This window comes from Arvicanthis niloticus, chromosome 2, assembly GCF_011762505.2.
Source record: "Arvicanthis niloticus isolate mArvNil1 chromosome 2, mArvNil1.pat.X, whole genome shotgun sequence".
Taxonomy (NCBI): Eukaryota; Metazoa; Chordata; class Mammalia; order Rodentia; family Muridae; genus Arvicanthis; species Arvicanthis niloticus.
In genome coordinates this window covers 100,050,405-100,111,352 of record NC_047659.1, presented here as the reverse complement: position 1 = coordinate 100,111,352, position 60,948 = coordinate 100,050,405, and the positions used below count along the sequence as shown (strand labels likewise).

Genomic DNA, 60,948 nt, shown 5'->3' with positions numbered 1-60,948 from the left:
TTCTTTTATCTGCTGTTGTCCCCATAAGATTCAGACCTCAGGGCGGGCCAAAGAAGAGCAGACACGCTTCTTCTTCTATTGGAGAAAAGCAGCAGCAGGGACTGAACTCGCTCACACTAACAGTCATTCCAAACTCCTTACCCAAATACCCTACAAGGTAAAGATCGTGAGGGATTGTCACGTCCTACATAGATGAGAGAGTGAGCATTGAGGAAGATTGAATGCCTTGCATACTACCCCGGCTCTCAAACCCAGTTTCAGACTTGCTTTTCTTTATTTTGAAGCACCAAGCCTGTGTCCTCTCTTTGCTTGCCCTTTTCTCCTCTCTCTCTCTCTCTCTCTCTCTCTCTCTCTCTCTCTCTCTCTCTCTCTCTATCTCTCTCCCCCACCTCTCCTCCCCTCCCATGTGTGTGTGTGTGTATGTGTGTGCCCACACATGTTGGAGGAGGGGACTCACCTGTACACATACTGGGGAGGCCAGAGGTCATCAGGCGTCATCCTCTCTCACTCTCCACCTTATTTTGAAGACTGAGTCTGTCCATTAACTTGGAGATTGTCATTTCAGCTAGACAGTATGGTCAGCAAGCCCCCAAGTTAACCCCACTGACTGGGGTTACACACACACACACACACATGCTACCATGCTCAGACTTTACACCGATGCTGGTGTAGAGTGAAAAATTATAAAGGCCATTTTATGAAATATGTGTAGATTTTTCTGCCTTACAGAACTCGGAACTGAAAATAAGATTTCAGGCCTTCACATTCCAGGTGAAGGACACTTGCTGGATTACATTCCCCAAGCCTCACCCAAGGCAGGAAGGCATTCCTGACTACAGATAAAGATGTTATCACCTAGGTGGGGCCATAGCCCTATAGCCGGAAAAAGTGACTCTAGATCATTTGGGCTAGATTCTCTGAAATGTTCCACTGTTCTTGGTTACCCCTCCCTTGGTCTTCCCAGTGCTATGTTCAAAATTTGTAAAACAACCAATCATGTGTAAGCGCGCGAAAATGCCTTCCTCCCCCCACCCCATGCTATAAAAGACCCTTTAACCCACCACATGGGGCCAAAAACCCTGCTCTTGGAGCTAAAGAGCTTGTCGTTTTTGACCGCCGGCTCCTCCCCTAATAAACCTCTGCTGATTGCATCCAGGTATGGTTTCTTGTGATTTTTGGGTGGTCGCGATCCGGAGGCTTGAGGAAGGGTCTCCCGAGTATGGGGGGTCTTCACTGGGATCAGAAGTCTGATGCTCAGCAAGCTCTTCCCTTGTTGAGCGTCTCCCCGGGCCTCTTTACTGGGTCTTTTTTCTTTCCATTTTATTTTATGCAAATGGGTGTTTTACCTTCATGTATGTCTATGCATTCTACAGAAGCCAGAAGAAGGCATCAGACCCCCTGGGACTGGAAATGGTTGGATCTGCATGTGGGTGCTAGGAACTGAACGGGGTCCTCTCCAAGAGCACCCAATGCCCTTGACACTTAGCCATCTCTCCAACTCTCTTTACTAAGCATCAGGAAGAAACACAAATGGCAGCATCTGGGTATTAATGGGTCCACAATAGGAATAGTTTCGTTTTCTCAAAGGATCTAAAGATCCTGTAGTAACAGTCCAGCTGAAGGAGAGAACATTCTGGAATATTTAAGTCCCAGAAGTTCAGTGTTCATCAGTAAGCACTCAACCCTTCATACGCTTATTTCTTTCTTTGCCTCCTGTGTCTTCTCTCTCACACTTGCCCATTCACACGTACCTACCCAGAGTGACCAGGGACAGAAGTCACAGAAACTGGGAAAAACTGACACAGCACCTATAAGTCCATGATGCCAGCCTCTACTGTGGGTGAGATCCAAGAGTCTAGGGCTCTGGAGATAGGAGCAAAGAAAGCTGGGCTGGTGGGAGAGCTCCTTGGCAGCAGGAAATAGGGGTGGCCCATAGCAGGAGAGGGTTGAGAGAGGCAGACCCTGCAGAACGGGGGAGGGGGCTGTAGTTGTGGTTGCTGCCTTCTCTTCCACTGCAGATCCAGTGGTCAAGCCCAAGCTTGCCAGGTTCTATCTGCATGAGCTCGGCACTCCTCGGTGGGGATCGCCCACTCACTGTCTGGGAGCAGGTACAGTGAGTCAGTCAGCGACATTTCTTCAGTTCCAGCCTTACTCCACGCAGCGGTCAAAGTCCAGAATGGAGTCCAAAGGCTGTGGCTCGCACAGAGCTCGTGTCCTTACACTTGGCTTGTGAGGAATGCTTCCACCTAAACCACATGTGACCTTGAGCTGGCAACTCATCAGAAGGAAAGAGAGTTGTCCCAAGCAAGGCCTGAATGCTAGGGAATCAGACAACCAAAAGTCTTTATTTCCGTCCAGTAGTGGGAGGACTGATCTGGGTATATTTCCCTCAATATGGTCATTTAAATATTCGGTGGTTTTTACGATGCCTAGGAGACATCAGACCAAGTTGTCCCGTGAGTCCCAGGCACTTTCTCTAACAATCCTTTCTAGGGGTTGCACGGAGTCTTGCAGTTTCCAGTGACTGGTTCCAGGCATATGGAAAAACACGGTGCACACCGTGACTGTTTGGGTTGTAACAGCTCCCTCTGCAGATCTCCTGCCAAGCCTTACCCTGGTTTCTACACCCGCCCACCAGGCATATGGAGACTTGGCTAGAAATGGCTCCTTGGAAGCCCACATGGCCCAGTAGGACTTCACACCAAAGGTGTGAAAGCCTAGGATTCCTCTGCAGCTGGGCTAAGCAGGCTCCCTAATGACAGGCACACGGGTGCAGCTCTGGGCAGGTTCTTGAGGACTGACAGAGGCCTAGTGTCCAGCAGAAGTTGTTTTCAAGAAAGCACTGATCTCAGGGATAGAGAGATGACTCAGTAGCTAGGAGAATGCACTGTTCTTCCAGAGGACCCCAGTTGAATTCAGGGTTCACAACCACCTGTAACTCCCGCTCCAAGAGCTCCATCGTGCTCTTCTGGCCTCCACTGACACCTGCACTAACATGCACAGACTTATGCAGAATTAAACATAAAATCTTTTTTAAAAAAATGAAATCTCCCTCATCAATATTCCAACATGTGTGGGGAAGGGGATCCTGAACGCCTGCCTGAGGCTATATATACCCTGGGGTAATGGTTTCTGGTGGGATGGATCATGTTTTTCAGTGGTATAGTCATACACACAAACACACACACACACATAAAAGTAGGAGGAAGGTCATTAAAACAACAAAAAAGAGTTTAGTGAGAAAGGGAAGGTAATAAGCAAGGATAACAGGAAAATATAATGAAGTATATACATATCTCTATAGATAGATATGAAATTGTAAAAGAACACATATTAAGAAAAGGAAATAATAGGTCATTCGCTATTTAACGCCAATGAGCATAAGGCAGAGCTCTGCCTGTATGAGAGCAGAATGGACGCCTCTCTACAGTTGATAGGTACCAGGCGTTCTACAGAATGTGGCAATCCTCAAGTGAAATAGTACGTGTGTTGCAGTCCTCTCTCTCTCTCTCTCTCTCTCTCTCTCTCTCTCTCTCTCTCTCTCTCTCTCTCTCTCTCTCGTGTGTGTGTGTGTGTGTGTGTGTGTGTGTGTGTGTGTGTGTGTGTTTGTAACAGGGGAAGATCCTTAAATCCTAAGCATCTGCCTTTGGAGCACATCAAAGGAGAGAGGGAACCTCTCACAGCCCAAGGTGAGGATGAGGGACCTGGAATAAAGAGAGGAAGAGACTGGGGACAGATGAAACAAGATGTTTAGGGCTTTACAGGGTGCTGACATAGTAGGGGATTCCCATTCTCTTTGTGTTTCTAAATTCTGCACCCCTATGTTAAGGGAGTTCCCTCTTTAAAAAGCAGATTTTCTTTCACAATACAAACTGAAATGCCAGAAGCTTAAGTTCCTGGCTTTTCTACAGACCAGGGCTCCACCAGTCAGATAAACCCACGCTTACCCCTGCTGCCAAACAGTGAGAGGCCCATTGGCTGTCTCAAGGAAATAAGGCAGAAAACAATAGAGCAGATGACAGAGGTCATTCTCTACAGTGTATGCACATACACACACCACACAAATAAACAAATAAACACATCCAGGTATCCAGGTATCCAGGTATCCAGGTATCCAGGTATCCAGGTATCCAGGTATCCAGGTATCCAGGTATCCAGGTATCCAGGTATCCAGGTATCCAGGTAGGGAGATTGCTCTGTCACTGTGTTAGTCAAGAACGCAGAAATAGGGTTGGTTTAGTTTTTAGTTTTTAGTAGTAGTAGCAGTAGTAGTAGTAGATGCTTTGCCCGCATGCATGTATGAGCACTTCCCTCAGACTATAGAAGAGGGTGTTGGATCCCCTGGAGTTGCAGTCACAACAGAAGTTGTGAGCCACCATGTGAGTGTTGGTATTGAACCCAGGTCCTCTGGAAGAGGAGCCAGTGCTTTTAACCACTGAGCCATTTCTCTAGCCACTTTTTTTAATTTTTAAAAAGATTTATTTTAATTTGTGTGTGTGTGTGTGTGTGTGTGTGTGTGTGTGTGTGTGTGTGTGTAGCACATTCGTGAGTGTACCTGAGGAGACCAGAAGATGGTGTCGAATCCCCTGGAGCTGGAGTTATAGGTGTTTCTGAGCCTCCAGCTGTAGGTTCTGGGAACTGAACTTGGAACCTCTGGAAAACTAGTACATGCTCTTAACCTCTGAGCCATCTCTCCAGCCCCAGGTTATATTCATGATCCTATTAGACCTTGTAAATGCCAAGAAGAGTCTCACCAACCTATTCACAGAGACTGATCCTAAGAGTCTTTTTCTTTGAATTTTTTAAAACCAGATTTGTCTTATTTTTAAATAAAAAGCAATGTGTTATTCTACAGATATATTAATGTCTATATAATGGGAAAGCTAAAGTATGCATTCTAGAAAAAAAGGGTGGGCCCCTCAAGTGGTGAGGGATTGGTGCTCTTTTTAATGTCTAAATCAATTTGTGGAGCTGACAGGACAATTTATACTTTTCATTTTTATTTTTTTAGTTGAAATATCTTCATGTTACCTTATTTTATATGTGCAATAATGATTTTTTTAAAAAAAAGACATACTAAACAAGAAGCAGAAGGCTAGCTCTACTCTTCATTGGGTAAGACCCAGAGAGGACAAGAAGCCTAGCTTCTCAGGAGAAGATGGGTAAAAGTCCACCCCATCCCATCTGCAGCCCTCCAGTGGCTCCAAAGGTCACTACTGATGGGCTGAAAAGAGCATATTTGCAGCTCAAAAATGAAAGTCATTAAAAATTATGGTATGCTTATACAATGGAATATTACGCAGCAATAAAAAAGGGGATTAAAGACCCAGGCACAATTGCCTAATCTAATTTCCATGAAATTCCAGAAAAGGCAAAACTACGACAAAGGAAAGCAAGTACAGAAGAGGCTGGTGACAAAGAAGTAAGAGGGGACGTGGAAGGTGACATCCTGAACTTTACCAGTTAAAATTTGTTCAACTTTATTGTGATGATGTTTACCTTGGTCTGCACATTTATTCTATCTTGCCATATACTAAAAATGGGTGCATTTTATTGCATGCAAAGTCTATGGCTCCCAAAGTGTAACTTCAGAATGTTCACCATCCAAGGACGCCTGTCTCCATCTATCCTAATACGGACACAGGATGGTGTTTTTTTAAGCTACTTCTCAACTGTTCAGATTAATAAAGACACAATTTCTGTTTCTCTGCTCATTGCAGAAGAGTGAAGACTCTTTGTTGGCCAGCTATAGTCCCCCTCCCCGCTGAAACCAGCAGTCTCATTACGAAGCCCTACTGGTAGCTGGTCTCAAAGTCTGGATCCTCCTGTCTCTGCCTCCCAGGTGCTGGGATAACAGGCATACACCACGGTGCTCTCTGGCCTGCCACTCACTCTTTCTTTTCCTCCTTTTATTTCTTTCCTTCTTCATCTTCCGTCCCTCACGCCACTATGGGGTTTTACATGGAGCCTTGCCTGATTTGACCTCACTATGTAACTCAAGCTGGCCTAGAAATTTCAACAAACCATCCACCTTTTCCTCCCAAGTCCTTGAAGCCCTTGCCAGTGCGCTACCAGGCAGGCCTGGGCTCTGTGTTTCTTCTTTCTTTCTTTTTTTAAAATAACACTTCTAGTCATGCATTTCCTTTACCTATTTTTATTATGATCTTTTGTTTTCTTAGTTATTTCTTCATATTGAGGATATTAACCCTTTGCCTTCTGTATTGCAGCTCCTGTTCTGTAAGTGGTCTGCTCTGTGCTCTTGCGTGACTGTGAGTAACCTGTATTAATATTACTTTCATTATTTGTGCTCAGTAAAAATCCTTATCACAAGGATAAATGTTTTTTTCTGGACCTTATTAGAGATGGCTAAAGAGTTCACTGCCTAATTTTTCCAAACTCTGACTTTAAATTGTCCTTTGGCAGAGGAAGCCAGACTCAGCTGTGAAACACTGCTTCAGCTTTTGTCCACTTTCCCAGACAGTAGATTCTCACAACGAGTATGTCTATTTCTTAATTTCCAACTCTAATCCAATAAGGCAATGCCTGTTCTTGGGCCAGTAGTGTTCAACTAGTTTCACTATTGCAGTTTTATATTTCTTTTTAAATAATTTCCTATTCTCCCAGCCATGTCTTCCTCTTCTTCTTCTTCTTCCTCCTCCTCCTCCTCTTCCTCCTCTTCTAGTCCTCCTGAGAATATAATCGTATTGAAAATCAGGCAGAAACAGAACAAGAAAGACCCTGGCAGAATCTGCAGGATGGGCTCACCAGCAGAGTCCCTTAAAGGCCAGGCAGTGTTGCTGGGGTGGGGCCCACAGGCCCACAGCTGCCTGGGGCTGATAGGTGAAAAGGCGCCAGATAGGCTCATCAGTGGGACCCAGAGGGAAGGAGCTTCAGAAAGCAGTTGGGGGGCGGGGGGGGAGGGAAGGCAGAGTTTTGACCTGCTGGTACTAAGTGGGATGGAGAAGGGTAGAGGCAGGACACAGGTGCCTGTTCATAGCGTGGATACAGTTCTGCTGCCCACAACCCCAGGCAGCATCACACACACACACACACAGAGAGAGAGAGAGAGAGAGAGAGAGAGAGAGAGAGAGAGAGAGAGAGAGAGAGAGAGAGAACTGAAGCCTCTTTAACCTTGAGGAAGAAAGGCCCTGCCTGCCTCTGCCAGGGGATTCTGGGATGAGCAGGCCAGCCAGGGCAGCCTGCCCAGTTCTGCCTGCTCACAGAGCTCTGGCCTTGGCTGTATTGCTCTCTACCCAAACATCAGGGATTTCTGTCTCTTCCAGGCAACTCTATTCAGAGCATGCCTGGCACCTGGTGGGGCTGTTTCAGGACTGTCTCATCCATAAAGAAGTAGCCCAAACTAGCCCGGACCATTAGCCATCTTGAAAAGGGCAGGACTCAGTAGCTTCCTGATGTTACCATCACCAGCTTCCTTGACAAAGGCTTGAACCAGTGCTTGGTGTAAATACGAGACTGCATGCTCCTCCCCATCACAAACAATCCCAGCAAAAGTCCCCAAACTCACCCTGAATAGACAGACTAGACTTTGTCACCTGTCTGTCCCGGAAGAGGACAGACTTGACCTGTCTTGACGGGCTTCATGTTGGAATCACGTATGTGCCCAACAAAAACCTTCAGCTTCTGGGAAGGGGAAAGGGCTGGAAAGGAGGACACACCCATGTGTGCTGCCCCCAATACTGAAGCAACTCAAAAGGAGGCTCAAAATGCTTCCTTCATAGAAGACGCTACCTCTAGCATCTTGAGACTCATAGCCCATCTTTATTACATCTTTAGCATTTCCTGCCAACCCCAGGATTCAAATACCCCATGAGCCCCAGGTAAGGCCAACTACACAGGAAACATGTGTGGCCTCAACAGCCGACAAGGCCAAATTCCTACTGCATGTTCTGGCTTGTCCTTCACCATAAGCCACAAGCAAAACTCTATGTGAGAAAGGTCATGTAGTATTGTGTCTGGCAAACAATGTGGTGTTTTTACAGCCAAAAGGGCCTTGATGAACTGGCCTGCCCTTGAGCCCGCCCCAGCCCTACCACTGCCCCTGCCCCTGAGAGTCTAGAAGGCTTAGACAGAAAGGAACAATGAGGCAGCCATCACCTGGTGTGGGTCAGCCTAGAGCTCTGCAAAACAGTACCAGGAACAACCTCCCTATCTCTGCAAAACATGCATCCTCTCCGCTGGCCTGGCATTTTCTGATCACCCCACCTCATCAAGTAACACAGTGCCTCCTACTCGTGTACTCTGCTCTGATCGGCAGAACATTCTGGAAAGTCAAAGTGGAGAGGTTGGGGGCGCAAACCCAGGCCTGGCCTGAGTCTCAGGGATCTCCTGTAGACCACACCCGGAAAGCCGGCACCGCATGCCTGCCATTCAGTGACATTATTACTGTCATTAGTCATGTTTGTGAATCGGGCTCTCTTTAGTCTAACACTATATCTTGGCTCATTCTTGGACTGTTTGTTCATTTATTCATTCATTTATTTGTGATGGGGAGAGGTATGTGCCAGAGCACCTCTGTGTCAGAGGACAATTGTAGGAGTCAGTTCTCTCCTTCTACCATGTAGATCCCCAACTACATGGCCAGGACTTACGCCATCAGTCTTGGAAACAGACACCTTTGATCCACTGAGCCCTTTCAACAACCCTACTTTGTTCATTTATATAGGAAATATTAACAATACTTTGAGTCCTCAGCAACCCAACCCCCAAGTAGCCCAAAATAACCCCTGTGTTTCCTTTCCCTACTCTTTCAAATCATACACTTAATCTTATTGCCTTTAAAAACCCCAGAAGCACAGGCCTCAAATTTCACGTGGACACTCCTTTTTTCTCCACACACTGAAGCCTTCAGGTATCCATTGTAGCCTGCAGATCTCCTGAGGCTGCAGGCTTTTCTTTGGGAAGGATTGTGAAAGTACACACTGAGCTGTCTTTGCTTCTAAACAAGTTGTCTACATTTTTAGCTTTTGTTTTATGTGGTATGATACGCATGCGTGACTTGGAGTACACGTGGAAGTCAGAGGCCAGCCGACAGGAGTCGGTTCTTTTTTCTAGGATGTAGTTCTTGGGATCAAACGTAGGTTGCCAGGCTTGGCGTTTCTAAATGACCTCTGAACACACACTCACCTTGCAAGAAGTAATCTGAACGGTATCCAATGCCTTGTCGCCTTCGGGCCGGTGTGCCAGTTGAATGTCTCCTCGTACTTCCACTTCCCCTGGGTGACATGTTCCCTCTTGTGCTCAGTAGCTACAGTGCCTTAATCTTCTCCTCAGGACGGTGTGACTTCCAGACTGAGTTCTTGTTAGCAGTAAATGAGGCAAACAAGCAGGGGGTCAGTTAGAGCCGCGTCTGACTAATTTGTGCCATCCTAATTATCAGTGAGTTCCCTTTGGCCAAACTCATCTAAAAATTATATAATATAGGAAATCTAAATTGTACTTATCTATTCCATAATTACGTATTTAATTATAAATTAAGTATGCACTTCAAGCAAAGCCCAGACCAGAACATGGGAAAATTAAAACAGAAGGTTGGAAGTCACAGGTTGGCAATCTGCAATGGGCTGTTTATGTAGCACAAGGAACGTAAACTCATGAGAACCAAATTGGGTATTTCAGCCTTGAAATATGCATATTTTGTGGTATCTACAAAGAAAAAAAAATCTTCCCTTCAGCTTCTACCTTTGCTAGAGTCCTAGCATTGCTACATCACAAAACATAACAATTAATTCAAACATTGTATTTTCTCCTTAGGGCTGGAAGACCAACTTCTAAGATGGCTGACTCCCATGATGGCAAATGAGAGGTAGCTGGTATCCCACAGAGCACCAGTTTGGGAGGCAGTCAGGGTTGTTTTGTTTGAAAGGTTCGCTCTACATTAGCCCTAGCTATCTGGAACTCACTCAGTAGGCCAGGTTGGCCTCAAACTCGCCTGCCTCTCCCTCCCAGGTGCTGGAATTAAAAGTATGCACTACTGTGCTCTGTAGCAGTGGGAATTCCTTTACAGCAATTACCTTTCCCACAGAGGAAGCCTTCTGAGAGATAAGTACTCCCTTCAAGCTTAGGTGTGGACCAGGAAACTGAGTCACCTCTGACAGTGTCCATGCAGTAAGGCAGTTGAAGGCCCTTTAGGGAGGAACAGCCCGGGTTACACACGTGCGGAAAGAAGGTCAGAGACTCCACAACATTTTTCAGCAGTCAGTATCCTTTTCTAACGGCAGCCTTGCATGTTGGCGCTGTAGACAAGCAGTCTCCGTTATGCCCCGAGTGCCCACCTACATCCTGAGTCTCTGCCCATCTCTAACACCTGCTCATACTCTGCCCTAGTGACAGTCTGAGAAGTTCCTCTATGTTTCCATGACTTCATGTTCAAGAGCTTTGGAATCTAGCAGAACTGGGTCAGATCCAACTTGCTTATTAGTTAATAAACCTTATTTTATGTAATTTAATACTAAATACTTGAGTCTTTATCTGAAATGAAAAGGATACCTGATAGGATTGTTAAGTGTAACAAATAACATATTTGGGGGGGGGAGTGTCTGTCAATAACAGGTGTTAGCTAAGGTACAGATCTAAAGCTTACTGCTCATGAGAGTACCACCTGACTTAGCCAGTATCTAAAACCGAAGGCAAACATACGATAAAACACACAACTCTAGCCTTGGACAGAAACACCCAAGGAAACTATTATAAGAAGCTACTGAATAGCTGGAGAAATCATACTTAGCATGTTCGAGGCCTTGGGTTCTATCTCCTGCACCCCACCCCCAATGGGTGCTAGTAAAATTGCTCTTCCCCCCAGCACCCCAAGATTGAACCCAGGGCCTCTCACATGCCAGGCACACACTCTAATCATACCCTCAAACCAGAAGCGCTCTGTTGAATTGCCTCAAATATGAAATCACCAATATATTGATGAGAACAGATAACAAATTGGGTATGAGTGGCCAGAGCTACACACGTTAGCACGTTTCCTTTTGCTGCCACGTCAAGCAAAAGGAAAATAACGTGTATGAGACTACATGAAATATAAGATCATTTGCATATGGCCTAAAAACATGCAAAATGGGGTTGTACATGCCTTAAGGGTATGTGCTTGTGTGCAGTTAAAAACAGGAAGAAAGCATCCAAACTCTGAACCCACAAGCTGAGAAGTGGACACCAACATGTTTGTCATTTAATCATCTTACAACCGTGCAACCTTTAAAAGCTTTTAATTATTAGTGTGTGTTTGATGTGTGTACGTGGGTGCACACATGTGAAAAGCAGAAAGCCATGATGTGGACTCAGTCTCTCCTTCCTTCTTTACTTGAGTTCCAGGGCTCAAACTCCAGTCAAACACCTTTACCCACTAAAGCATCCCACTGGCTCCGTAAAGTTTTTTTAGTTATGCAACTTTGAAAAAGAATTCAAATTCCTAAGCTGAAACACTGCTGGCATGTGATGGGTTCCTTTTGTGTGTTCTTCCCATGCAATGACTTCATTGCATTTTGCAACTCTATGCAGGTTTAGGTAAAATATTGAGCAACAAGTTACAAACATGATCATATGAAAATAGTGAAATTGGGGGCTGGTGAGATGGCTCAGCGGTTAAGAGCACTGACTGCTCTTCTGGAGGTCATGAGTTCAAATCCCAGCAACCACATAATGGCTCACAACCATTCATAATGAGATCTAATGCCTTTGTATGAGAGAGTGGGGCCTGGAGCAAGAGGGAGAAGGGAAGGAGGAAAAAAGAAGAAGAAAATGGTGAAATAAATGTTTCCAGTGTGTAGAAACAAGGTATTCATTATTTTATTTAATTTTTTGTTATTGCTTGGGTAGGTTTTGTGTTTGGCTGCTAGAGATTGACCCCCTACATGCTAAGCACATGCTTCATGGCTTACTTATATCCAAGCCTGATGTATCAACTCTTTATACCTTCTTTATGGATGAGATGTTTGACAGCAAGTTGTTACTTTATCTTTTGGGCTTTTGTTTTGCTTTGCTAGGTTTTGCTCTTGTGAAACAGGATCTCATTCTGCAGCCCATGCTGGCCTGGAATTCACAACAATCCTCCTGGCTCCATCTTCGCTGTTCCAGAATTACCGGGGTGAGCCACCACACACCCATATTCAGTATATAGCACAAGGCCCAATGGAAAGCAGAACCTACTTATCCCTGGTATTTACTGAACTGGCCCTCACTCCATCCTTAAGACCGAGAACTGTGTTCCCACTACCACACAGCTCAAACAAGCTTGCAATTGGGGTCATGAAAGTACTTAAGGCCAATTACCTGGATCTGAACCAAGGGAGCTGCAGTAAATGTTGAGAACAGTGACCCTTTCTGAAGGTGATAAATCAAATCTGTAGTTATGCCAGTGGTCACACAGTAACAGCAGATGGAGCTTTGAAAGTGCTGATTTAAAAGCAAGTCACGCCAACATACATTCCTGGTTCCATTTAGCCAAGCATGCCTGATGGACTCTAACCAGAAGTCCTGATGTCCTCCATCTAGGCTGCTAATTTCAGGATTCTCAGCCCTGCAAGAATACTGAGTCCCCACGAGAGGTTTAAGCATCTTGACACACAGGCTTTACCTAGGGAGAATCATAGGTCTCTTCCAGAGACCTATGTTCAAACATCAAGGTGAGTCCAATGCACAGCCCTGGCTGAGAACCACTGGACCTTTCTGTCTGCTCTGGAGAATGAGGGTCCCAAATAAAGGACACCAACAGTGAGCTCAAGCTGCCATTCCTTCTTATGGCTTGAAGTTTCTACAATTTAAGTTAATCAAGGATTCAAACACCATGGAGAGATTGCAAGCTTAGGAGTGTCACAGAAAACCCTGGGGGCTGACACCTGTGTATCTGCTCTCCTTATAATCATCAGTAGAATTTCAGATCCACCCAACAAGGAAACCACATCCCAGGTCAGAGTGTGACAAAGAAGACTGTCACCTAATAGTTGTGGGAGGAATGAGAAAAATAGAAACCCAATTACAAATTCACCTTATTGATTAGTGATCCAGGCAAGATTCACCCACAGATAGTGAAGTCACTTGGTACAGGATGGACATGTGATATGTCTGAGGATCACCAGTCTGCTGATCACCAGATAACACACAATTCCACAGAGCATGAAGCACAGTGACTGGGATGGGGGGTGAATCGGGGATCCCATCAGGTACCAGCTGTGTGGTCTGAGAAGCTGTGGCAGCTCAGCTTCAACCTCTGCCTGCTGTGCTCTGCTGGTGGTCTTGGACCCCTTCCAAGCTTGTTTGTCAATGGCTGCAGGTTTGCACTGTCGGGAGAGAGCTGTTTGGACTGGAGAGAGGAGAGGAACTCCCTCCAGGTCTGCTTCCTCTTCTGGAAAGGTAATCTCGAATTTCTTCACTCAGTGGTTTCTTCTCATATGCTCAGCTCCCATGTACAGTTCTTTGGCTCTCACAGAAATGGCCAGTCCTCACAGTGCTAGACCTCACCAGTCACTAGAACTCTGTTCTTGGCAGTCTTGCACCCCACCCCACCCCCAAAAAAAACCCCTCATCTATAAGACTCTTTCACAAGGACACAGCACACAAATTAGTCATTGACCAGTCCTCAGAGGCACAAGGCTTCTCCTGTTGGCAACTCTATCCTTTCTTTCCTCCTACCTTCTCATTGCTATCACTGGTGCCTCAGAGTCCCTCACTGTCTCTCAGTTGCCTGGTTAACTCTTCACACTTACTCAACAACTAAAATTCAAAATCTAAATTCTCTGTTGAAATAAGTATTATTTGGGGGTGTGGAACAATGCTTCAGTGGGTGAAGTGCTCCCATGCAAGTGAGGGAACCAGAGATCTTTAGCTCTCAAGTAAATGTGAGGTAGGCTTAGAAGACCACCTGTAATTCCAACTCTCCAAGATGGAAAGAGGGGATCCCTAGAACAAGCTAGCTAACAAAACCAGACAATATGACAAATGTTGTATTGAACTGAGAGAAGCTGCCTCAACAGATAAGGTAGAGAGTAATTGAGGAAAGCACCTATACAATTTAAACTGATTTCTATCTTCTAACTGGATCCTGATGCAGATTAATACCAGGAGTGGGGTGCATACCCACCCTCTAACTTATACATACACCTGAGTAAGGTATATGTACTAGTTCCTACTCATTAGAACTCAGTGGTACAATCAAACTTGCTATTACTAATGAGATATCTGGTGGCTTTGGGTACTTATATGGAGATGGTAATCACATGTTGAAGATCGAACCAAAAAGAAAGAAAGAAAGAAAGAAAGAAAGAAAGAAAGAAAGAAAGAAAGAGAGAGAGAGAGAGAGGGGAAGGAAGGAAGGAAGGAAGGAAGGAAGGAAGGAAGAAAGAAAGAAAGAAAGAAAGAAAGAAAGAAAGAAAGAAAGAAAGGGCGAGCCTGTCTTTGCACCCTGGTCACTCTAGAGCTGTTATAACAGATTGGGATTTCTTGTGCTGGGGAGAGAAATAAACTATCTTCATTACTTCGTATCATTCACAGCTCAACCTAAACTTAAACTGAGGCAATACAAGCTCAGACTTGAGATGAAGCTAACAGTTCAGAAAACCTGCTTGTCACATCACACAGTCAAGGTAAGATGCCCGGAGAATCACATAATACGCCTAGTAGACTAAGTACTAGTAGACTTGTCAGGAGAATTGCAAAACCAGACAAGCTTGTAATCTCAGTAGCTGGGAAGCTGAGACACAAGACCACAAGAGCAACCTGAGTTACACAGCAAAACTACAGGAGGAGGAAGAGGAAAGCGAGAAGAAGGAAATGAAGGCAGCAGCAGCTGCTGCAAAAAGCCTGTTCAGAGAGTAGCATCAGCTCATAAACATGACGGAAAGGGCTGAGGTCATTGCCCAGATCACATGCATCATTTTATTTAATCCTCATGAAAACCCTGAGATGTAAGTGTTGCCATCATCTCCCACCTTTAGCTGAGCAACCAACACTTCAATGAATGAGTTAGCCTCCCAGGCCACCCAACTGGAAGTGCTAGAGCTGGAGAGTGAGCCCAGACATGTTGGGTCCCAAAGCCTGTGCTTCTCAGCCTACTGCTGCACAGGGGAGACATGCCACTGACAGTGAGATCGCTACTTCCACAGGAAGTACAACGCTATTCTCTACTGTAGATGGTGTGTCTATGTACGAAGAGATAGATCCATCTAAAACAGTGGTCCTTAACCTGTAGGTCAAGATCCCTCTGGGGTTGAATGGCCCTTTTACAAGGGTCACCTAAGATCTTCAGAAAACACAGACATTTTCATTATGATTCATAACAGTAACAACATTACAGTTAAGTAGCAACAAAAATAATTTTGGGGTTTAGGGTCACCACATAAGGAACTGTGTTAAACAGTCACATCATTAGGAAGGTTGAGAACCACTGCTCTAAAGGAAAACCAGATTCTAAACACAAGCACTACTTACCCACTCTCTGCTCCCATGTTGATTCAAGTCTCAGAATGCTGGTGAGGTTCAACACATGGGCCAATGGGGAGCTTGCCAGGAGCCAAGATGTCAGGCAAAAGAAAATTACCTTTATTCCAGATCAATAGGGTGTATGTAAGACCCACCCTGGGACTGTTCGACTAATATTGATTAATATTCCCAGGAGATGGCCCCCCAAACATTTTAATTGAAATTAAACTTAATAAAGGTTCCTAGAACAACCCAGAAGTCAATGGGTACATGTTTTCAGGCCGGAGGACATTCTCCAATGGTTCTCTACGCAGTATCGGCTCTCTCTGGGACCCTCAAGGGTCTATTGTCCTTCACACTAAACTACAAATTACTAGTTCACTTGAGGAACTGAACTGGGAACCCAGCTGCCAGCCGTTATTGTGCAAAGCAGGACACAGTGAGTTGAAAATTATATTTTTCCAATTAGCACAGTGGGAAACACTGTGAAGCATTCAGCTCCAGCCTGCAATTAGAGAACATTTGCTTCCAGAAATAGAATGAATGGAAGTGGAGACCTGCTATCTAGGTCTTCAGCAATAATATCCCAGGCAGGGAGACCTGCTACCATTTCCCAGCAAATAACAATCTCACTGTTTTTTTTTTAAAAAAAAAAAAAAGCATTCTGCGCTGCACCACAGTGTACTCAGCAGGGACCAAGCACTCAACACCAACCCTGGCTATAACAGCCCAGTCTTCTGGAAGGCAAGTACTACCAGTGAGCAGCCTGTGTTTCATTTCACATCCACAAATATACCCCATCACAAAAGTAGGTTTGGTAGTAGCATCTTCACCGTCTCCACTGATGTCCAGCTACCTGACCCTTCTCAACCTTCTCTGAGTTTTCTTGTCTCTCATACGAAACAGCAAACGTTTAGGAGATGATGAAGAGATGGCTCAGTGGGCAAAGCACTTGCTGCACAAGCCTGAGTTCTGAGTTCTATTCCCAGTGCCCACATATGAGCCAAGCATGGCAATGCGTGCCTAACGCCGCCACTTGGAAGAGGTACACACAGGTACATCCCCGGGGCTTGCTGGTCAGCCAACCTCATCGAAACAGCAAACTTCAAATTCTGAGAGACCCTGACTCAAAAAGCAAGTTTGAAGGCAATAGAGGTAGACACCTAGGGACCTCTGATCTCCATACATGCACACATGTGCAAGTGCACACATGCACAGATAAAGAAGAAACAAAACAAAACAAAACAAAACAAACAAAAAAAAAAAGCAGAAGTTTAAAGAATGTAGGTTGTTTAGACCAGGTGAAGATTGAGGCAGATCGGCATAGAATAGAGTGGATGCAGTGACTTTATTAAGAAGGGCAAAGCACTAAATGCGGTTTTAGTGAAAGCAGGGGAAGAGCGTGGGTAATTAAGATGTGTGCATTGAGAAACCCTGTCTCGAAAAACAAAAAAAACAAAAAAAAAAAAAAACCAAAAATAAGATGTGTGCAAACATCCTATGTTACAGAAGAGGGAGGGATCAGCAGCCCAGGCACTCCATAACGTGAGGTTTTACAGGGAACACCAGGGCATTTACTGAGCAAGTCATAGCATGCTACCTTTGCTCTGCAGGCAGCTTTATACTGCCTAGAGGTGAAAGAGTGAGGCAGAGGAGAGCAAATGCCTTTATTTGCTGCCAAGCGGGTAATAAAGATTGAAAGCCTGGCTTGGCCCAGAGTGGCCCAGCTTGCAACACGTAAGGCCACTTGCAAATGAGCAGTGGCAGGATCGTGCAGCTTTTGTCTCTTAGGACAGGAGGCTTACCAGTGACTCAGGGCCGACATTCATTCTAGGAATGAAGCCATCTGACTTCTAGACTCCAAGGGGGTTAACCAAGGATAAACTGCTCAGGGGTGAGAGAGAGGGAATGGAAGGGGTTAGAGGTGAGTCAACCAAAACTAAGAATGTGTGGGAAGCCCTATGCAAACCGTTTGCTTTGTATGCTACGAGTTTTATTTTTTGTTTGTTTGATGTTGTTGTTTTGTTTTGTTTTGAGACAGGGTTTCTCTGTGTAACCCTTGGCGGTCCTGGAACTCTGTAGATCAGGTTGGCCTCAAACTCAGAGATCCACCTGCCTCTGCCTCAATTACTGGGATTAAAGGCTTGTGTCACCAAAACCCAGCCTTAAAATATTTTTAAATTGAAACAGTTACATTACTCCCCTCCTCCCTCCAGCCCCTCTTATGGCTCCCAATTCTCAAGCTGATAGCCTGTTTTTATTTGATTATTGATGTGATGTGTGTATGTGTGTGCATGTACATACACAAATATATAAATGCATCCTGCTGAGTCTTTTTTTGTTGTTTGAGTGTATATAATTTCAGGGCTCATCATTCTGCATCAGACAGTTCATTCCTGGAGGGTCTAATCCTCCTTCTCTTCCAGCAGTCAATAGTTACTCGTAGTTCTTTGTCTAGAGAGTGTGACAAAACTGAAATTGTCCATTGATATTTCCATTGTTCTAGTCTTTTGTATATAATCATTTCTAAGAAACGCTATTTCGCAGTAGACTTCCTGGAATTCTGGCTCTTACAACCTTTCCACCCCCTCTTCTGCAATGTCCCCTGAGTCACAGATGCAGGAGCTGTGGTGTGGCTGTATTCACTGGGGCCCCGGTTTCTCGCATTCTCTTGATCTCTGTATGTGTCCAGTCGTGGTTTTGTTATGGTTGCCTTTTACTGTAAAAAGAGGCTTCTTTGATGAGGAATGTGAGCTCCACTTCCCTGTGGGTAAAGGATGGAATTGAGAATGTAGTAAAGAATTGTGCTGGTCTAGCAAACTGATGATAGTAGATTCTCTTTTAAGATTTCTGAGCACACTAGGCCCTGGAGGCTGGCTAGGTATAATTTTTATAGAAAAGTTTGAATGGAGACAGCTGGCATAGATGTTGAATAATGCTACTCCTACAAACCATGGGTTATTAAATAATAATTCAGGGCCAACTCAAGCTATCTCATTATGAGTTGTCACTCAGAGGCCACAGCAGTACAAACTATGGCTGTTGCTCCTGACTACCCTCTAGAGCTCACCCAGTGCTGAAGACACTATATACTTCAGTTGTAGAGCATCAAGCTGGGACTGACCTGGCAATGCCTTTTCCTGGCTGTTTTCATACTGTTAGTAGGTGCAGTGCAGCCCACTGGAAAAGTCATCACTCTTCTTCCACAGCCAGACCGTGGGCGTGGCAACACCAATCTGTCAGGCAAGATGTGCCTATTGGTGCATCAGTAGTGTGAGGATTATGGAAGTTTTTAAGCATCCACTTTCTGTATTGTGGTTCACAATACAGGAGGGACAATTAATGCTTGATACTGTACACTTGCCCAAGAACCTATGACCTAAGAGGTCATTGACCCAAGGTAGGAATCTCCTACTGTTATTCAAGTCACGGACAAGTTGTCAAAATGCCTTCTAAACATTTGGCTGAAACCCATAGATCTGTGCTACGCTCAACCTTGATTGGTGAAGCTATTTTTGCAGTGGACAGCAGTTAATGCAGAGATTCACGATTAGTCAAAACGCTAAAAATAAATAACTGTTAAGTTTTCTGCTCTAAATGAGACATCGATTTCACCTCCGAACCCACCCAAGGCTCAGAGAACATAGAGTTGGAGGGTGGAGAAGAGTGCTGTAAAATGCTGTCTTCTGCACACGACACTGCACATGAGTTCCCAGTACTGTGGCTACCTGCAAAGTGCCACTCAACACTCCAGCATGAATATGGGAAGGGGCATGAGGCTCCACCCCTAGCTAAGGGGTGCCTGGCAGTTGGTAGCTACTAAGAAAGGGAGAGTCATTTTCTCCCCAAGTGATATAGCCACTGATAAGTTGTCCGTGATCCAGTATATAACCCCACACCCATGCACAGGCAAGCAACTGTTGTTAAACCCAGTGGGTTACTCTTTAAGGAGACAGGAGACTAGGAGGGTGTGCTGTAAAGAGGGCCTACAGAATAAATAGGAGAAGGGAATGGCATTTGTGTGCATATGGTCAAAATGCATTATAAACACGAGTGGAACTGTCAAAGGATGAGTATTTTTTTAAAACAGCTTCATTTGTCAGATCGATCCCACAAATTAGTGTGTCGGTACATAGCTGTGTGGATGTCATTCTTTAGAAGGCATGCAGGCATTCCCTTGGGTGATGCGTCTGGGAAGGGGAATGCAACGAAGCTCTCTCATTCTTTCCTATACCTAACTGTTGAAAAGAAATTCAGTGTAAACATGGAGCATATTCTTCATCCTGTGCATGTGGGGTGTGTGTGTGTGTGTGTGTGTGTGTGTTGGGGGAGTGCTCACCTGCGTGTGCGCATGTTCATGCCAGAGGTTGACTTCAGCTATCTTCCTTTGTTTCCCTCTGACTTATCTTCCTGAGACAGGTCCTTGCCACCTAGTGCTGTTGTTGGTCTAGCTGCCAGCAAGCCCAAGACCTTCCTGTCTCCACCCTCAGCGCCAGGTTTACAGGCATACAGCAGCCTACCCAATTTTTTTAATTTATTAATTTCATGGGAGCAAGGTCCACACATGCCATGGTACATATGTGGAGGTCAGAAGATGACTTGTGGGAGTTGGTTCTCTTCATCTGTCATGTGTGTGCCAGGCATCAGGGTATCACGCTTAGGTCATCAGGATTGGCTACAAATACCCTTTTCCACTAAGTCATCTTGCCAGGTTTTTTTTTTTTTTTAACTCTTTAAAAAAATATTTAAGTTTTTAATTCAGTGTGTGTGTGTGTGTGTGTGTGTGTGTGTGTGTGTGTGTAGGTCAGAGGTTAACTTTGTGGAATTGGTTTCCTCTGTTCACTTTTATGTGGGCTGTAAGTACTGGACTAAGGCCTACAGGCTTCCCTGACACACAGCTTTACCCACTGAGCCATCTTACCTGCCCCACGTGCTTTCATGTCAGCCATCTTATCCACTGACCCACCAAACTGCTGTACCTACGTTTTCACTTAAAAAAATAAAATATCACTAACCTATGAATACCTTAAGAATTCCTAGAAAATCAGATTGAAAGCTTTGTGTTTGCTCTCCTGGCAATGGTCACCAGAACGATCACAGAGACAAGTGGAAGGAGATGCATCGGTGCTCTGCAAATGTTACTGGAGACAGAAACAGACTTGCACCCTGAAGAGTTAATGCTAAGCTGGCCCCTAGAAGGCTCGGAAGTTGGAGACCCAGAGCTGGGATGTACCTCTGTTGGTACATGTAGAAAGCTCTGAGTTTAATCCACCCCAGCACCATATACACCAGGTGTAGTGCTTGCCTGTCTTCCCGGTAGGTAGAGGTGGGAGGGTCAGAAGCACAAGGTCATCCTCAACTACATAAATAATTTGAGCCCAGCCTGAGTCACAAAACCCTGGGGAAATGGGGAGAGAAAGAAAAGAAATCCTATGTAATTGGAAGAAAACTAAGCACAATGCATTAATACACTGTAAAACACTGGAATATTGACATGGTTTTGGGGTCAGCTTCCAACATTTTACCCGTTGCGCTTTACTGTGCCATGTCTATAAGATCACTTATTACTAAGTTCGGACAGTGTCATTCCGTCTGGGACATGTGCATTCTTGTCATCACAATCCCATCCTTTTTTTCTTGTTAAATTTACCATCACTAAGTCCCCCTGGTTGTCCATACATAATCTCTCAAATGGCAGCCCCAGATGCAAGTAGTGATACATGCCTGTTATCCTGGTGCTGGGGAGACAGTGGCAGAGGAGACCTCAAGCAGGTCTGCACTACATACCAAGACTTTGGACTCAAAAACACAAAACAAAACATCTAAACCAACCAAACAAGAACAACCCCTCCACAAACTCCCGCAGCAAGCATCTATCTAGTCATGTGTGATTTGCCTCCTGCAGTGACACAATAAGTGTCCCATTCATTCCTGCCACAGTACTTTCAACTTACTCTCCACTTCAGCTAAACAATGTGCAAGATCTCCACGTATGACAGCAGAGTTATACAAGATACCATCTTAATAGAAGCTATTAGGATTGAAGTAATACTGTCCATAGGCTGGATTGAGTTGTGTCTAATGTTAAAAACAATTTCCATTCAAGCCTGAGGAAAGCCCAACAGCAGTCAAAGTTGGCCTAGTATTTCTACCTTGGGAAGAGGTAAAGCAGCCAAAAATCTTTGTCATTCTCCAATGAAGCAACACACAGAGCACAGTCATCTGCAGACTTTGGAAGCTGAGCTGGACCACTGATCATGAGTAACTGGTATTTTCTAAATGTGATTTTCAGACTCAAGACCTAGCATTGAAGTTTGCACTTTACGCAATGACTCACATATCAGACTGACTGACGTGTGAACCAGGTTGTTGACCAGTATTTACCTAAACCACAGCAACAGAAATCCACAATCGGCCAAACAAAGCAAAAGCTGCCTATGCTGAAAACAGAGGTTAGACTGTGTGGTGACCAGCTAAGCAGTTGGACTTTCATCCTTCTGAATTTTCCTATGGGATCCCCAAGTAAACAGCCAACTAGAACCGGCCTACATCAGGTTTCTTTAATCTCAGAGGTGCTATATAATGTTCATGACATTTCTGGTCAGTAGCATCTACTAACTTTAATAATCACAGATGTATCCCAGTAAGTTTACATGTGTGAGACCCAAAGAAAAATCACCCCAGTTGAGAACCACTGGAGCTGAAAACCAGATGCCTCCCAATATAACTAAACATACAAAAAGGACTAATTAGTAATGTGTTTATGCAGGAGTAAATACCAAAACAACCAATCTGGAGGTAGCTACTCAGGAAAGGAAAATGGCCACAACAGACCTCAATCTTTTACTAAAAATCTTACTGCTGGCTCTAATATAAAACGACCTTAATTTTTAAGAAAACATCTATAACAACTAAAGACTAGTGCTCTTACTAGCACATGCCCAGCCTCTATGGTGTCACCTCTGACCTCTAGGGGCTCCTCTCCTCCTATTTGCTCTGAGTACATCCTAAGCTAGGAAAAATTGAAGAAAGCACTGTGCTGTCATCACAACACTGTGGAAGAGCGTGGATGTTCATGCCATAGATCAGTCATGTGAATGAAGGCCAGAACCAGTTCTCAGCACCTCTTTCTAACCCTCAGATCCAGATTTAACACTCGGGTCCATCTTCCCAATTCTACTGGCAGCCAGCCTAAGCCTCCAGATGCTTATTCTCTGCCAATACACACCAAGCACTGAAGAGCTCCAATCTTAGGGTAAGACCTGCCAGTGTTCCTGAGGACTAAGTGCCAACTGCTCAGTGCCTGTGGCAAGTGGAAACATTTACTGAAAACTCTCGGGTGGACAACCTTCTTGGACATAGCCTTCTCCTGGCTTAGTCATGAGTTTGATTATAATACTTTGAAACTAAAAATGTCAAAAGCATTGTCCAGTAATTCTCAGGATAGAAGCCATCAACATCAAGTTGTTCTGTGGGGCAACATCAGGGGATCACAGTAGACAGTGAGGAGCTTGAACTTGGATAGCACCTTCATTTGGAAAGGTACACACATCCTAAGAATGTCATAAGGCTGAAAGATCAGGACTCAATAAAAACAAAAAGCACAAGAACAAATTTTCTAAAAACTGTAGGCTTTTTATTCAGTTAAGAGGTAGACAGATGAACATGGAAGGCTGTCCCATTGAATTTGCCCGAAGTTCACGTTCCACTTCATTCACCCATCCCACACGGCCACAATCTCAAAAGAATAACCACAACCGCCAGGAGGCTTTGTCTTCCTACTTCTTAGCAACATGTCCATGAACTGTTTGCAAAGAAGTTACTACAAACTTTTATTTTTACTGTGCCAAAGATTCTCGGCCCTCTAAGAAGTTGTCACATGTCAACAGAACCTGCCACTAGTGGCAGGGAGCAGAGTGCCGTGACTATTTCTATGATAGACTACGAGGGAAGCTTCAGTTACATGTTTGTTAAGTCCCTGTGCATGTTGGGGAAGAAGCTGGTGAGGCCAACAATGCAGTATATGCCATCAAATGGCTCTGCCTGGCTGTTTAGAAAGAACCCACATAAGTTATCTCACAGACAACATTAAAACATAATGGAATTGATGCCTGATACAAAAGTAGAGAAATATATACAGGAATTCATAGCCCAGGAGAGAAAAGGGACCTTAGAATGAATCAATGGAAACCTGGCTATTTTACATAGCTAATTTTGAGATAAGTCATATTTAGCACAAAAGCAATTATAGTGTAAATTACACTTCCTTCCCACGGCTGCCGAACTTTAAAACCCCTGTCTGTCTTCAGCAACACTGTGAGCATTCTTTTAGGAACAGGAATGTGTCCGATGGTCCCAGACACTGACACAACTTTTGACCTCAGCTTCACACTCGCAGAATGATGTACTTGAACACTGCCATGATAGCAGCACTGATGACCCCAGAAATGGGGACTGTGACAAACCAGGCCATAAAAATGTTTCGAAACAGTCGCCAGTCAACAGCCTTCTTTGATCGGAGCCAGCCAACAGACACAACAGAGCCCACCTAGAGAGAAACAGACAGGACATTACTCAGCAAAAAGACACCTGGGACAGGAAATGCAGACACGCAATGAACCCAGCTCCATGGATGCAGTTTGTCTGAAGAAAGACACGGCTGTTCTCACTGTTGTCCAAACAGGATTGAACTTGTGATCCTCCTACTTCAGAATCCCAAGAGGTGAAATTACAGGCATGTGACACAAGCCAGAAGCTAACTTCTAACAAGCTAAAATTACCCATGGCCAGGTGAAGGCGATATAAATATTCAACCATTAAATCTGTTGCTAAATGTGCTAAAATGTGACAAGACTCCTTTTTCTAAGTTAAATTTCTGATTCCCCAACAACCGCCCTAGCAGAAAGAATGACTTGGCAGGCCCCAGCCTGGACCAGATTCAGCTCTTCCAAGGAAGTCAGTTTCTTCTTTATTCAATAACTATGTTATATGTTCATCCAGCAACTTCTTAAAAGTTCAGTGTCTCAGCACGACAGGCCCAAGAGGCCCTATATATAATGCTTTCACTAGAAGACCACCCTTATAAATAAGCCTCACAAATTTGCTAAACAGTCTATTTACTACCACAAGTAGTAGGAGCCCGCCTAGATCCACCTGAACAGTGGACACACCCAAGCTCCTGATCGGCTTTGAGGGCCCATGACATCCCCACTCCACTTACTTTACAATGAGTTGTGCTGATGGGAAGGCCAATGTTTGATGCGATGACCACAGTGAAGGCAGATGCCAGTTCAATACTAAAACCACTGTTGATACAAAAAGATGCTTGTCAACAATGTAGGGTTTTCTGAAAACCCAACACTAAAGTAACTGGGTCTAATCTTGCTTTGTTCTACTCAGTGTCAAAAACTGATCATTGCCTCTAACCCCCAAAACCTACTTAAACTGGGCCAAGGTACGAACATCTGAGGAGTAAGTACTTCTGGAATGATATTATTTAAAAAGCTGGGATATGCCTTTAATGCTAACACTTGGAAAACAGAGGCAGATGAATTTCTGGGTTCGAGGCCAGTTTGCTCTATATAATGAATTCCAGGCCAGCCAAGACAGAGAAACCCTATCTCAAAAAGCAAACAAACAAACAAACAAACAAACAAACAAAAAAGGAACTTTTATTCTGAATAAAATATAAGGTTTTAGCTCCCAAATCAAAGTCATGTATATAATTATTTACTCTACTACATCTTTCTCAGAAAATTCCAATTACATGATCACTGGAACTGAGCAGATTGACAAAAAGTGTTTACAAGTCAGACGGTAAGTGCAGCAGAAAATGTTCAGATCAATTGTGAGAATAACAGCATACACTCCTTTAGCTAGAGACCCATGTGCTACCCTCCACACAATATCTCTTGAAAAGTTTGAGGCTCTACCTAAAGCATGATTCATCTGCTTACCTGGAGGGTGTGATTGGTGTCAGGTCCTTCCCCATAGTCTGGATAACTCTTCTTCCCCAAACCCACAGACCCATGCAAATGCCAACACCACCATAAAGCAGAAGCCATATGGGTGTCGCTGCTTTTGTAGAAACATCTCCCGTTTCATAAACAAGATACAGAGCAACCAGAGGGCCGATAGCATTGCTGGAAGAACAAAGAGGACAGTGGTGACTTTTTAGGCAGAACCACTTTTTGTCAAGACCCAATCTGTTAGGTGACGGACCAGTGTCACTTAGCTAACTATCCTACAGAAGCCCAACACGGCTGCTGTGACAGAAGGTCTTTCACACGTAGCTTAGAGCAAGTTGCAGGCAATGAAGCTTACTGGCCAGAGAAACAAGGCTAATACTAACCCCTAGGTCCACTTTCAGGGATGCCCGTGATTTTAAGTTTTTCATCACTGAAGTCCCAATTTAGCAAAGACTCATTCCCATCTGTTTATCTTGTCTAGAAATAAAGCTAAAATCATTCTTAAAATCTAAACCAACTTCCTGTTGCTTCATCCTGTCTAGATTACTCAGTGTCTCCCAGAGGTAGAGCAGTATACACGAGAGGGTAAGACTGTTTAAAAATAGTCAGTAAGTAACACTGAGAGTCATGTGGACTAACCTGACGTCATTACCACCATGAGCAAATGACCCAAAGCAGGCTGTAAGGATCTGCAGAAACTGGAAGAGGAGGGACACTTCAGGCTTATCCTGGTCATACCATTCTTCAAGAGAGCCACTGCTTCCTTTTCTGTCACCCAGACCCATCTCGGCCTTAACACTCATGTCCATCTCAGACTCGGAGTGAAGGTCAGACACAGCATTGCAGTAACTGGTGTAACTGTCCATTCGAATCCGCTTCTTGGTATCTGCATTAGGCCATGTCAGCGTCTCCATTTCGTCTCCCTTTTGTTCACCTTCTTTGGCACGGAATGAATCCAGGGGCATGCCACATATTGCCATAGTGTAGGAAGTGTAGCTGTTGTTGCGTCTCAAGGGCTTGTCCCCAGAGTCTCCCATGCAGTCTCCCACCTTGGCCAGATGTAACTTATGGAGCAGCTCTTTATATAAGCCAGAATCCTTGTGCACAGTGTGATACTGATAGTGGCCACTGGAGTTGATCTGGTTGCTGACAGTTTGACTGAACTGAACAAGGTTCCCATTAGGTAACTGCACTGCACCTAGCCAAGACCAAAAAGGCAATATTCAATGCAAAGTGCATCAGCCAGAATAGCAGCCTTTCCACTACCCCGGGGCACTAGGAAACCCTGGACAGTTAACTCACCATTGATGGAACTGTCTATACTGGTCTCCTCCTTCAGGTCCATGGGAAGCCGCTCTCGCTCCGGAGCTTCCTCCAGGTCACCAAGTTTGAATGACACTGTTCTTTCCTCCACCACAGCCCGGAGTGGCCCAGTGGTACACACTACCTCAGACACAGGACTCCTATTCTCAACATCCCCAGGAGCCATCTTTGTTTCTTCATGGTCTTCTTTTAAGTTGCTCTTCTTTTCCATTAAGGGACTTTCAGAGGGACTAGACTTTACTTCTCCTAAAAAATAAAGGCAATTTCTGACTTGACTATACTACCTTGCCCCACATTCCTTTCTATCCACCCCTGAAACCCATCTCAAAATAATAGATGTAAATTTTAGTCAAAATCCAAGCTAACAGTGCTGCTCTCTTATTATTTCAGGAATTCATCTTTCCATTGGGAGGGACAAGGCAGCCATGCAGGAGCACACTGCTTGGAGAAATGGGGGCTGACAAACTGCTGTGAATTGCCTGATACTAAGTATTTCAGGGTTCTGGTCCATTTCTGGCATTTTATTTTTATAATTACAAGTGTAAAGCCATCTTTAGCTCTTGGTCATGAAACGGGAGCTCAAGCCTGGCAGCTGACTAAAGAGTTAAGACTGCCCTGAGGAATCTCTTAACTCTTCAGTCAAGAGTACAGACAACTGAGCTGTAACCGTCATACCTAAACACTTCCAAACCCAGTAGCCAGGCAGTATTTCTACCTACCAGGCCAGCTCACCATGGTCACCTACTGGCTCAAACACCTCACATTAGTATAGCATTAAAGTAAGATTTGTCTCTCCTTCCAGACTGAGACAAAAATGAGGTCAGAGTCCTGAAAGCCTCATTCCCACTGTGTGCTGCACAGCTGACTAGCACAGAGCTCTGGGCGGCTCCTCAGAACTGCAATGACGCAGCATTCCTCTAACACAGCATTCCTCTAACGCTGCTGCAGTCTATGCATTCCCGTCCTGCTGTGCATCCGCAAACTAACATTCCAGGGACAGAATAGGATTCTACTAAACTATCTTAACCACTAAATAAGACACAAAGACTAGCACCAGTCAAAACTTAAAGTTGGTATTTAACTATACCACAAAAACATCCTTCAATGACTTAAGAGATTACTTATATCTAAAAGTGTTTCTTCTCCCTGTGTTACAGCTCTAGCACAAGGGAATGTGACAAGTGTGTCTGCAATACACAATGTATATGTGTACACACTGTCACACAGCCATCTAAGCTGAGTATACAAAGGTAGCTGAAGCAAATGCCTCCTCTATCCCAAAATAGTGTACTCTTATAGATAAGGGAAAGAGGGGGAAAGGAAGGGAAGAGTAGAGGGAGAGGGGAACACTATTAAACTGTATTACTTACGTTCAATTTTTCTCTTCATCTTGGGACATACAAAGAACCAGACGATAAGGGCACAGAAAACTGCACATCCCACCGAGATGAGGATGGTACCCCACAGAGGAAGTTTGTCAAAGCCCAGCACTACGAGATAAAATGGTGCATCTTGAAAACCCCAGGGCAACTGCCCGCTGCAACGTGTAAACCCTCCTGAGGGGAAGGAGGGCTTCCCCAAGCCAGCCCGTCACCGTCACCCGTTACAGCTGCTTCCATTCCAGAGTTTCATCAGGCTACTGGCTATACGGGTGGACCATGGAGAAAACCTCAATGACCATCTTAAGCCCACAGCAATCAGAGCCACTGACACACTTGCTGGACTCACATGCTAGCTTTCTTCACATGCTTGGCCCTACAGATATAAAGAATCACTACACTAAGGACCTGTAGCTATAAAACCAATCAAAGCATCCCTTTCTTCACCCAGCACCTCATCCTAACTGTCCCATATTACACTTACATATGATTTATTTTAATGTCAAAAAGGAAAGTATCTCAAGTCAGTATCATACTGCTGTGGAAAGTTACTACATTAACTGTACCAGGCAGCCTTTGGGGAAACTGATTCATCAAGCTAGCAGAAAACAGGGCTATTAACTATGGGAAGACACTTGCTTAATACTTGTCTTTCACAAAAAACAAGTTTAGTGGTAGTTCAGTAACAAGCCAGAGAGACTTGTCCTCCAATACTTTTTTCCCTTGGCTTAACAACCTCAGGATCAGCAGTGTTGGGTGAGTGTCAGCTTGTCACTGGTACACAGGCAACCAGGACTGCTGGCCTATTATGGAGTGGAGATCATTCACAGCACTCAGCTGATGTCTGAGTGTCCCTTCCCACAGCAGCTAAGTCACCTGTGCTTGAGACAAGCACTTGATTTTGCTTACTGCATAGTAAGTCACTTATAAAATGGGAACATTACTGTTGCACAAAGCCCTAGATTCCATCTCTAGCAGTGTAAGAGATAGAAAATACTAAGAACTAACTAGTCTTTAGGAATCAGACATAAGTTGAAATCTTTCAGACCTGAAGTTCTTCCTGTCCGCTGGCCTTTTCATTTTAATTTCTGCTTTCAATTGTGATCAGTAGTTACGTCACACAAAGTAAAACATCCATGAGGTCTAGTCAGTCTCTATCAGTTTAAATTTGTCTACATTCCAAGTCAAAAGGGGGGAATGAAAGGACTGGATTTTCTTAGAAATGACCATAAAAGATAAAAGTAACAAAGTCCCCGCATCAAGGCCAGTCCCATCGTGTGTTTCTTTACTGACATTTTAAGAACGACAGTGTGAGAAATACTCTGCGGTTTTGTTTTGCTTGGTGACTTACTACATCATTTCAGTGGCAATACCACACAGGTCACAATCCATGAACCAGAGGTGGAACCAATTTGGAGGCCACAAGCATTAAAATCCTTTAAGAATTGAGAATGAGAGCACATCTAACATGAGGATAAATCATTTTGCTATTTAGTTCTCTGTTTACACACAGAGACATGGGTGCCCTGGGCAGCACAGTCTTTCCTCTTGCCGCGCAATAGTCAGAGGAATGAGCGTAGTAAATGCCTAAGGTCCTACACATAGGTAGCAAGTCAATGGATGCCAGACCTGTGCTGCTCTGCCTCAAAGTCCAACCTATCAATCTTCCAGTTGACAACAAATCCTTGCCTTCCCTTAGTCCCAATATAAAAGTAACCAACACCAGAGCCTTTATATTCCTCAAATGCTTTCTTTCTCTTAGCTGTGGAAATTCTTCTTTCAAGTGTAATTAGACCAGGTGTTACACATCCCAACTCTTCTCATTCAAGTCAATTCAGGGGCGCAAATTGAGAACTGAGAAACTGAAATGGCTCCAAACTGGGAGAGAAAGGAGACCTCTAACAACCAGTCCTAAATAGCTGATTATTGAAGAACAGATTTAACTAACAACTCTTCAGTAGTTGAGGCCAGTATCATTTCCAGCACTTTTAGCACAGATACAAGAAAGGGAGGGAGAAGGTCATATTATCAGTGGATCCTGTGAAGACTAAAGAGGAAAGGTCGGTAGTGATTTAGAATCTGAGCAGGTCTCTTTGGTTGGAAACCTATCTAGGTTAACTCAGCATACACTAGCCTGCAGCCTTCTGAAATGGGTGCAGGCCAGCCACCTTCTAGAAGATTTCAGCCCTGTAAAGCAAAAAGGGGTAAATTGGGCATTTAATGAAAGTTTTGTAAATAACCTTAAATTCACATTTAAATATCTTGATTTGAACTTACACGGTGCTCCAGTATACATAATGGAAAAGAGGTTGATTCCAATTGTGCAGGCATAAAAAACTGGTAAAGCTCGTAAGCCATTAGGAACTGGATCTGCCTGTAAAACATTAAGATCAGTATCTTAAAAGCTGTAAATGTAGATCAATTTCCAGAGCACCCCGTGGCCAGACAGACTAGGGAATCACGGTGCTAGCAGCCTCCCCCATCATTTCTACAAAGCCAACTGGGCTTTGTCCTGCATTTGCTACCTAAGAAAGCTAAGGCCACTTTCCATCCATCGGGGACTTTCTCCCTAATCTTAGTAACGAGGATGTAGCCAATATCCCAAATAACCAGTTCCTCTGAGTTATCCAAAGTCCATCTGTAAACCTGAACACAGGCCCCCCCAGGATGTACTGAACAGGAGAAAAACAGACTAAGGTAAAATACTTATTTCCTCATGCCCTGCCTCCTTAAATTAAAAAAGTCTGCAAACTAAACACAACCATCTTATCTATGTATCTGATCAATGTGGCATACGGCTTTACCAAAGTGCAAAGTTAATTCAACTATGAACCCAGCCATCCACTCAGTCTAGTGACTGTCAAGAACTAGACTGTTCAGGGCCCTGAAATAGAGGACGGACCAGACCAAGTCTCCATTTTCATAGAACTGAGAGTCATTTTCTACTACACAATAATATACTGGGTTGACAAATGCTTTTAAAGGGAAAAACAAAAACAGGCAAGAGGATGTTGACGGGAAGAGACATTTTAATAAAATATGGGAGTGACATCAGTTGGGCTGACCTATGTCAAGAGTGTGGAAAGTGTAAGCTACCTATCCACTGGGGGATGGGAGGAGGGGGATGGGAGGAGGGGGATGGGAGGAGGGGGATGGGAGGAGGGGAATGGGAGGAGGGGGATGGGAGGAGGGGAATGGGAGGAGGGGGATGGGAGGAGGGGGATGGGAGGAGGGGGATGGGAGGAGGGGGATGGGAGGAGGGGGATGGGAGGAAGGCAATGGGAGGAGGGGAATGGGAGGAGGGGATGGGAGGAGGGGAATGGGAGGAGGGGGATGGGAGGAAGGGAATGGGAGGAGGGGGATGGGAGGAGGGGGATAAGCAAGTACAAAGACCCCAAGGTGAAGCTGTGAAATGTTTAAGAAGTACCAATGGTCACTGTGACTGAAAATAAAAATAGTTCCCATGTATGTATTATTGATAATTCCACAGAAAAACTTCTAAGCCAAACATTTAAAAGAATAAGAACATAGGTCTCATCAGGAAGGCCAAACCTTCAGCACAAAAGTTTAACGCTACCCTAGTCACAATTCCAGCTGAAAATCTTAAGGGTCAGACAGAGGTGAAGACCCAAATGAGATACCAGAGTTTCTGACAATCATTAAGATTTTGGGGGAAGCCGGGTGGTGGTGGTGCATGCCTTTAATCCCAGCACTTGGGAGGCAGAGGCAGGCCTGGTCTACAGAGTGAGTTCCAGGACAGCCAGGGCTACACAGAGAAACCCTGTCTCAAAAAACCAAAAAAAAAAAAAAAAAAAAAAAAAAAAAAAGATTTTGGGGGAGGGGAAGCTTAAAAATCAGTGAAGTTAAAGCCCCTCATAAAGAACACTTAATTTTAAAGTTTTATCCATTGTTTAGGAGGACACTATTGGTAAGACAGCAGATCAAAAGCAACCTACAGAACCATGACTCACCCTGAATAACTAAACAGATGAAGGCTACACCTAAAGGCAGACAAGAGCCTGAGGTAGACAAGCTAATCCAAGGTTCCGAGAATATTCTGTAGGCATTGTAGGCAGTAGGTAGAGACCCTCGTATCAATTTTCAAATGCTATTTATATTTAGTAACTGACCCATCAAGTAAAAAACACCCTACATACATTTTCTTTACTTGGGGCCTAAAATTAAATATTCCCTGAAGTAGTAGTCCCCAGCTATGGGGCCACCGTGAACATGGTGTTATACCAGCACTGGGCGTGCTGAAGCAGAAGACCCCCAGATTCAAGATCAACCTGGGCTACAGAGGCTTAGTCACAAGATAATAATGTATTTAAAATAAGAGTATATAGCTTGGGATAGTTAGAGAATAACTAGCCTTAAGACACGATGAAATACAGACTCAATGGCTTAAAAACAAAAACAAACCACTTCATAACTTCCTAAGAGTCAAGGAAAATGGTAAAATAAGAAAGGTCTCTCCCCTCCAGCCTCTTCCCAGGTCTTCCTAGCTAGGCTAGTGATTTTTATTAAATGGTTTTCTCATCATGTAAACTCCTTATCTTTTATATATAGTGATAAAGATGAAAACCAAATACGCACTAGGTCTTTCTGTCAAGTCAACAGACTTCCAGGAACTATTTTGGGCCCAGTATAAGAAGGAATGAGACAGAGAATTTAAAACTTCAGTTGGAAATGATGTGAATACCTCACTCAGTAACATGGAGACAGGAAAGGGTCCCTCATCTGTTACTGAGGGATTAGTAAACAAGTGAGAGACAAAGGGGGAAAATCCTCAAAGTCAGCACTGTACTAAAGCTTGTCCATCATTCCTGACCATGGCCATTCCATCTATACTCAAGCTGGGAATGGGAGCACACTCCAGTAATTCAAGTACTTGGGAGGTGAATGCAGGAGGATTAGAAGTTCAAGGCCAGCCTAGGCTACATGAGACCATACAAAAGAATTATTAGTTAACATATACAACTTGACATTTCAATAACACAGTGAGAATAAAGATACTTGGCATATATCATCAATGAGAGGTTCCGGGCATTGAGAACTCCACCCCACTTTGCACCTCTGTTCTCACTTCCAGAAATGACCACCAATCAGTTCTCAGATCTGATACAAGGGGCTCTCCAGAATCAGAATGATCTATTTCCCAATAATCAAAGGGGCCAGAATAAACCTTTATAAAACAGGAATCCAAATAGCATCCTATTAATTATTCTGGTTTTCTGGTATATCAAAAGATAAGTGGCTCTAACAAGAACACTAAAAACTATGATTCCTGCATACTGGTGAGACTCAAATTACCATATACTACAGATAGGGGAATCAGGGGAGTGCATATCATACCTGCTTGCTAGATGAAAGAATACTAAATCTAGAGGTTGGGCATCAATGAACTATTTCCTCAGTCACACTGTGCCAAGCTAGAGATCTTTCTAATGCTCACCATGCTAGACACGTTCTGCCAGACACATAATGGTAAGTATAGTGAATCAGGAAGGAGCCAGGGAGGATTTCTATTGAGAAAGACATAAATCGTTCCCAAGAGACTTGAGAACTAGATCACCAAGTGGGGAGTCCGTTAGGATAAAGTACCTATCTCCCCTCACTCAGATTTCTACTGTTTAGGGGAATTTTAAAAGAACTTAACAAAGGACTGTTAAGAACCATTCACCCTAGAAAATAGGACAACTCTGTCTCCTGAGAAAAATTCATTTACTCTTACTGTAATTCAGTCCAGAGTCAACATAATCCCTTGTTGTCTCCATTTTTTTGTGGAGCCAGGATCAGACTCCATGATAAAAGAAATACCACTAGGTCTCTCAAAAGGGATTTTCAAGTAGTCAGGAAATTCAATGGCTTCCCAATTTTTTTAAAACAACAACAACAAAAAAAAAAAAAAAAAAACAAAAAAAAACAAAAAAAAAAAAAAAAACCCAAAAGATGAAACAAAAAACCAAACATACAAACAAACAAACAAACAAAAAAAACCTAACAACCCATCCCTACTCTTTTTACTGAGAAAGTGGAGTCCTACAGGTAGAAGGCCCCATCGAGAAACTTCTATGTACTTGACAATCATGAGAGAGACCAATTTAAGTGGCAATTTAGAAAGGATTCTGTGACTTACTGAACTAAAAGGTTACAATTCCAATTGTCCTGAATGTACTAATCTATGCAGACAGAGCCATCTTAAACAAATGTTCTTAGTTTTCACTCCCAGTCCCTTTATTTCCTGGCAGACCATAGAACTACCCAGTTTTTTCCTTCCTGAATGCCCTCTGGGGCATTAAAAAACTTGCTTCTTTCACAGAACTCCACAACGTACAGGAGATACAGAACAAAGAACTTTTAACTTTCCAAAGCCCCATACTTACATACCAGTCACATCTGAGAGAATACCAGTGAGTCTGAACAAGACTGAATGTGACTCATGAAAGGTCGTTAAGTAGAAAGGTTACCTTACGGAGGATGAAAGCACGAACAAGGAAGAATAAAATTCCAGACATAATACCAGAAAGTAGTGGAGAGACGAACCAAGACATCACTGGAATAGAACACAAAGTAAAGTGTCAAGTCTGGAAAGTAGGGAAATGAGACCCTGAAATGTTAGGTGTTCCATTTCTGATACTCTTCAACTTGCCCCTTGACTTCAATCATGCACCCATTCAACAGACACAGTAAGTATTACAGCAGCACACGACAAATAAATAAAACCCAAACCATTTAGAATTAAACATACCAATTTTTATCAGTTCAGACCACTTGACACCTTCTTGCCCCTTTGCCACAAAGGAGAAACCAATGGTTGCACCGACAATACAATGGGTCCCGGAAATAGGGAGCTTCAAAAACGAAGCCACTAGTTGCCACACAGCAGAGCCTGAAATAAATAGAATTAATCACATTTTGTCAGGTAGATGGCAAAACTGTTACATAAGCAGTGTGTTCTCATGGAAAGAAGCGGAAAAGGGTTCAGGACTGGCAAGAACATAAGGTATAACAACTTACCAAACATAGCACTGACCGAGCCAGCCATGAGCAGATCTTGAGTCGAGTTGTACATCTCCACATCTATCAAGCCCTTCCGGATGGTTTCACTCACTTTGGCCCCCAGCAAGGCGGAGCCCACAGTTTCAAAGATGCTAGCTAGGATGCAGGCTTGCTTCAGGGTCACTACACCTGAGCCTACAGCTGTACCGAACGAATTTGCTACATCATTGGCTCCCACAGAGAATGCCAAGACAAATGCAATGATGAAGCCCAGGATGAGCATCCATAGATTGTCATACTTCGGTGGAGCAGAAGCAGTAACAGCAGCTAGAGTACTAGTAATCGTTGCCACAGTAGATTCCATTCTCTAGTGTAGTGGTTCTTTAAATAATAAGAGAATTACTGAGCGGCTTTCAAGATGTGTAAACGGAATGAGGTATCAAAAATGCTATAATAAATAGTATATATTATATAAAATTAAATACTGTAAACTACGGCACGGAAACCGAGCTGGGGAGTTACTGCTATACGCTGCGTTTGGGCGTCTGTTGTCTGGGGTTTCTTTGGCTCTGGAGGGCTAAAAGCACGGAGCAGAATTCCATGGCGGATTAGAGAAAGGACACAAGTTCATCCTGGGGGGACGAAGTGGGAGAAAATAACAATAGCGGCGCATCCCTAGGAAGAGGACAGCCAGACACTCCGCAGTGCCCCCGCCCGTCACTTCTGTCCTCAGTCCCCTCAAACACCGTGCAAGGTGGGGCACATGGCGATGTCTGTGCTCCCCCACCCCCCAGCCCGTCCCGCCCCGCCCCGCCCCACGGGTTCTGTTCTGTCTCCGGCCGCTTGCCCGCGCGCGCCCTCCGTGGAAGACCGGAAAAAGGCCATTCCCGCGCGCGCGCCTGCCGAGGACCGCCGAAAAGGCTCGCGGAAGGGTGCGGCGTGGGGAGGCGGGAGACGGACGGACAGCAGCGCAGCGGGATCCTACAGCCCGCCGCCCACACCCGCCCGCCAGCTCCCCTCACCCGGGCCCACTCCAGAGAAGAAAGGACCTTTGCACGGGTGCCGCGCCGCCACTCACCAAAGGCAACTGAGGGCCGAACAGAGACCAGAAGAACGAGGCTGAGGCAGGCTCGAGCCACGATCGCACAACTCAGGACGGCAATACCGGGAACAGCACGGAGGGACTCTCAACCCACTCGTGAAGCAGCCGCGGGCGCCTCAGCAGGCGAGAGAAGAAAACGCGCAGTGCGCGCCGGCGGCCATCATCTAGCGAGCACGCCGCCGGCTCCTATTTATAGCCCGTTCCGCGCCCCACGTGACCTGCCGAGCCTCGCGCCCGCCCGAAGTCCCGCCTCTGATATGACGCAACCACAGGATGGCCGGGCGCGCCTAGCCGGGTGAGCTGGGAAGCGGCGCTGATTGGCCGGGATGTTCCGGAGGCCCCGCCCCCAAAGAGGAGCTGGTCCACGTGGGACTGGCCAGCCGCCTCCCTGCAGCCTCGCCCCGGTTATCCTGTCTGCGCTGGCCACGCCGGGTGGCTGCGGGCGGGGACTGTGGGAGAGTCTCGCCCAGGCACGCAGGTCCTCACGCGGGGACTCAGAGGCCGCCACCAAGGTCGTTCCGAGTTTCTCCCACGCGGGCCCGGGTCAGCTCTGTGGCGACGCGGAAGAGCGCGTGTACTGGGACTTGCCCTTGGCCGGACCCGATCTCTTCCTCGCCCGGAGGGGGTGGAGGGATCTCACGTGGCCACCTCGCTCCCGCAGTCACGCACTTGGGTGAAAACGGAAAGATTCAGTAGTCACGAGGACAGGCTTGCGTTCCCAGCTGTGGCACTGCACTGAGGGAGAGCCATGGGTCATTAGTTTCCCCGCGGCGGACCTGCTCTTTAGGAGCCCCGGCTGTGGCGCAGCGGGGAGGATGTTACTTCGGATTCGAATTCTTAACTCATATTTGCTGCAGTGTGTCACCTTGAGCAAACCCTAGGCCTCTCAAACCGAGTGCTCGGGAACGTGAAATACTAGCAGTGGGAGAGGAGACTGGAGGACGGGTTGGGATTGTGTGTAAAGCACAACAAAGATGCATTTCCTGTCTGGCTCATCGGGGCTTGTGGCGACAGGCAGTACTAATTCAGGTATTCTGGTTACAAGTTCTTACCCAGTAAGGAGAATTATATTAGCTAAGATGTAAGCATGTGACTGGAATTCAATAGATGTTCAGGAAATGAACGTTCGTTTCCTCGTTACTTTTTTTTTTTTCTGAATGTGCCTATTTTAGATTATAGGAAAAGGTTAGAGAGGATGTCCTCTTCTCATCCTGAAAGTTTTCCCGTTCTTCTGAAATAACGATTGCTTCCTGGTCCCCTATATGGTATACGGTGTAGTTCTGACATTAAATTTTAGTTATGCACATTTGGCTTTTCGTTTTATTGCCTAAGCTCAGAACTAACTAGTTACCACTCCTTGAGAGATTTAAGTTATGAGGGTTATAGTGAAACTTAAGTATTCCAGCCAGAAATACCTGATTTAGAATACTCTAAAACCCTCCCTGCAATTTTATCATCTCCAAAGGTAGGGCAATGAATAGCATAAACAAACATGTTGTAAATTATAACTTCACTGGAGTGTTCTGTGACCTATAATCTGGTAGACTCAGAATCGTATAGGTTATACAGGTCTATTGACCCCAAGGTCATGGCTAGAAAACAAAGTTCATGTTCCAGGACACTGACCCCGGCATGTAATTCTGGCATTTTCAAATGCAACACTTTGCCCTTACTTCATTCCAAGGTCATAAAACATTGAATAAAAGGACTGGTTTGTTAAAGATTGTTAGTGTTCTGCCAATTAAAACAATTTTTAAAGTAATTATTTGTGAGGAAATTGCTCATGACTTTCCCCACTGTTTTTGATGTGTTTTGCTTCAGTCTGTTGATGACTATGCTTTTGCCTCTTGAAATTGAGACAACCAAGGTGAGCAGCCATGGTGAATAAGGGTCCATCCAGGTACAGGAGCAGAATCCTGAGGCAGATTTGCCAGATGTGAAGGAAGAGTCACTGGTTCAGAGAGAGTACAGTATTATGAGACTTGGCTTTATGTTGCTTAGTATCCATGTATTTTTCAGGTAGAGACAGATTTCTTTGTCTCTAGAGTGTAGTTAGTTTCTTGAAATCAAGGAGAGGTGCTGGGGTTCTGGGGGGTGATGCTATGGTTGGTTAGTTTTAGATTGTCTTGTTTTTTGTTTGGCTTTTGGCTTTTTGAGATAAGGTCTCACTGTGTAGCTCTCTGGTTGTCCTGGAACTTACTGTGTAGATTAGGCTAGCCTCGAACTCACAGAGATCCCTCTGCCTCTGCCTCCCAAGTGCTAGGATTAAATTCATGCACTTCCATACTTGGCTATCAGTTTTAATATTCGACTTGACACAACCTAGAATCACCTAGGAAGAGAGTCTTGGTGAAGGCTTGACTAGATCAGGTTGGCCTGTGAGAGGTCTGTAGTAGACTGCCTTAGCGTGGGATGCTGAAGTCTGAAAGTATGTGGCACCATTCCCTGGGATCATAGTTAGGGTTTCTTTGCTATGATGAAACACCGTAACTAAAAAGGAAGCTGGGAAGGAAAGGCCTTATTTGGCTTAGACTTCCATATTGTTTTTCATCATTGAAGGAAGTCAGGACAGGAACTCAAACAAGAGCAGGAACCTGGAAGCAGGAGCTGGTGCAGAGATCATGAAGGGTTGCTGTTTATTGGCTTGCTCAGTCAGTTTTCTTATAGAACTCAGAACCACCAGCCCAGGGATGGCACCACGCACAATAGGCTGGGCTGTCCCCCATCAATCCCTAATTAAGAAAATGCTCTACAGGCTGATGTTATGGAGGCATTTTCTCAATTGGCGTTCCCTGCGCTCAGATGATTCTGCACTGTGTCAAGTTGACATAAAATTAGCTAGCATACCTAGTTTCCGTTTCTGGAGTATACAAGAATGGGGCTGGCTCACAATTGTCTATAACTCCAGTTTCAGGGGCTCAAACACCCACTTTTAACTTCTGCATGTACAAGGTGTGCACATGGTGCACTGAGGTAACATTTAGGCAAACAGTCATACACATGAAGTAAAAGTAAATGTTAGAAAGTGGAGAAAGCTACCCTAGCACTAAGCATGCAGGCATTCACATCTGCATAAGCATGCTTCACATTCACATAAGCATCTGTCACCGTGGCCTTCCCCACAGTGATGGTTGTAACCTGGAATTAATTGTAAGCTAAAAGAAACCCTTGCTTCCCCAAGTTGCTTCCTGTCCGGAGTATTTTATTACAGCAGAGGAATGGAATTGTGAGGAAGCCTAACTACTACACAAAGGACATTGGTTCCAGTACTCTCGATGCTAGGGAAAGTAGTCGGAGAGCCTGGGGCGTCCAATCAATGTTAAAATGGAGGTTGTGGTACAAACAGGCTCTCAGGTCTTTGGGAGCCTATTAATAAGTAGTTAAAGCCGGGCAGTGGTGGCGCATGCCTTTAATCCCAGCACTTGGGAGGCAGAGGCAGACAGATTTCTGAGCTCGAGGCCAGCCTGGTCTACCGAGTGAGTTCCAGTACAGCCAAGGCTATACAGAGAAACCCTGTCTCAAAAAAAACCAAAAAAAAAAAAAAAAAAAAGTAGTTAAAAACAATCTGAAGTCAGACTGCTTGCTCTGTAGTTCTCTAGTCTCATGACACAGTGCAGATAGCATCCTTTACCTGGTTACCTCACCTTTAAAGAGAATAGATGAAGAGTCTCGGCTTCACAATGCCGTAGGGAGGAGTAGATCATCAGACTGCGTAAGGCTCCCCTAAAGAATACTAGCATATCCAAACACTCATTTTCTTTATTCAACAACTAGCTGAGAGCAGAGCCCCTACACCACCTTCCCTTTCTCCAGCCACCAGGGCCAAGTTGTTTTAAACTTATTGATTGATTGATTGATTGATTGATTGATTTGATTGATTGATTGATTTTTTGAGACAGGGTTTCTCTATGTAGCCCTGTTTCAAACTTCTTGCTGGAGAAGAGTGACCAAGCAAATTGCTGCTGCCAGAGGAGCAGTGGCAACAATGAGATACGTGGCGTGTGAATGTCTTTTTTTTTTTAAGTATTTCTTTTTATCTTTAAATATGTATATGTGGGTGGATATGTGGACTTGAATGTGGTTGCCTGTGGAGGCTAGAGGTACTGAATACTCTTAGAATTGAAGTCACAGGCAGTTGTGAGCTGCCTGATACAGGTGCTAAGAATCAAACTCAGGTCCTCTAAGAACAGTCTGAACTCTTAACTGCATTTACTTATTTGGGATAGAACCCAGGACTCACAAAGTTAGGCAAGCACTCTACTGCTAAGCCAAACTTCAGCACCCTGCCCACAGGATCCTTAATAAGTCAGTCACTGCCACTAAGCCATGAGTCTGAGACTCCCCCACCTACCTTGACCTTCAGAGGTCAGAGCAAAACAGCCTGCCTGGCACAGCAGTACACAAAGCTGGGCTCTGTGCAACAAGGCCCTCCAAGGCTACAGAATTCCAGACAAAAAGAAAGAGACAATATTACACGTGATTATTCTGAGCTCAGGGAGACTTAATAGTCAAGGAAATGCATCTGCAGCTACCATTCAGTACACATGAGTGTACATCCTGGAAAAAGACTATTGGGAAGAGAGGAAACTCTTAAGTGGACATGGGAACATTTACTGTGCAGCCAGGAACAAGAGCAGTTGCCAGTGCCACCCATAGGACATGAAGAGAACAGGGAAAGAGAACATCTCGGGAAGAGAAGGTATTCCTTAAGGGAGAACTAGCTTCTCTACAGTGCCTTCCCTGTCCCCAGAAAAATGAGAGAACTATAAACTCTGCAGTGTGATTACATGCTTACTCTGTACCAGCCTCTGTTTCCTGTCCTTTGCACATATCCCATGTAAAACACTGTGAGTACCTTCATCTTATTTTACAAAGGAACTGAGGCACAGAGCGTGAAGTATTATACTCCCAGAATGCCAGGAAGCCCAGAGGCAAGTTAGGTAGATTTGGCCATTAACTCTTATTTCCACTTGACACATTTGTCTCTCTCTTCTTCTAGGCTCTTTCATTTACAGCCTATATTTTAAGATTTCTCAGGCCCTATTGGAATAGAAAAGACCTATCTCCAAGATTGGCCCTAATATTCCTAGAGTAAGAAGTGACAGGAAACTAGCATGCATGCTCACTCTTAGAATAAAGTTATGCCTTGACCTTGCCTTGGAGTTGCTGAAAAACCTGTTCTCTTTAAGTCTTCCTGGAAAAGAAACCTGCCTTGCAAGATAAAACCTTCCTGTGAGGCTGGGGCAATGGCTCAGTGGCTAAGGACACTTGCTATACAAGTAGAGGACCTGAGTTTGAATCCCCAATACCCATGTAAAACAACAGGCACGGCCACATGTGTCTATAACTGTAGCACTGAGGGAGCAGGGGACAGAAAGGGATCCCTAGAGTCCCATGGACAACCAACCTAACCTAAATGACAAACTTCCCATTAAATGAAAGACCCTTCTCAAGCTAGTAAGGTAGACAGCTAATATCCTCCTCTGGCCTTGACACAGAGACACACAGTCACACAGACAGACCCACTAGTAATCACTTGGGATGCAGAAATAGGAAAATTCTAAGTTCTAGGCCAGCCTGAGCTACACAGCAAGCCTCTGGTTCTAAAAAGAAAAAAAAAAGAAAAGAAAAAGAAAAAATACCATCAAGAAAAATAATAATTCAAGAAATGAGCCTGTTCCCATCACTTTCCCATCTGCTTTGGATGCTGCTCATCTCCAGACAAATACACATCCCTAACCTCCATCCCACAGACCAGACAACCAGACCATCAGTGTCAATGTGACTGTCTGTATTAGATCCCAGGGAACTTGGAACCTGAAACACGGTAGAGTGCTTTCAAATACCCAGCCACCCAGTCTCTGATGTGAAGAGCAGAGTTGGGGTGGATCTCAGGCCAGCATCCTAACGCATGAGCAGCTGCACTTTGTTGGGCCAGGGAAAGTAGTGGTCCATTTCACTGTCAACACAGGAGCTGGCCTCCACCCACTCCAGACTTCAGACTTCGTGTGCTTCCTTCCTGACTACTCATCATGTGGTTGCCCCCTTTGGGTGTGATGTGGCCAAGGATCCAGACAGTGGGAAAGGAGCACAGCTCTTTGACATCCTGAAATGATCCAAATGTTCTGGCTCTCCTTTGAGACAACCTCAGGACCACACAGCATTCTCAGATCACTTCTTCAGGAGGTCTTCAGACGTCAGAGATCTCACTCGAGAAGACTCATACTGACACTCCTCCCTGTTTTCTCCAATGCTCTATTTTCTCAGCTCTTCAACCGAGGTGAGAGGATTGGTGGAACCAGTGTAATGGAGAGTCTGCTCATTGTCCCCACACCCCAGGACATATGGTTTTAGCCTGAGAAAATGTGGGGGTGGCAAGACATGAATCATCCACACAGTCATATCATATCCAGGAGGAGAGAGGCAGCTTTGGGCTCAGCATGGCTTCCCCTAGCTCTCCAATCATTCACCAGATATCCTGCTATGAATCTCCACCCACAAGGTTGACCAACCTGTGTCCTTACAAAACACAAACTTCTTCCTTGCACTCTAAACACTGACCATGAGCACAACAGCAGAGCCGGTAAAGTCAGACTCCGACACTTGTTCATACTCTACCCCTGCCAGGCCTGCCACTTCTGGACCTGGACCACAGGCCTCCCCTACTTGTACATGCGGACTTATCATTGACCCTGACTTATCATTCACTCAGCAAACACTTCTAGGACATGAGAGATTATGCCAGGCCACTTGTCCCCCAGGCTACTGTACCACTGCAGGGCACCCCTTTTACTAATGGTCCAGTCTAATTAGACTAGTGGTCCAGTCTAATCAGGACCACTCATTCTTTTGATCTCTTCACCTAAAGAGAGCCTTCTAAGAGCAGCCCAATGGGTAGAAAAATGAGGGGAATTTTATCATAGCCTTACTAGTTTTTTTTTTTTTTTTTTTTTTTAGATCTATTTACTATGTATACAGCATTCTGCCTGCATGTATGCCTGCAGGCCAGAAAAGGGGACCAGATCTCATTACAGATGGTTATAAGTCACCATGTGGCTGCTGGGAATTGAACTCAAGACCTCTGGAAGAACAGCCAGTGCTCTTAACCTCTGAGCCATATCTCTAGTCCCCAGCTTTACTAGTTTGGGGACCCAAGAGGTGCTTCAGGCTGGGGATAATGGTGTACACATGTAATTCCAGTACTCAGGAAGTGGCAGCAGGAGAATCATGAGATCAAGGTCATCTTGATCCTAAGCTAGTTCAGTACCATGCTGAGCTACATAGCAAAACCATGTACCAAAAAAACAAAACAAAACAAAAAACAAACAAACAAAAAAAACCCAAGGGTTAGAGATGTGCCATAGCTGTGCACTGACCTAACATGATAGATAGAAAGCCCTGGGTTAGTTATATTCCCTAGCAGAGGGAAGGGGTAAAGGAAGAAAAGAGAAAGAAGGAGAGAGACAGAATGAGATTTGATTTTAGCTGTTGGGAGAAACTCAGTTTATGAGCAAAACTTTACTTCTTTATTTTCATTGGAGAAATGTATTTCCAGTGATGGAGGCTAAAGGCTTTCTCCTCTGCCCTTAGCCTGGTTCATCAAAGTATGGTCATGAATCTGCAGCAATGGGACTTGCCAAGTCCCCACTCCAGACCTCCTCACAACCAGACTGCATTTGTGGGGGGGGGTGGGGGGAGCATTGAGGATCAGTCCAAGGGCCATGTGCATGCTAAGAGTGCATTCGGCCACTGTGCTGCAGCCGGAGCCCCTCCTGGATTCTCCTGGGAAGCAATTACAAGAATAATGATTCTTCTTAACTGGTGAGTTTAGAAACAATATGTTTACAGCCTCTCTTCCAGTCAGAGGCTGGAAGCCACCACTTTTTTCTATATTAAGTCCTATTTTCCAGAGATGCTGCTATTGTACTCCCACATAGGCTTTGAGGTTAGACTATCTGAAATTAGAAGCATTGCCATTTGTTTGCCTGCCGTGACTTTGGGCAAGTTGCTTTACTTCCATGGGCCTTCCTTCTAGTCCATAAAGTGGAGATAATAGCATTGTTACAAGACTACAAGTAAAGCCTTTGCCACTGTATCTGGTATCTGGGAAGCACTCATTTGCATAATGATTGTATTTGAGGATCCCCAGATTTTAGTTTTTGAGACAAAGTCTCATGAATCTCAGGCTACCTTCAGACTCAACTTGCTCTGTAGCCAAAGATGATCTTGAACTCTGTACCCAGTGATGGGTTAGGAACCAATCTCAGAGCTGCAAGGATTCTAGGCAAATCCTCTACTAATTGAGCTATGTCCCCCAGGTCCATTTGTTTGTTTGCTTGTTGTTTGTTTTTGAAACATAGTCTTGTCCAGGATGGCCTTGAACTTATGACCCTCTTGCCTCTGCCTCCCAAATACCAGGATTATGTGCATGTGTCATCCTGCCCAGCCATTCATATTTTGTAGCAACCACAACATTTACATATTCTAGAATGAAATAATTCGGTAGTTCTGCTCATCCATTCTTCTCAGATTATCCTTGGGTCCCCCCCACCTCCACCCCCACCTCCACCCCCACCTCCACCCCCACCTCCACCCCCACCTCCACCCCCACCTCCACCCCCACAAAAGTGACTATTTTTCTTGGAGGCAATTTAAGTTTTAATTTAAAAAAAAAAATACCCATTTAGTTATGTTTGGTAGTATATCCCTGTAGCTCTAGCACTTAAGAAGCTGAGGTGGGAAGACTACAAATTCTAAGTTAAGATAGCTTGTGTAATAAGACCCTGCCTTGAAGATAGCTGCCTAGGCTTTGGCTTGGAAATGTTTGCATGTTTGCATTTGAATCTCAGAAGGTGTAGTCTTCAGGAAGTTCATTTAAATAGAATGAAATGGCAAAGCTCTTATTGAACAAAAGTTCTGAGAAGTTGTAGCATTTGTCAAAATCAAACCGATTACCCTCAGGGTGAGTCTTCAGGAAGGATGGCCCTTTTGAAAGTGTCCAAGAAGCTATAGAAAGAATAGCACAAGAAATAAACAAGTATTGAGATGTCAATAAAGCTATAATTAAGCTCATTTTTTAAAGAATAACCATTGTTGGGGTTGGAAAATCACTGAAGGAAGACCTCAGACTCAAATAGTAGCAAGAACAAAGAGTGTTTATTCTGCAGAAACAACCATCATGCTAGGGTCACCACCACTTCAGAATGGTGGCCCAGACAAAAAGCCCATTTTATAACAGAACTGCCTAATTGCTTCTGAGATAACAGACTTCTAAAACCTAGAGCACATACCAAGAAGTTATAAAAACTATTAACTGAAGTTCATAAAAAAGGAACTAGAGATATATACCACAGGTGCAAGGACAGGAGATAAAATATTGACTGGGTTTATCTATACAAAACTTCAAGGACAACTTAGTTATGTTTTTTAACTGTCTATGAACCTGTAAGCTAGTAACAAATGATGAATGTTTAGCCAGGTAATTACTCCTAGTGGATATTCATGTAGACATTCTCTGTTATAAACCGCTTATTCAAATTATGACCTGAATTTATGGGCAAACTCCTAGTGAACTTTTTACCATGTGATAACACACTTGAAAGTCGTACAAGTGCTGAGAACAAAGAGCAGAGACAGGCCACCCTCCCCTTTTCTTCCCAAGACTTCAGCTTAGAGCTGTGCAATAGAACAAAAACTACTTTACATAGCCTCTGGCTGTTTTATTATGAGGTGCTAAACCAAACTGGAGACTGCAGCTTCTCTCCTCAGAGCAACCCAGACAGGCAGATCAACTACACAAGCAAAGTATCTTACACTTAGAGCAAATGGTTTATGGCCTAGTTTCTGAGTGGAGACAAAATGGAATAAAAAAGGACCCTTCACCATAAGACCCTGTCTTAAAATACATTCATATATAATGTGTATGTGTGTGTGTTTGTGTGTGTGTGTGCATATGTATGTATGGAGATAGATTATTTCTTCTACCACTTGATACCCACCACTGGAAGAATTGAGCTTCTTAACTGTCACCCTATACGATTCCTTTTTCTTCCTCCTCCCCTTCCCCTCCTTTCTCCCCTTTCTCCTCTTCTTCACCATCTTCTTCTTCTTGATTCTTTGAGACATCTTTTCTCTGCATAACAGCCCTGGCTGCCCTAGAACTGGATTTGTAGATCAGGCTGACCTCAAAATCACAGAGATCCATCTGCCTCTGAGTGCTAGGATTTAAAATATGCACCACCATGCCTGGGTCCTTTGCCTTTTCAAAACAATAATTTGCAAAAGCCTTAAATATACTTTCAGAATTTACCCTCTGGGTTCCAGGTACCTTCAAAAGCATTGTTTCATTTCCTCTTCACAACTTTTGTATTGTGTATGTTTATGTTTAATGTTTAATGTATGCAGAGAAAGTGTTAACACCCATCTTATAGAATGAGGGTCCCAGAGCTCACAGTCACATAGTTATTAAACCAGAGAGTGAGACCCAGGATTCTGGTCATGTATGTGTGTGTATGTATCAGACTTATGCTTTGACTATTTAGTTCTCAAAGCATGGTCATTCGTTGGAACTATCAGGCTACCCAAAGCCTGTGATCCCAAATACTCAGAGCCTGAGGGTAGAAGATTACTCATTCAAGAGCAGTCAGAGCAACATAATGAGATCTTGTCTCAATTTAAAAAGGGGGTTGAGGGAATTGAAGCGATAGCCCAGAGGTCAGAAGTGTGTGTGTGTGTGTGTGTGTGTGTGTGTGTGTGTCTGTCTGTCTGTCTGTCTATGTCTGTCTGTCAGTCTTTGTGCAACTATATTAGGTGGGTCATATGCTATGTGAATGTTTTTTTCATTATATAATAATGTACCAACTTAGACACCTACCCAACACACAAGAGAACACCTAGGTCAAGGCTAAGGGTGTTTTCAGGTCTCTCTCAGGTCACATGTGGCCACCCACATCTCTCTTTCTACTGCCAGGCTTTGGTTCTACTGAAATCTTTTGATTATTATCCTCATCCAAGCAGCTTTCCTTCTGCCTTCTCCTTCCAGCCTGGACCTGTCCTTTCTGAACAAGCCTGTCTCTCTCCCCTTCCCACTACCCTGGCTTCTGTAGACCAAGGTTGCTTTCTTTCTTCCTCCCTCAGCCCTCTTCCCAGCCTGTCTTCTCCCAAACAGCCTCCCCCAGGCCAGCTGATGAGGACCTCCTTCCCCCAGCCATGTGGGGTGTCTGTTTGCTTATCCAGTGAGGTTATCCTCCCTTTCACCTCCTTGCTTGTTGACATCCCCACCCCCCACAGAGCCTGCCGTTGGCATGGCGGTTGTTATGGGGTCAGCGTGGGTAACCAAACTCTGCAGAGACAAGGTTTTGCTGCCAACAACTGGGAGTCCGTAGTTACAGACTCACAGTTGGCTCGAGAATCTTGCTGCCAATGAATAGCTCATGATGAAGCCAGCTCTTGCCCTCACCTCCTGGTGGTTACCCACTTTCACTTCCTGTCACCCTTGGGCATTGAACCCTGGGTCATTCAGACACTTCCCTGGTCAGCAGTTTTAATGATGCCCTGGGATGGGGGGCAGGGAGAATACACGCAGAAGGAGAAAGGAGTAGTGTCTGGTGCTCAGGGTCCCAGCCTTGAGCTAAGAAAACCCTCAATGCTCTTGGTCCACCCTGCTGCCTGACGTCTTCCTCTGCCTGCAGGAGAGAAGATCAGAGCCTAAGGGACCCGGGCTAGCAGACTTGATACAGGCAGAGGGAATGAGGGAGTTGCGGATTGTTGTGAATTCCAAGATTAGCATCTCCAGCCACCCCAAGGCATGGGGGTGGGGTGGAGGTGTCTCTTAGCTCCTTATTGTTTTCTTTGTTCCCAGAAAGAAAAAAAAAAACAAAAACAAAAACAGGACTACTCTCACTGTCATTTATGTCACCTTTAAACATCTCAGTGGCTTGTGCTCTGACTACGACTCCATTGTACCACAGGCTCCCTGATAGTAGTCCCTATCCACTGGCTTCCTGCCTCTCTGTGTCAACACTCCAGCATTTTTGCAAGGCTTCCTAGGTATGGAGTTCCCTGTATGAGTGTGTGAGTGTGTGTGAGTAAGTGTGTGTGCGCGCACACACTCAGGCCTGAAACTCCTGAAGCAGGCTAGCCAGATGAGCCCCGGGGATGCTGATCTTATCTCTGCTTTCCCAGCCCTGGGATTGGATGTACACACCGTCATGTGGCCCCACCACCCGGTGCTTGGGATTGAACTCAGGTCCTCATGTTTGTAAGGCAAGCATTTTACCCATGGGGCTATCTCTCCAGCCCAAGCGAGGCTCCTTTTTAACACAGTCTTCGGTGGTTTCTGTGTGCTCTCCACCTAGCCACAGCAGCCTCCTTTGCCAGCCCTCATCACCTCTCTCCGTGTAGAATCTCACCTAAGCTGTCTGCACTGAACTCACCAGGCATGATTCCACTAAAGCTGTGCCTCCCTCCCCACCAATCTGAACACAAGCTACATAGCTCTTCTAACAAGTGTAGCATAGTCACCCCCAAAGTCTCAATGACTCTAAGCAGCAGTGTGGTGAGAATTTTGGTTTCTTTTTTTAAAAAAACACAATTATTATTGTTGTTTTGTTTTGTTTTTTTCGAGACGGGGTTTCTCTGTGTAGCCCTGGCTGTCCTGGAACTCACTCTGTAGACCAGGCTAGTCTCGAACTCAGAAATCCGCCTGCCTGTGCCTCCCAGGTGCTAGGATTAAAGGCGTGCGCCACCACCCCCGGCTAAAAACACAAATATTATAAGAATGTGTTTTCATCTTAATCCCAGGTGTGGGGTATGGGGCTGCTTCAGGTTGTCCACAGTGGCTGTGATTTGCCTCATGCTCTAGCAGGGATGTGTTTTTGCCAGCTGCACATAGTTCCTGCAAGTGTGTGACATTTGGAATTTTGGGGACTTTTTAGAGGAAATAGAAATGCCAGAGCCCCAATAGAAGGGGGCTGACTGGCTGGTTACTGGTTGGTTGAGGTTTGTTAAGTAGTTGTGCACAAAGAAGAAACAAGAGCAAGAAGAAATTAGACATTCTGAAATCAAACTTGCCCCAAGGAACTCAACACCCCTAAACAGCAGGAAGTAGTCTAATGATAATGGCACCCCCTTTTCCCTCTATCCTTTTGTTCCCTCCTACTTAGTGTGAGGGGGTGGGGTGAAAGAATAGGGGAGAAGTGCAAAGACAACCCACAGAGTAGCCAAAAGTCCTGCTATCCAGCAGCCCTGTCAGGAGCCACACCCTGAGAGAATAACCAGATGGGCATCCCTCCCAGGTAGGTTCTGGGAGGCTTCAAACCTACTGCTCTCTGAGTCACTGAGCTCCAAATCTGGTAGTCTGCATCCTGAGGTTTCACCCAGGTTACCGCCTCTTTCCATGCTCACTCCTGCCTCGTTGCTGGGCTATTTGGATGCTAGGTGACTAGATGGCTTATAGCCATCTTGTGTTCCGGTACCACAATCATAACCAGTCCATTGTGTGGCATGTGGCCTAGTGATGAAGACCTCCCACCCCTCATCCTCATTTCTGTCCCCCTGGGAGGCCTCTTATGCACGTTTAACTCTAAAACATAGGCATCTAGCCAAGCCCTGGGTCTGGTTGGTCAGCTCTCTTCTCCCATACACTTATAGAATTGTCCCAGCAAAATACTGAGGTGGACATCTTTGTGCCCTATAGTCAGAGCACAGGCACCGAGGGATTGGTGGATTCACAAGCTCAGGACACGTCAGAAAGAGTAAGATATGAAGTACCAAAGAAGGTATATATTAGAAGGCAGAAGGCCCCGGCCGGAGTGGTCAGAGCCAACCCAGCTCAAACAGACTGAATCACCACTTTTACTTCCTTAGTGAGGTGCCTGCAGCCATTTCATAAATACTTCTCTACAGCTGGGTCCCCAGAGGCACCGGCCAGTCCCTTAGTGTCTGGCACTATGCAGGATGACCTGTTTTCCTCTGCCTGCGAGTGGAGGAAGCAGCCGCCCCTCAGCTAGCCCAGAGGTGTCAGCTTCTCTTCTCACCCAAGCAGCTGCACCGCACCTGACGTCAGGAGCTGCCAAGGGCTCAGGCTTCCTGTGAGCTAGACTCCGAGCCGCCTTTCTCACTAAAGAAAAGAGTGGGCCTGCCTCTCTTCTGCTCATGACCCACTCAAAGGCAGCCAGCCAGAGCTTGCCAAGGAGCTCCTGCTGGCAACATTTTGATCATCCTAAGCATTTGCTAAGTGCCATCAACACGCTGACTTAAGTGGTAGAGGGATGAGGGGCTGATGTGGGCTGTGGGGGTGGAGGAGGAGATGAACAGGAGGAGAAAGAGATGGAGAGGTGTGAGGAGACAAGAAGGCATGGGAACCAGGCACCTGGACCACACTTTGGTTTCTCTGGCCCTTACTGCACTGTCTGCTCCCTGAATCTAGCCGTTTATCTAATGACATCTTCAGCTACGTCCCCACCTCTACACTCCGCTGGACCCAGCCTGCACAGTTAAGCCGATATTCTCAACCGTTGCCCATGGGACACAATCCAGAAGGCTTTGTCTAGCCAGGGCTTTCCACCACTGCGCCATCCATCCAGGCCAGCTTCATTTTCCATTGCTTCACAGGGGGGAAAAATCGACTGTACCCAGCCTGGCTTGTCCTTACCACCACTCCCTTCTGCGCACTGAAGCAGCTGTACATGGTTATTTAGCAAAAGGCAAGCTTAGATTTTTTTTTTTTTTCAATCTTGGGGGTTTTACCATAATTATTCACCAAGTACCACCATTCATAAAATTTGGAAAAAATAACTTCCTCTGAAACCTTATCTGCTTCACAGCCCACCCTCTGGTTCCTTCCTTATACCAATCTTGAGCAACAGTGAAGCTACCTGGATTCTACCCATGAGAACTCAAGTCTCAGAAGACACAGATTCCTCCTCAGCCAGAAGAATCCTGGGCCAGAGAGCTCTAGTCTCAGCTCAGGACCTTTTTATTCCATAAGTCAAGGTCACTGCAGTCTCCCTCACTGAAGTGACAGCCATATGCACTGGGAACTTGAGCCATCCTCACTTCCTACATTCGGCAAGCAGTGAGCACACTAGTGTCTTAATCTGTGCAGGACAGTATGCCATAGACCCATGGACTGTAAGCAACAGAAATGCATTGCCCACCGGAAGCTGGGAAGTTCCACATCCAAATGTCCATAGATTGTGTCTAGTGAAGGCCCGTCATTTGAGCTACAGAAATCCATCCTCTTGTTCTCCTGGCAGAAGACCGAGGGAGCTCTCTGGGAGTTTCTTATGAGAGCATTGACCCATGAAGGTTTCATCCTATTATCTGATCACCACTTGGGGGCCTGACTCCTGATGCCACCACACTCAGAGTCAGGCTCGACACGAGAATTCTGAGGAGCACAACTGCAGATGGGTTATAACTATTCTACATTAAAAAAGAAAAAAGCACTAGGTAAATAGTTACATTTTTGTTTGTTTTAATTCACACAGTTGCTGTGTATGCATGTGCAAGTGTGTGTGTGTGTGTGTGTGTGTGTGTGTGTTACTGAACCCATGTCTTCATGCCAGCAGGATAGGCAAGTAACTCTAGCTCTGGACAAGAGTCTCACCTAGCCCCTCAAAATTCAGTATAAAGATGAAATTCCTGGGGTTGAGGATGTAGCTCACTTGGCGAAGTGCCTGTTTAGCTTATTCAGAGCCTCAAGTTTAATATCCAGCATCAAATACACTGGGCTTAGCAGTACGGACCTATAATCCTAGCACTTAGCAATAGAGACAGGAAGAGCAGAAAGTCAAGGTTATCCTAGACTTCATACTTCAAGACCATCCTGGATTACACAAGACCTTGATTCAAAAAAATTTTAAATTTCTTCTCCTCCCTTGAGATTAAAAAAAAAAATGTGTATTTTTACCTGCATGTATGTCTGTATATCATATATGTACTGTGTCTGAGGAGGCCAGAAGAGGGTGTCAGAATCCCTGGAATTGGAGTTACAGAGAAATGTTAGCACTGTTAGGTGCTGGGAACTGAATTCAGGTCCTCTGTCAGAGCAGTCGGTGCTGAGTTACCTCTCCAGCCCAATGCTGTCCCTTTGACAGACTGAACACCACTGTCCTAGAAAGTATTTGATAAGGTTGAAAGAACAAAGACCCTGGGATGTTAGCCTTGGCCATATCCTAGTTGGAGCAGTCGTATCAGCTTTCCTTAGAGGTGGAGTGTCCCCTATGGAATGGCTAGAATGTAGCCCCCATCCCCATCCCTATGTCTGCTACTTCTTTCTCTGTAAAAAAATGTATGGTTAGTGTTATCAGCACACAAACACAATCATGACAACACTTCGCAATGTAATTCCATGATTTATATATCAGTTATGTTTTATGAAGTTATTTTTGACTGACTAAAAGGTTTTATAGCTGGAATGTTGGTATATTGGGATGGAAGAAAGGAACATCCTCCCCCACCCCTGCATTCCTCTCACCTCTTGCTCAAGGTGAGGCTATGCTAGGCAGGAGGAGGGGCAATGCAAAGGGGCTGCTTATCACCTGCCATTATTCCCATTGAATGGTTGGATGTCTAATCACGTCCTGCCTTTCCAGGCCTAAGAGCTGCCTTGTATGTGCCCCACCTCCACCCCATCTCTAAAGTCCAGGTTTGTTGTCTTCATTTCTTAGATTAGTAAGTCTAAACACAGTATTGTAGGCATACCTGAGTTCTATGAACTCACTGTTTACGCTCTACTCCTTGACCCAGGACAGCTTCTGCCATCCTGAGACAGAGTGGCCTGCTTTGTCCTGCCCTGGCCGACTGGATCCCTCTAGGTCTTCCTAGAAAAATAGGGTTCTGCAGACCCTGTGGGTACAATAGTAAAGGAAAAAATACATGGTATTAAAGAGGAAAAATACAAAAAGCAGAAGCAGGTCCTAGTTCTTATCCAGACCGTGAGGCCACCGCCACTATCAGTTAACCTTCCTTGCAACAAGGTCAAATTCTGAGTCTTCAACAGGACTGGCCAAAGGCCTCATTTGATTATAGCTCAGTCCTAATCTGATCAGGTTTGGATGCAACGCTCTCAGTTTAGCAGTGGCCGGGTATCCCTGCACGTTAGGACAGAGCTTTCCACCTTAAGGTCCCAACAAGCGCTTTTTGATGTTGGTGCTAGAGTCTCACTGGGCAAGTGCTCTGCCACTGAGCTGCATCTCCAAACCCACACAGGAAGCCCTGTAGAAAAAAAAAAAAATGAAAGAAAACACCAGAGCACATTCAACATTGTGAGTATTCTTTCCTGAAAATTGTGTTAAAGTGTGGTGTGTGTGTGCAAACTGTTGGTAATAAAATGTACTTCTTAGTGTGGGTGGAGGTTTAAAAAAGTTTTTAAAATATTGGTTTAAAGGAAAATATCCCTTCCTCAAATATTGTACAAATATTATCAGAGCTGTGTCTTGCTCTAGGAGAAAAAGAAAAACAAAAGTTGGCTACCGCAGCTGGAAAGCTCTGGCTGGAGTAAGGACAAAACACCACCAGCACAGGATGTAAAAAACACAGTCTGAGGGGTGCCATGGGAGAAACCACCTCCTTCTTTGGGCCCTGGTGGCTGGTTCTGACATTAGCTGGGGAAGGACGGGGGGGGGGGGGGGGGGGGGGGGGGGGGGGGGGGGGGGGGGGGGAGGGGGGGGAGTATTTTTCTGATGAAGCATAGATACCAAGCTACAGCCCCTAAGCCCCACCCATGGCTGGAGCTGCTACCAAGACCTTAGTGTGTGAATGCTGGGGAAAGACACAGAGTGTTGGGAATAGACAGAAATGAAAAGAACAAAAGCAGGAGATAGTGGCTTATCCTCTTGGAGATGTGGATATATATGTGATATATGTAATTATTGAATGTTTATATATATTCTGTGTATATATATTATATATGCATAATTTTATAAGGGAAGGGGGGGGAACAGTGAAGGACAGCAACTTGAAGACCAGATGTTGCCTTTGCTTCCACCTCAAGGCTTTTCAGACTGACCTCATTAGTGATTAAGATGTAGGATACAATGAGTCCAAGGTCTGATAGTTATTATCTATATTTAGATTTTCTTCTTATGTTACTGTCTGGCTAGACCCAGTGTTGCTGTCTGCTTACCGGACTCAGCTTGTGCTTTCCCTCTTAAAGTGCTTTGTCTTCTCAGCTCTCTGGGTTTCTCTGCTGAGCCCTGTAGCCAGTCCTTTCGGCTACTTTGTGGCTCTTTTTTCTCTTACCCTTCTCTACTCTTTCAACCCCTTAATATTAGATTGGAGATAGGAAAGGATGGAGGGACAAGGGGCGAGGACATTCTTAGACTACTTCCTGCTGATTAGGGATGTGAGTTCCTTAGGGCAAGTTCAATCTTCACAGTCAGGATATCTCATTTCTTCTTTCTTTGTGCACGACTACTTAACAAATAGCAACCAACCAACAACCAACAACATCCAACCAACACCTGGCCAATCAGACCCTCTATATTGGGGCTCTAGCATTTATACACCCTCTGAAAAGTCCACAGATTCCCAAATGTCACACAATCACAGACACTATCTGACGCTGGCAAAACCATGTCCCTGCTTAGAGCAGGAGGCAAGTCATAGTCAGCTGCTGTGGACAAGCTGAAGTATCCCACACCTGGGATTAAAATGGAAACGCATTCCTATAATATGTCTGTTTTGTCAGAGAAACCAAAATTCCCACTACCAAGCCACAGCACAGCTGGAAGGAATTCGAAGGTAAGGTGTTTTCTCTAGGCCCTTCCCGGACACTCCCGGGGTTGCAGACCGGTTGGCTACAGAAAAAACACAGCAGGATGGAGAGCTCCATTTCCTGCTTTGCAAACAGGGAGTGGCCTAACTCCTACTTCTGCATCTTGACACCGACGCTTGGGGGTGAGGGAGGGTGGAGACAACCAAAGGGCCTAGCGATTTCTTCTTCCTTATGCAAAAATACGTTTTCAACTGTACTTACAGAATGTCAAGTGTCTGCCTGCCTTTTCCTCAGTAATTGCTGAGCCAGTCATTGGAAAGGGACAAGACAAAATACCCAGATGTAGCTACCAAAGGGCTGAGATTTGGGATCAGAAATTCAAATTTTTTTTTTCCAACTTTACCCCAGCCCCATGTGGACAACTTCCTCCTATGGGACTGAGGACTCTAAGAGGTCACCAGAAAGTAACATATGAACTTCTCCATTGCATGGACTCTCTACTCCTCACTCCCTGCCCAAGCGCCCTCTGCTCTCAGTGAGTTCTGCTCTTTGTTTTCCCCTGTACCTGTCTGAATCCAACCAACAGGGATTAGCTCAGTTTTCTTATCTTCTAGGAAGCCAATCCACAAAGAACACTCAAAATGCATAAAAATCTCCTTATGGCACTTAAATGTTTATGGGTAATAAAAGGAATCATTCTTCTCCTTATGTGTGACCTTAGGATGTTTGTCACCTGAGAGGTTATAGATTACTGGAACCTGGGGACACTTAACTCTCTCTGTGCCTGCCCCGAGCTGAATGAATATACACCAAGATCTCAGAGCTCAGTTCTAATATCACCCTGGCTTCAGTTGTTTGGGATCTGGGTTTTATGGGTTTTATTTTTATTTATTTATTTATGTACATCCCAAATGCTGCCCCTCTCCCAGTCCCCCCCCACCCCATTCTCTTCGGAGAAGGTCCCCCCACACCCTCACCCAGGGTATCTCCTCCACCATGGAGCACCAAGTCTCTGCCAGATTAGGGGCATCCTCTCCCACTGAGGCCTAGAGCACTTTTTGTTTTGTTTTGTTTTGTTTTTCGAGACAGGGTTTCTCTGTGTAGCCCTGACTGCCTGGAACTCACTCTATAGACCAGGCTGGCCTCCAACTCAGAAATCTGCCTGCCTCTGCCTCCCAAGTACTGGGACTAAAGGGGCCTAGAGTGAAGACCCCCATACTCGGGAGACCCTTCCTCAAGCCTCCGGAATCGCGACCACCCAATAATCACAAGAAACCATACCTGGATGCAATCAGCAGAGGTTTATTAGGGGAGGAGCCGGCGGTCAAAAACGACAAGCTCTTTAGCTCCAAGAGCAGGGTTTTTGGCCACGTGTGGTGGGATAAAGGGTCTTTTATAGCATGGGGTGGGGGGAGGAAGGCATTTTCGCGCGCTTACACATGATTGGTTGTTTTACAAATTTTGAACATAGCACTGGGAAGACCAAGGGAGGGGTAACCAAGAACAGTGGAACATTTCAGAGAATCTAGCCCAAACGATCTAGAGTCACTTTTTCCTTCCGGCTATAGGGCTATGGCCCCACCTAGGTGATAACATCTTTATCTGTAGTCAGGAATGCCTTCCTGCCTTGGGTGAGGCTTGGGGAATGTAATCCAGCAAGTGTCCTTCACCTGGAATGTGAAGGCCTGAAATCTTATTTTCAGTTCCGAGTTCTGTAAGGCGGAAAAATCTACACATATTTCATAAAATGGCCTTTATAATTTTTCACTCTACAAGAGCACTTTTAAATCACCATGATCCATCCCAGACCTTGTCAAAGTAGCCACGACGCCAGTCACTTAAGGAAATCACAGAGATTAAATGAATTGTTTAATTAATTGCTTCATGCATAATAAAAGTTTGATTGCTTTAACTATAAGTTACGATGGAGGTCAAAGGGCATTATTTTTTAATTTGTTTATTTCTGTTTTTTATTTGACTTTAGGGTCCTCTATATTCTTCCAAATTTTATTTTGTTTCAGTTTTAATTTTGCAGTGGCTCCTAAATGTCCCGTCAGAACAAAAGGCTCTGTCTAGAGAAGTCCTGTTCCCACTCCATTCACTTCATCCCTCTCATCCTGTCTCCCTCATGCCCTGAAGCAGGTACCTAAGCTCATTAGTCTCTGCCTTTTTTTTTTTTTTTTAATTTCTATTTTTGTTTCTTTTTCCTTGAACAAATAGGTACTTGTTGCTTCTTCCCCTAATATTCTTGAGGTAATTTCTTTCAAGAGTAATTTTTTATGACTGCCTCACCACCACTATCACAACCACACCACCACCACCTCCTCTTCCTCTTTTTCCTCTTCTTTTTCCTCCTCCTGTGTCTGCTGGCTGGGAGGATCTGGACAAGCAACAGCCCATGACAAAGGGATTTGTTATGTGTTAATCCTCACTGGAATTAGTCATAGTTACAAGGAAATAACATTCTTCCCAGGGCTAGCTTTATTTCAAATCCAGTCCCAAGACCTAAAGGTGTAGCCCTGTGATGGATGGGTTATGTAGCCACAGCCTAGTCCCCGGTGACTCAGGAGGTTCGGCAAAGGAAACATCCACAACCAAGCTTCTGGCTTGCTTAGCCTCCTGGAGGAGGACACAATGCCAATGTACACTGGCTTCCTAAAAACCACTTGTAAGACCTCTGCAAGCACATGCAGCATCCACAAGACCTGCACACGTCGCAGGAAAACCACACTCTGTACCTGTGCCAGCTAGTTTTATGTCAACTTGACACAAGCTAAAGTCAACCGAAAGGAAGGAACCTCAATAAAGAAAATGCCTCCATAAGACTAGGCTATAGGAATGCCTGCGGGGAATTTTCTTAAATGGGTCCCAACCCATTATGTGTGTGTGTGTGTGTGTGTGGGGAGGGTCCTGTGTTACATAAGAAAGCTGGCTGAGCAAGCCATGAGGAGCAAGCCCGTAAGCAGCACCCCTTTATGCATTAGCTCTTGCCTCCAAGTTCCTGCCCTGCAGGAGCCCCTCCCTTTACTGCTTTTGCTGATGAGCTGTTCTATGGAACTAAGAATGAAAACAAACCCTTCCTTCCCAAGTCGCTTTCGCTCACGCTCATGGGATTTTGTCACAGCAATAGGAACCCCAACTAAGGCAATGTCTATACCTTTTCCAAAACAACGAGCTTTAAGAATCGAAGACTGGCAATCCTCTGGGTCCTTAGGATTCCATTTCAAGGTAGATAGAACGTGCCTGAGTAAGTTAAAGGGATAGGGAGCCGGCTGGAGGATGGAGTGCCTCCGACAGAGGTGGTCACTGGAAACAGCAGCAGTGGAAGGACTCTCGCCTTGGAGTCATGCTGTCCACAGTGGCTTCAGAGGCTGTGACTCACTGAGGAAAAGGAGTGCCCTGTGTCCTAGGGGAGGGTGCTTTCTCCAAATAAGACTTCTTTGGCTACGGAAGGAAATGAGGCAATCTCAGATTAATCAGCGGCCACCAGCCTGACAGATCTCCAAGTTCAACCATGTCCAGCTTACATCCACCCTTTACCTCCAGGGTCCAGGACACTAAGGCGCCAGGTTCTAGTGAGAGAGGCCATAGAGCCCCTGGCTCCTCAGAGGCCCTTAGCCTCCTGGCTAAGCAGCTCCTTCTCTCTGGACCTTTATTTTTCTCTTCTATTAAATCAGGAGGCAATTAATCACCAATGATGCAACTCAGCCAATGGTCACATTTCTTTCGTTGTTTTTTTTTTTTTTTTTTTAATAAAAATTGTTGACACAATATATTTTAATCATATTCTTTCCCATCCCATCCTCCCCATTTAAAACAATAATTGTGTAGGTGTTTGGCCTATAGGCATGTCTATGTGTCTGGTGTGTGCCTAGTGCCCCAGAAGGCCAGAAGAGGATATCAGATCCCCTGAGACTGGTGTTACAGATGGTTGTAAGCCACCATGTGGATTCTGGGAATCAAATCTGGGTCCTCTGGGAAAGCAGCCAGTGCTCTTAACCACTGATCCATCCCTCAAGCTACTTCTTCCTTCTCCTCCTCTTCCTCCTCTTCCTCCTCTTCCTCTTCTACCACCACCCCAGCCACCCGCCCCCCAGCCAAGTTTCTTGTTAGAAAAACAATAGAATCAAGCTGTTTTTTTTTTTTTTTTCCCCACAAGGCTCACCTCCCTCCTTCAACATAGCTGCCACCATCTTTTCTAAGACAGCTTCACAAATTAGGCTCCCCACTTGTGCTTTGAAGCTATTTGAAAGGCCAACCTTTAGACTTACTGCAACCAATTTTCCACCTCCGCGACTCTAAGAGTCTATGCCTCAGAGAAACAAGAGTCTGAAAGTGAGTGGAAACAGTGCGCCGCAGGCTCCGGGATGAGCCCTTATCCCAGGATCCTAGATGAGGAGCGTGGCAGGGTGCCAGGCTTACGGAGAACTAAAAGCAACCTTATTACACAGCGTCCTTGTGCATCCTGTTTCTCTGGTGCTGGCGCTGCCAACGAGTGGGCACCAAGCCCAAGCTCCAGTGGGCAGTGAGGGAGCTAGGTGCCCATCTGCCCTGTGTTAAACCAGTGGCTGGAGAAAATGGTGCCTGAGTTCAGACTGCCCTCTGCTGGGACGTTCTAAGACAAGGCACCTGATGGAGCACTGACTCCATCAGCTTCCGCTCTGTCGTCACAGGAGTACCTGGACCTCTCCTTGTGGTGGTAGTATCTACTCTAGGGTCGAGCCTCAGATCCAGGCCTACAGGCCATGTAACAGGATGTTTAGGCAATGAAGAACCTTCACAAAGTCCGGCTCAGTTGTGTCACACAGAATCATAAACTGCTGGGTTTATTTATTTATTTATTTGTGGAAAAGTGTTCATATTTTTATTAGGTCAGCTTTTCTTACTCGATGTGCTGGTCAGTTTTTGCCAACTCGACCAAAACTTTAGTCATTTGGCAAAAGGGAAACCCAGTTAAGAAAAATGCCTCCATCCAGGTTGATGTGAGTGGGCCCAGCCCATGGGAGATAGTGCTACCCTGGGCATAGATAGTCTTGAAGTGTAACAGAAAGTAGGCAGAACAAGGCCTGAGAAACAGGCCAGGAAGCAGCATTCCTCCATGGCTTCTGCTTCAATTCCTGTCTCTAGGATCTGACTTCTCTAAGTGATGCAGTGTGACCTGACAGTTGTAAGATAAAATTAACTTTCTCCCCTAAGTTAATTTTGGTCATGGTGTTCGTTGCAGCAATAGAAATCCTAATACATGTACTTTTCTATTCAGTAATAAGTGTGACAGTTAATCTTCACTGTCAAATAAGAGTTAAACTCAGCATGGAATCACACCTCTGGGTGTGTTTGTGAGGGAGTTTCCAGAGAAGTTTAGCTGAGTGCGGAAAGTGAGCTGCACCATTCTATGGAGTGGGGTCCTGCACTGAATACAACGGAGAAAATGAAGAAAGTAAGTTTGGCGCCAGCATTCCAGCCGTGGCTGTGTAAGTAACTTCAAGTTCAAGGCTGAAAATCCCAGCCAGGACACAAAACCTTGAAGGATTCTCATCACCTGCAGGCAGGAGAGCACAAAGAGGGGATAAGGAAATGGCAGGCAGACTTATACATATTCATATGGGGGGTGGTACTTTCAGAAGGGTCCATTCCAGCGCATGCTCAGTTTAAGATACATATATCAGCCGGCTTGGTTAGGGCTGTAATTCAAGAAGAGCCTGGAGCAGAAAGGCACTCCCCTGAGGCATTGTGGAGATGCTCAGTGGATACTGGCACTTACTGGTCACTTCCGGCTTCCAGCATCTTTTGTCATGGAGCATGGTGTGCTAGAAGAGAGGAAGCAAAGCAGAACTGTTCTTTATTTCTCCTCCCGGCTTATTCTAAGGCATTCTTTAGTATACGCCTCAGCCACATCCCATACGTGTCCCATTTTATTCCTGTCTTGTCTTCTTGCTGTCACCCTTTCCGCTCCTCTTTGTTTTTATTTTCTTCTAGACAAGGTCTCACTGTAGCCCTAGATGACTGGAACTCTAT

The 60,948-nt window shown here is 45.0% G+C and overlaps 1 protein-coding gene and 1 long non-coding RNA gene across 5 annotated transcripts; both read right to left on the bottom strand.

The window, feature by feature from the left end:
- Positions 1–3,213: 3,213 nt before the first annotated feature.
- On the bottom strand, positions 3,214–15,821 carry LOC117704047 (uncharacterized). Of its 2 annotated transcripts, XR_004606209.2 has the most exons (4): positions 15,448–15,821; positions 10,032–10,143; positions 9,145–9,316; positions 3,214–4,202 (listed from the first exon to the last, which is right to left on the bottom strand). It is a non-coding gene; the product is annotated as an uncharacterized LOC117704047 (long non-coding RNA). The 2 variants fall into 2 exon arrangements; XR_004606208.2 differs by lacking the exon at positions 10,032–10,143 and having other exon boundaries at positions 15,448–15,815.
- A 7,231-nt stretch (positions 15,822–23,052) lies between these two features.
- Positions 23,053–36,471, bottom strand: Slc20a1 (solute carrier family 20 member 1). 3 transcript variants are annotated; one of them, XM_034494227.1, is made up of 11 exons: positions 36,189–36,471; positions 35,129–35,742; positions 34,860–35,000; positions 34,579–34,664; positions 30,386–30,482; positions 28,100–28,219; positions 26,709–26,975; positions 26,046–26,604; positions 25,395–25,580; positions 24,659–24,743; positions 23,053–23,986 (listed from the first exon to the last, which is right to left on the bottom strand). In XM_034494227.1, exons 2-11 carry the CDS (start codon positions 35,472–35,474, stop codon positions 23,825–23,827), a joined length of 2,049 nt encoding a protein of 682 aa, XP_034350118.1. In that variant the 5' UTR covers positions 35,475–35,742; positions 36,189–36,471; the 3' UTR covers positions 23,053–23,824. The 3 variants fall into 3 exon arrangements, with proteins under 3 accessions (XP_034350118.1, XP_076785847.1, XP_034350119.1); XM_076929732.1 differs by lacking the exons at positions 30,386–30,482; positions 34,579–34,664; positions 34,860–35,000; positions 35,129–35,742; positions 36,189–36,471 and adding an exon at positions 30,237–30,255; XM_034494228.2 differs by lacking the exons at positions 23,053–23,986; positions 24,659–24,743; positions 25,395–25,580; ... (2 more) ...; positions 28,100–28,219; positions 36,189–36,471 and adding an exon at positions 30,093–30,295 and having other exon boundaries at positions 35,129–35,627.
- Positions 36,472–60,948: the final 24,477 nt, after the last annotated feature.

Excerpts from the sequence above, each read along its gene's own strand:
- Slc20a1 (XM_034494227.1), bottom strand. The coding sequence starts at position 35,474 with ATGGAATCTACTGTGGCAACGATTACTAGTACTCTAGCTGCTGTTACT. Across the intron at positions 30,483-34,578 it reads GTGCTTTCATCCTCCGTAAG|GCAGATCCAGTTCCTAATGG; the intron begins GTAACCTTTCTA and ends AATGTTTTACAG. Across the intron at positions 24,744-25,394 it reads ACACCAATCACACCCTCCAG|TGGTTTTAGTATTGAACTGG; the intron begins GTAAGCAGATGA and ends TTGTATCAACAG.